Source organism: Dromiciops gliroides, chromosome 5, assembly GCF_019393635.1.
Source record: "Dromiciops gliroides isolate mDroGli1 chromosome 5, mDroGli1.pri, whole genome shotgun sequence".
In the NCBI taxonomy this organism is placed as follows: Eukaryota; Metazoa; Chordata; class Mammalia; order Microbiotheria; family Microbiotheriidae; genus Dromiciops; species Dromiciops gliroides.
The window spans coordinates 32,660,913-32,733,001 of record NC_057865.1 but is presented as its reverse complement, the minus strand read 5'-3'; the positions used below and the strand labels follow the sequence as shown (position 1 = coordinate 32,733,001).

Genomic DNA, 72,089 nt, shown 5'->3' with positions numbered 1-72,089 from the left:
CCAAACCCCAGTGGAGAGAACAAATATCTGCATCTGGTCACCACCCCAACATGGATTTTGGCTGCCCTCTCTCTGGGCAAGCTTAACCAACTGGTGGACATACAAACCAATTTAACTTAACCTCCTACTCGAAGACTCTAGGCCAATGTTTAACTTTCCTTTTCTGGATGCTATACAGACCACTTCAGACTGCTGAAATGTTCACGGAGACAAGACCCAAAGGCTTCATGGGCAGAAACTCTGCCAAATGAGCAGAATGGAAAACTTCTCACTGGGTAAGCCAGGAAGAACAGGGTTCAACTTTGCTGGAGCCAGTGATACTCTCAGAATATCAATTGTTTCAAATGAAGCTTTAGTTTGTGTAACAATGTAAGCCAGAATCTTTGACTCAACCCAGGAACCATTGGCCAGAGTCCTTCACTGGGTGACCATGGAGCCAAAGGGCTAAAATTATGACCTAGGAAATTGAGCACAAGTGAAATTAAATATGAGATGATTTTTAGAAGAATGGAACCTCTTCCCTTTTCCCTTGATTTATGTGAAGACTGAATAATTCATTTTTATATATGTAGTCAGAATAGAAAGTGGATGTGCAAAGCAATATAAATATAAATACATAAATACACATATACATACACATAAAATAAGGAGGACCTTCCAGAGAATTTCCCAGTAAATATAGCATTACTGCTATCTTTGTCCCTTGATGGTATGTATTTGACTTGGTGCAACATATTTCAATGTTGCTGACATCCAGAAATGCAATGTGTAAGATCGAGCTTTTTCGTCTGCCTCACTTTTCTTTTTCCATTTGCCTGAAGTTACAGTGGGCAACATATTTCACTGCAAATGCTCTCCACATTCTTTTGATCATTCTATAGTCAGATGCTGTCCATACTTGGGACTAGAATAGTCATTAAAGAATCCTCAATAAATAGGCTTTCACAAAGAAACCCCACATTGGGAAATAATGAGGCCAAGATGTGACTTCTAGCCAACCTTTTGGAGATTTGAAGTCCTTTCTAAAAAGATGATGAAGAGCAGGTCCTTCTATATCAGCTCTGCTGTTCTCAGTGCCAGCCAGCTGTTTGGAGGAGCCAGATCTCTGACCTAAGCTTTGTCAAGAGGTGTTGGAGGTGCGAGAGAAGACAAGAAACACAGTATATCAAGGTTGTGCTTCCACCTCAATCTTTAAGGAGGGGAAGAATGCAGGAGAGGAAAGAAGTGGAGGGTAAAAGGAAAAGACAGTAGAGTAGGGCAAGGAATTTTAGGCCAGGATGTTGGTGGAACTGGTGACCTTTGACTTAACAACTCACACTGCCAAGTTGGTTTTCAACCTAGGCTGTGTCATGAGTAAAACAGCTATGATACAGACCTGGGGGAGCTTAACTTAATTTTGGCCTTGTTTAGACTAACTTGGGACTCAGATGTGAGCCTACTAGGAAAGGTGAATATTAAAACAGTTTTAGGATATCAGTGGAGGAGCCCCTGTAATTCCAAGTAACTAAGACGAAGATTAAGGACAGCTAGGTAACATAGTAAATAGAGTGCTAGGCCTGGAGTCAGGAAGATCTTAGTTCAAATCTGGCCTCAGACACTTATTAGCTATGTGACTGAACAAGTTACTTAATCCTATTTGCCTCAATTCCCTCATCTATCAAATGAACTGGAGAAGATAATTGTGAGCCACTCCAGTATCTTTGCCAAGCAAACCTCAAAAGGGGTAATGTGGAATCAGACATGACTGAAAAATGATTAAACAACAAAGTAAAGGTACTTGCCCATAAATGCTTTGCAGGAGTGGAAAAAAACACAGAGTTCAGAAAATAAATGTCATGCTAGTTAGGTAGGATTATGGATTGTGTGACAAAAGTAGTAGAGAGAAAACTGGTGATCTTAGTGACTCTGGCCCCTCCCCAACATTTTATCCCCTCATGAGTCTTCTGGATGGCTGGACAACTACTCTGATAAAGAGATATGTAGAGTAAATATTTCTATATTCATTCGTTCATTGATTTATATTTTGGGTAGTAATGTATTCAGTGATAAATCTCTGCCCATGTTTGTTTCTTCCATGAAATAGACCAACACAGTATGCATAGCACTAGACTGGTGATCAGAAAAACACGGATTCAAATGTTTCCATAGATGTTGGTTTTGCTTGTCCTTTGTTCTCAAAGAGGACCAATGACATCAAATTTTGCCACAGATACTCATTCCCTGCAAAACCCTGGACAAGTCTTGACTTCTCTGAATGCTTTGCCAACCCTAAAATGTCATTTTAATGCCAGTTATTCAAAATTCTTAGTCATTTACCATTTGGGATTATGCTGAATTTATTATACCCAGAAGCTGGACAGAAGAACTAGGGATAATTCAGGCCAAAACATTGAATTCCTTTTCTCTTAGTTGGATATTTCTGGAAAACAGGTCTTTGCCACTTTTAATTTACATTATTCAGGCTTTTCTTGCACTCTCTCTGCTTCTCTTTGTGAATAGATAGGCACAGTTTTTGAAAGCAGGAGTCAAATAAGGTTGGAGAAAATTTTTTTAAAAGGCACCAAAAATAGTCAAGGATTTTCCTTTTGTGTGTGTGGAAGTTTAAAAGTGAAATATTGAATAACAAATTAAGCTTTGGAGCATCTTCAATTTTGAAAGAATCCTAAAGTTTTCCCCAAACCCACGTTTTCTCAAGCTCCTTGCTAATTACCCAATATACAGTGGGTGGTTGTTGACATCTGAAATCAGCCAGGCAAAACAGATAGACTAAGGCATACATACTCACAGCTAAAATGGGACAGGAGGAAGAGATCTTTCATATTTAAATGAAAACAGAGAAAACAAAGCCTGGAGGATAAATATGGAGGGGGGACAAAGGAGCTCTGGCAAACCAACTAGTGCCTTAAGCAGATGTATCCTAGGAGGCTTCTTCACTGCAGTCCTTTTCACACTAGCTTTTCCAAACCTGTTTTGCTCCAAAATGTCTGGTAGCTGCAATTCAAATAGGCAATGGTATAATGGGAAGAGTAATGGACTGGGAGACATCCAACATAGATTCCAATCTTTTTTCTTCCATTTTTTTGGCCTTGAGCCCATGAGCAAGCCATTTAAATAGGGGTAGCTGGAAGAGACCTTGGAAATCACTAAACCCAACCCCCTCACTTTACAGAGGAGGAAAATGAAGCCTAGGAAGGTTAAGTGGCTTATTCATTGTCATACATCTAGTAAACAAGTCTTGCACCTAGGTCTTCTTCACTTAAAGTCCAGCTATAGATAAATAATTGTATAAATATATATGTGAAAAGTGTTTGTTTAAAAAAAAAGAAAGTCATTTCCCACAAAATTCAAAACCAGAGCAGTCAGTTTAATACCTCTTCTCTCCCACACTTTCCTTTGGAGTCTCCCAAATTCTGAGCTAGGTTTGGCAATGCATGGCTCAACCTCATTATCAATGTGTACATCCCTGGAAAGTATACTGCCAAGGTAAGTGAGTTTATCCACAGGTGGTGCAGTGGATGGAGTACCAGGTCTGGAATCAGGAAGAATCAGCTTCCTGTAGCCAAATTTAGCCTCAGACATGTGTTAGCTGTGTGATCCTGGGAAAATCATGGAAATGGCAAACCATGCCAGTGTCTTTGCTAAGAAAACCCCAAATAAGGTCACCAAGAATCAGACCCAGCTGAAAGGACTGAACAAAAAATGTGCCAGACACTGTCCAAAGTGCTTAAAAAACATTATCTCGGGGCAGCTAGGGGGTGCGGTGGATAAAGCACTGGCCTTGGATTCAGGAGAACCAGAGTTCAAATCCAGCTTCAGACACTTGACACTTATTAACTGTGTGACCCTGGGCAAGTCATTTAACCCTCCTTGCCCTGAAAAAACAAAAGCAAAAACAAAACCAAAACATTATATCATTTGATCATCACAAGAACCCTGAAAAGTAGGTTCTAGCATTGTTCCCATTTTACAATTAAGGAAACTGAGACAGATGGAGGTTGAGTCATTTATCCAAGGTTGCATGACTAGAAGTGCTTGAGATTGGATTTGATCTCAGGTTTCTCTAACTTTAGGTTCAGGGGCTTTCCTATTAAAGTACCTAGCACCTGAACACAGATAAGCAAATACAAATTTACGCACAAATCTTTTTGTTATATTCAGTTGTTTCATGGGTAAAAAAGGAAGATATACTATTAACTTGGGAAAATGACATTTGGCCTGAGCCTTGGAAGAAGCTAGGGGTTGTTTGAGACAGATGTGTGAGTACATATATTATTGGCACAAGGAACAGCTTGTGTGAAGGAATGAAGGCAGGAGATGGGATATCTAATGTATACAGGGAAAAAACACATGTGGGCCTATTTGGCTGGAATATTCAGTGCATGAAGGATACTAATATGCAATGGGATAACCCTGGGAAGATCCATTAGAGTAAGACTGCAAAGGATTTTAAATTACATAACAGAAAAGTCTGTATTTTATTGACTGTTGGACTTGGAACCTGAAAAGCCTTGGATCAAATCCTACCTCACCTACTAGCCATGTGACCCCTGACTTAGTTTCTCTGTGTCTCAACTTTCTCATCTGGAAAATGGGACATTTGGACTTGACTGTTTCAGAGGTCCCTTCCAAGTCAAAATCTACCGGCTTCCCACCCTTAGCTCTCTTCTTGACCAAGAGAGTGGCACGCGGATACTGATACTTTAGGAATAGCGTTCTAACAGTTTCCATCTTTAGTTTTCTTGTACATGGTTAATTATGACTTTTCAATTTCTTTAGGCATTTAATTGCTTCCTATCAAGCAATATGTTCCAGCTATCTTTTCAGAATGCTGGTATTGAAATTAACTGTCAGAAGCTTCTCAAATTGTTATGTAGTCTCCTGATCTAGCTTAATTTCTCCATCCTTACAGGTCTCCACAGTTTATCTCAGCAACCTACTCAGCAATCAAATGAGTCCCTGCTACCCTTTAGCTTCATAAACAAGAAATAGGTATAAGAAACAAGTCAATCTTTCACAATATCTGCAAAGCTATTCTCTAAGCATACATAGAATTAAATATTTCATCCTGAAAAAGGGAAATACGGATGATGGGGGAAGCAATAGAGCTAAGGGATGCCCAGGTAGAAATAAATTTCAAGTGAAATGTAATTGTATTAGTTATGGTCTGTTTAGATCAAAGCATATAATGCTAAAGAATATGACTTAGTAGCTAGAGTGTGCCACAGATACATAGCAGCCTTTTTGGCTATAGAAAGTGTTATTTGAAATGAAGTGGGCTTAGAATTTGAAGAACGAGGATCAAGATTCAAATCCAAGCCTTTCCCCTTCTCACACCTGTGATCAGAAGTCAGTTCAATTCTCTACCTTGGATGTAAAATAGGTCAATTGGGAGAGATGACCTTCAGAATTCCTTCTAATCTTGCGACTGAATCTGAGTTCAGAGGACATTAGGTTTCTGCCTGTGTTTGCTTCCTCTAGAGCACAGGCTCAACATGGAACATGTCTAAAATCTCCTGTCTGCAAATTATCTTTTTCATGGGTAAAGCTTAATCTTCACATGACAAGTCCTTAAGGAATGGTTGTTGACTGGCTGACTAACTGCCTAGAAATATACTAGATGCTGGGGATACAAAGACACACATAAGGAAAAGAAAAGTATATACAAGATAGATAAAAGTGACTTACCCAAAATAAAAGCAAAAGCAATTTTTGTCATCCTTGAGGAGTTTCCATGTTATTTGCCTTAGGGCTTTCACCTAACACACTTTCCTAAGTCTTCTGAGATCTCTGAGCTCCAATACAGGAATTATTCCTCCTGGACTTTTCTGATCCCTGAACTACAGTAACTCCCTGGCTTTGGGGGGAGGTATTTCATATCCTCCCCAAATGCCTCTCCCCTTCTTCTGTAGCCAGCTTTTTTGGTCTTCCATTAGCATTGTAAATTCAATATGTCCAAACCAACTTATTATCTCTCCCACCCAACCCAAACCTCTTCCCAGGTTCCTTATCTCTAGAGAGAATGCCAGCATTATTCCAGTCACCTAGCCACTGTGTGTAATCACAGAGTCACCCTTACGTCTTCTCTCTTATCCACTCTCCACAGTCAGTTGTCAATTTATGCAAATTATTCTTCCACAACATTTCTTTGTATAAATTGGAGATTAACTCAGAGGGGAGGCACTAATATTAAGGACTTAGAAAAGCTTCTTGTATATGGTGGGACTTTAGCTAAGAAATAAATCCAGGCAATGAGGAGGGTATAAAGAACAGTCAATGAAAATAGCCTGAGTCTGGAGATGGAATTTTACTTTACCTTTGTTTTTACTAGTAACGGAAAGCAGGCCAGTATAACTAAATTTCAAAGAACTTCAAGGGAAGTAGAGTGTAAGAAGGCTGGAAAGGTCTGAAGGGCTTTAAAAGCCAAGTAAAGGGTTCTCTATTTGATCCTAGAGGCAATATGGAGCCATCTGAGATTATTGAATGAGAAGGTGACGTGGTCATACCTGTACTTTAGCAGAGTCAATGATGGAGTAGTTTGGGGAGAGATTTGTGCCAGGGGGAACAAACAAAGATCTATTTAAATGGCCCAGTTTTAATGTAATAAAGGCTTTTCCATGATACTGTCAGTGTCAGAAGAGAGAAGATGAAATATACAAGAGTATGAGAAATATTGAGCAGGTTGAATTAATAGGATTTGGCCACAGATTAGATTTGGTGAGGATAGGGCACGAGGGGAGGGGTTATATAGTGAATGGTGAAAGATGGCACATAAATTCCAAACCCAGGGGACTGGAACAATAGTCACTGAGTCACTGCTGGTGTCCTCAGCAGTAGCAGGAAATTTATGAAGAGAGAAGGTCTTTAGAAGAAGGATACTGATTTCAGTTTTAGACATGTAGTTCTAGTGTGAAAATTTCAATAAACAGAGATGTGGGTGAGTCAGAAGAGAAATTAGAGTTGAATATATAGATCTGAGAATCATTTGCTTAAAGGTGGAAGCTTATGGGATCACCATGCAAATTATCTGTTGACAGAATAAAGAGGACCTAGAACAGAGCTTGATTGTATGCTCATGGTTAGTGGTCATATCCTGGGTAAAAATATAGCAAAAGATGGATAATAGTAGATTGATAGGTAAGAAGATTACCAGGATAGAACAATGTGATAGAAATCTAGAGAGAAGAGAACATGAAGGAGAAAAGCGTGGTTAAATATCAAAGGCTACAGAGGGATCCAAAAGGATGAGAACTGAGAAAAGGCTATTAGATTTGACAATTAAGAGATCATCATATATATGTGTGTGTGTGTGTGTGTGTGTTTGTATGTATATATACATATATATTTATAATGATCTCTTAATTATATATGTATATAAATTTGGAAGAAACAGGGACATATTTGTAATTCTCATGGAACCCACCGGTTGGCAAAGAGAGAATGAAGATTAAAGAAAGAATAATAATAGTAGAGGGAGACAATAAGCTGAAGAAGATAATATGAAATGAGATTGTTTGTATATGTATTATAGTTTGCTTTGGTAAGGAGAAGAGCTAGTTTTTCATGTGAAATAGGACTGAAGGAAAAAATAGTGGGGAAAGGCATCTGACCATATGTTGAGGTGGAGGAGATGAAAGAGGTCTTCCAAAATGGCCTCAATTCTTTTTTCAATGAAATATGAGGAAAATGTCTCAGCTGAGAGGTTTGGAATGGGGGTGCATTATGGGAGGTTTGAGGAAAAATGTGTTAAGGGCTAAAATTCTAGCTAAACTGTCTAAACTATTTAATGAGTGGTCGCCAATAAATTATAAGCTTTAGCAAGAGTTAGACTTTTAAGCATTTATTAAGGAGAATAAGAATTTGGTAAAGAGAGAGAGAAAGGCCTAGATTCCTAACTATTAAAGGGAGAGCACATTTCTAGCTCCGCTCTCCACCAGCGTCCTCAGGAAAAAGCCCCAGACCGAGCGCCAGTCTCTTCCTTCCTCCTCCCACTCGTCCGCGTCACTTCCTGATGCCTGGTCTTGCCCTCAAAGACCTTCGCTTCATGGGCAGAACTCTTCTACAGTAAGTATCCAGCAGGTGGCGTTATTCCAATCGTTACAGTCCCCCCTGTTGTTCCTCAAGAAACAAAATGTTTCCTTGACGGAACAGTAAAAACAATATGATAACTATTGCTAACTAATAATATGTGAACAACAATATAGAAAAGGAAGAGAGGAAAGTTTTGTCCAGAGGAGCGATTTTTTTTTTTGTCCTCATGAACCGACGCTTTGACATTAGTCTTGCAAAGGGAGGGCCTCTGCAGAGAATACATGTTACAGATGGCATCTGATAACTCAGAATAAAGGCAATTAATGTCTTAAATGATAAGTTCCCATAATCCAAGTCTCATATGGATTTAAAATTGAGGATAATAAATGATTGCAAAAAATGTGAATACATCTTGACTCAAAATATAATATATAATTATGCAACAATTTCAAATAATACCCTTTTTTTTACTTAGTATACAATTACTTTTGTGAAAAATCAGAACATACTTAAATACAAGTTAAAGCACAACAGAATCTCAAAGAACTTTTTTTTTTTGAAAAAAGAAAACTTTTACAAATGTTCCCCTCTTTTTTTTTTTTTTTGGGAATATGCTTATCAAAAATAATACTTCTAGAATCAATTTACACTTGCCATGGCAACCAATTTGCCAGGGAAATGCTTTAAAGAGTTTGATCAAATAATCAGTTGAGGAAAAAAAAAATAACAAAAACAAACAACTCAGAATATGGGAGAACAATACTCCTAGAATTAACATTGTATTATGAAATCAAAACCATGTTTCAAAATTAGATAGATGAATGAATAGAAGAAAATACACGTGGAATAATAAAAGACAATGAAATTCAAACTAGGGAAATCTAAATGAATATGAATTTAATATTAATAAGAGTACTATAAAATATAAACTTGATCACATGACTATAAAAAGCTTTTACAAATATTCTCCTTGTTTTAAAAACTAAGTATAAGACACAATCTCAAAAGCATGAAAATCTCTATGAAAATAAACCCATACCATTAATTTCAAAATGTATATATAATAGCATAGAAATCCTATGTAACCTCTGAACTGACATTAATACTCTGAGTGAATTCAGAACACTTTTGATTCCGATATCTAAAATCCCCAACACTCGTATCAATACCTTGCTGCTTACTTCTACATTTCTCTAAAATATATACCCTTCCATGGCAAAAGAAGCAGAGTCTTGAACTATGTTGATGGTTGTCATTCTTATTCAGCTTAAGTTTTTCTTCTTTAACCCCTTTATATTGTCTGTCAGTCTTTTCACCATACAAATGCTTTATAAGATTACTAATTAAAGACAAAAGCAGGTTAGCAAAATTATGAACAAAACAAGCATATCTGGAATTTAAAGAGTTTTCTAAGATTGTCTCAAAAGCACAGCCAGGCCAGGGAAGGGCTGAGCCTGAAGCTGCAAATGCAGGTAGAAAAAGTTGAGCATGCGCATCAGATCTCTGGACTTCCCAGGCAGGGGAAGCTATGGGCTTGGCCATAGGAGGAGTAGAGGGTGGGGTCTGGGGAGGAGGGGAGGGACCAGCGCAATTTGAATCCGACTTGATTTTGAACTCAGGCCTGGATTCCTCTTCCCCCACTTTGCCTCCAGGTGCTAGGGGATTAAAAGCTTCTAGAGGGTGGGTCATTGCCTCCAGGCATGCAAAATTAGAGCAACAATTAGTGTTGGAACTGGGAAAAGCAGCAGGAATCTCTTCAGGTTTCTCTGAAAAAGCATGGTTGGGAGAGGGAGAGATATTTCCTCCTGTGAGTAAGTTACTGGCTCTTTTAACAAAAATAAAAAGAAAAATAGAAAATCCACAAAAACAAAGCATTAACATGATCTTATCTCCCATTTGTCTGGTTAAACAGACTAAAATCAAAAATAGGGTAATTAGGGAGTTTAAAAGGTCCATTTGAAAAAATTTAAAGGAAAACACAGCCAGTGCGCCAGTACTTAGCAGTTAAAGGGAGAGGGAGGGGAAATTTCTTACCCAACCAGAAGATCAGAAGAAGACTGAGGCTTAGCTTTCCTCTTCATGGTCAGCCATCTGTTAAGGGTTAAAATTCTAGCTAGTCTGTCTAAAATATCTAATGAGTGGTCGCCAATCAATTACAAGCTTTAGCAAGAGTTAGACTTTTAAGCATTTATTAAGGAGAATAAGAATTTGGTAAAGAGAGAGAGAAAGGCCTAGATTCCTAACTATTAAAGGGAGAGCACATTTCTAGCTCCGCTCTCCACCAGCGTCCTCAGGAAAAAGCCCCAGACCGAGCGCCAGTCTCTTCCTTCCTCCTCCCACTCGTCCGCGTCACTTCCTGATGCCTGGTCTTGCCCTCAAAGACCTTCGCTTCATGGGCAGAACTCTTCTACAGTAAGTATCCAGCAGGTGGCGTTATTCCAATCGTTACAAATGGAAAGATTTGGAAAAGCCCCTCTGGTGATAGTGGGACAGTGGGATAGTGAATCAATTGGGGATGTATAAAAGGATTGTCTTGCCACAGTGAGGATCCAGTTCAGATTATCTTACATAAATTTGTAGTAGACTCAGTCACCACAGATTTTTTTGTTTTTCTCCAACTTCACTCAGCAGCACATGTACAAAAGCAAAGACTGTGGGAGGAATGCGAGGTTAGCACTTGGCAGAGCAATTTTAATATTTTAAGCATGGCAATTAATAAATGCTTATTTGGCAGGTAGAACTGGACCTTAAACCAAGAGACTTGGTTTCAAATTTCACCTCTTATACTTCATATTTATGTCACCATGAGCAACTCATTTAATCTCTCATAGCTTCAATTCCATTTTTTAAAATTGGGGCTAAAGTGCATCTGACTGATAGTGTAGAAAAATGTTCTGACCCAAGACCCAGAAGAATTCAGATTAAACCTGAAAAGTAATCTAAGGGGTTATGTTTTAATTAAAAATGGGATAAAGGACAAACCCTACCTTGCAGAGCTTTTCTCAGGCTCAAATGACAAGCTATTTGGAGAACATGCAACAACAACAACAACAACAACAAGCTGTTATTATTAATTTTGCTTTGCTTGCTGTTTGTCCATTTCCCATTAAAATTAAGCTGACACCTTGGTGTCTTCCCAAAGACACCATAATTAAGTAATAATGATTAGTGTTAACCCAACACATGTCAAGTACAGAAGGCAACTTTGAATAATGGAGAGTGGGCTTGATCTTAGAACCAACTTGTATTAAAGTCAAGCTGCTGACATCTACTAAGAGCCCCAATCATCTCTCAAAATTTATGAGGATTAAGAAGGGTTCTAGATTCTCATTGATTAGAGTTTCCAATTGAAACTCAATTTCAGATACAGACAAAAATGAATCTACCCACCATTAAGGAGCTTATTATTTACTATTAAAATGATCCTGTCTGTCAGAGATCTCTATGCTTTCTCTACGTAGGATTCTTTTTCTTCCCCTCCAGAAACTTGTACCCATCTGGAGATAAGCATGTTGACAGTGCTAACATGAAATATGTGTAGATCACCTCCCTCCTCATGCAATTATAAATGGATAGATATAATACAAATATATCTATACATAATATAGATATATTTATATCTACATGTATAAAGATATACATACATATATGTATATATTGTGTGTGCATGCATCCATCCCTACTTTGGCACTGAAAATAAAATGAAAGAGAAAAATGAAAAATGCGTACTACTTTGCTGCCTTTAGCAAGCCCTTGTTTCCTTCTGCTATACTGTCTAAGTTTATTTCATACTCTGTGGCCCATTAGACCTTCGTCATGATTTTCTGGGAGTTTTAAAAACCAATTTGAAAGGTAATGATTTAGGCTGCAAATGCATTACTACTTCGCACACATCAATCTGTCTCCACACAGAGAGGGCTACTGGAAGTTTGGAAAGCTGGCAACAATTTGCAGATAACTTTGAGCTTATCTGTGAGTTTGATGAACAAGTCATTTCAAGTCCCAAGCTAATCATCTTTCTAATCTATACAGAACATTCAAGTTACCAAATTATTTTCCTTCCTCCTTTGCTTTGCCTAAAACTCAATTGCATTAGGATGGATTTGCTTCTCCTTTAGAATCTTCTCTTTCTGAACTGACTTTTGTTCTTTCACCTATCTGGGAAGGATTTCTTCTAAGAGGCTGATGACCAGGAGATTGGAGCACTGTGGACCCCTGCTCCTCTTAACAGAGAGAGCTAGTGACGTGACTCTTCTCTAGACATACAGAAGTCTGTTTTGTTGGTTTGTTACATCTTCCAAAGCACCATTCTATTTTTTGTACATTTTGGCAGCAAACTAGAACATGGCAAACTAAGAATCAACATATTTAACAATTTGTGCAAAATTAATGACGGTGTTTTCTTATTTGATTTGATTTTTTTTTTAATGCTGATGATTCAGTATCTGTTAATGAAGCACTTAAAGAACTGACATTTGATACTTGGCTGGGAGACAAACTAAATTTGGTAATGTAATTAAATCAAAATTAAATAGAGGAAAATGCATAATCACATTCTTATTAATATGTTAACTTTGGGAAGATTATTTGGGTATTGCAGGCATTGAGCAAGATAACTAGGGCAAGTTAATTAGATTTCAAGTGAATTGCTAACCATGTTCATTTAGATTTTTATAAGAATAGTAATTACACTTCAACATGTTATAGCTACATTATAGTATTTTATTATATTACTTACCAACATTTCCATACAAGTACATTTACAATATCAACTTTAATGGATTAGTGAAAGTGTAAGAGTATAACTGGTCATTTATTGCTAATAGAATCAAGATTAGGAAGTGAAATTTCTATATTATCAAAGTCATTCACAGCATAATTTTAATGATAGGATACTTATATTTCATTGAGGGTTTTTTTGTAGTCACTTTACTCAGCAAATTACTTTTTATATACTGATTTAAATAAATATGTGTTTTATATCCAGTTCTATGATCTTAATTTATTTACAAGAGGAAATGGAATTACCATGTATGTTGGCCTTGAATACTAAATGTTACCTGTTAGAAAAAAAGGAGTCATGTTTCTTAGCCATGCCTCTGGGCTGCTGAAGGCTGGAATGACAATGAAGGAGGGAATACCCATATCCTCTGATAGACTAGCACAAGAGATCTAAAAGACACATGGGCGATATTAAACTTTAATTTTATAGGCACGACAGGTCACTTCAGTCTGCTGCTCTTTGGAGAAACAGACCATGTTGTATCCTGCTATGTAGAAGGGCACAGAATTCCTACTCTTGGTTGAGAACCCATGCTAATGACTGGGTACTTTAAAGTAGCAGGAACACGCGCAAATTATTTCTTAGTGAAACCAATTTAGACAGATAGATGGCTTAATGGATAGAGAGCCAGTACTGGAAGCAGGAATACTTGAGTTCAAATTTAGCCTTGGATAATTACTAGCTGTGTGACCCTGGGCAAGTCACATAATCCTGTTTGTCACAGTTTTTTCATCTGTAAAATAAGCTGGATAAGGAAAAGGCAGATCACTCCAGTAACTTTTAAAACAAAACAAAAATAAATGGTATTACAAAGAGTCAGATACAACTGAAACAACTGAACAATGACAAAAAGAACCCGATTTGGTAGTTACGGCCATTGACCTGATATTCAATTAACAGAACTTTAATAAATGCCTAAAAATTAATGGACAATCTACTAGGCATGGGAGATACAAAGACCCAAATGAAATTGTCCCTACCATCAATGAATTTCCATTCTTTTGAAATGAAAGGGAAGGAGTTTCTGTAATGCTGGAGCTCATGAGCCCCCAGTACTTCCTCTCTGATTATCAATTGATATCAATTAATCAGTAAGACAATTAGTTTTGTTTTTTTGCAAGGAGTATTAACTAATTTGTATAGTAAGAACATCTGATACAATACATTCTCCCCAAATTCTATGACATAGTCTTCTACCTTTACATCCAAGGTGAGCCTCCTCATGGTAGAAGATCCATCCATCTCCCAATAGAACATCCTTTCACTAATTCTAGTTCCCTTTTCCTACTGGTAAATTTCTCCTGGGGTATTTATATTGGGTAAGCTGTTTTTCCTTTATTGTCATTATGGTTTTGTTTCAGAAATTCTGTATGTCAACACAATTCCTGAACCACAGTGTCATCCTAGAACTCCACACCCCCCCCCCCTTAGTGCCTGGGTTCTCTTTATCTGGAATATTCATCTAACCATGTGGCCTCACAGTGGAATATTTCTCCACTAGGTGGGCTCCCTTTTCTCAAATGGTGAATTACTCTCTGGGCCAATATTTTAGCGGGGGGAGGCCAATTTTATCTGTCTCCCTCCTACCTTTAATGAGTTGTCTATCTGACCAGGTGGCAGAATGGATAGAGTGCTAGACCTAGAGTCAAGAGGACCTAAGTTCAAATCTGGCCTCAGACACTTACAACTTTGTGACCCTGGGCAAGTCACTTTTCCCAATTGCTATAAAACAATATCAGGCCATCTCCAATCATCCTGATCTATATCTTTCTACTGGACCCAGATGGCCCTAGAAGAGAGTAAGGTTGGTGATCTTGCACAGCCCTCCCTCACTTAAATGAAATTCACTGAAAGTTATGACATCACTTCCCAGTGTCATGGTCCCCTTAAAGAATGAAGGACAAACAGAAAAGTTCCAGGAATACCAAAGCTAACTTTCTTTTTGTTTATATTTGTATTACTAGTGGGTAGCATGATGTCTGGGAAATAGTAAGCAACTAACAAATCTTATTGCCTGCTTACATATGGAGTCCATAAGAAAGTAGGTCAAGTTTAGAGAGCCCATGGACAAAAAGGGTAACTCATAGCTCCTCCTTTCTGGAATCTCCTTTCTCCCCTTTGTGGGATACTCATTAAGTTCCCCTTAGGACATGTGCTCTTCTGCTTGACTTCCTATATCAAGTCCTGAAGCTAATTCCCTATAGTGTTTTTCATTTGCCTTTGATTCCTGATATAGACATTATATCAAGCTGTTCTGGTGATAATGCTCAGACTATGACACCAATGAGAAATCTGAACTCCCCCAACCCCTTGTAGTTCACAAGGTTTTCTCAACGATGTGAGGAAGGTGGGTGTGGTGAGAAGAGAGGAATATGACTCCAAGATCAGGATTCTCCTCCCATCCTTACTCCACTCTACCCCCGAGTGTTTCTTTGTCATAAGCTTTGCTGGAAGATTCCTACCACTAACCTGCTAGATGCTCCAAGGCTTGGATCCTGAATTGGCTAGCACTTTTATATAAAAATCCAAAGGGGGTGACCAAGTCCCCTTAATCTGAATATACTTCCTATACACAGTAATTTCAATTTATCCAATGGCTTTCAAGGGAATTCTGAATTTATTGATTGACTTTTCACTTTTAATCTAAAGTCATTGGTTGATTGATTGATTAAACAGAGATACTTAGGTCCAGTTATCATTTCAGATTATTTCAAATGAGTTGTCTGGTCTCTGTGTAATGATTGTGGGAAATATATTACATACTTAAAATGATGAAGAAGTATGCTATAGTACATAGAGGACTAGAATTGAAGTCAGAAATATATGAATTCTAATCTCACCTCCAATACATACTGGCTATATGACTATAGCAAGGGTGCCTTACTTTTCTGAGACTTAAGTAACTCTCTAATATTAACCGCCAAGTTGTAGAAAGGTAGCGTCTGTGTTACTGGGATCAGTTCTTGCAGTGATGAAACTTTAATCTTTGGTAAACATTTAATCATTTATTTAACATACACTTATTCAATTCTTACTGTCTTCAAGACATTTTGTCAGGTTCTGGATATGTAAAAACAAAAATGAAATTATACTTGCCTTCAATTAGCTTATAGTCTATTGGTGAGGTTGAGGACTAAGTCATGTGTATAGATAAGTAAACAGAAAAAATAGGTAAGAAGTAACAGCAATAATTTGCCATGAGAAAGGCACTAGTAAGGTACTGGGGTGAGGGTTGTTGTGATGTAAAACTTTTGTAGAGAGTGGCACAAACTCTTTTCAAAACATAGTTGTTAGCAATTTCAGGTAGCAGGCTTCCACCAGTCGCAGACGACCATGGATCAGCGCCTTGAAGAGCCACAGGCCACAGTGTGGCTGTGCAGTCCAATGTGGGAGCCGCAGCTCCTGCCGCAACGTGGACGTCAGAAAACTCTGTGTGTGTGTGTGTGTGTGTGTGTGTGCCTGAGCAAGCAGGAGTAAAGTCTCAGTACAGACAAAGGATATAAGTCAACAAAATTTGGTAACAGGCAATATAGTTCTAAAAGGAGAAAGGAGTGAAGGTGGTAGCAACAACTGGGTTGTAAGTCAAGGCTGTTTATAAATGGTGAACTGGAAGGTCTATGAACAATAATTTTATTGGAATAAGACTTCTCAAAACCATAGCTGTAATCGATGTGACTCAGTAAATATTTGCCAGGAATCGTGCTAAATGTTATTAATATAAAGAAAGACAAAACGCTGTCATGACCATCTTGAAGCTTACAAAAAAAGTCCAAGAGGCCTCTCTGGAGGACTAATAAGTTTAGGATCCAGGAATCTAGGTAATCCAAACACAACAGCCCAATAGAACTAGACAAAAAGAATTTCAATTGTCTATGCTCTTTATTCTGCCAATGCAAGCAAGTTCTTCAGCTTTTTCTTGCTTAGCTGGGCCTGCACTCCCACTTTTCCTGATCTCCTTAGCAAAAGTGCTGTCAACTTCATTATCTTCCTTGGCAACTATACACTCTTCATGGATATTGTCATAGCATTACCATTTTGAAATCACACACCCTAAAGGGCTGGTGCAAATTGAGAACAACAATTACATCATGGTGACAGGGTCAGTTGAAGGGTTCAAGGTCAATGAATTAAAATTGTAATACCGTTTTAGAAGCACATTTGATGAAATTTCTGAACCTCAATCATTGTAAAAGTTAATCAGACTTTAGCATTTTTAAAAGTTCATTAGAACTCAGGGAAAATGGTTTCACTGACTGAAAAGTAGGAAGGAAATTTAAGAAAAAAAATCATCCCTATTTAATTTTTGGTATTTGATAATTAGGTTGGGGCTAGGGATGATGTCTGTTTTTTCCCTTTGAAGCTGCAGTCACCAGAAAACTGCAGGAGACAAGAAATGTCTCTTGTTGATGCTGACAATTCAGTACACTCAAGCTCATTACCCATTTTCTATAATAAAGTCATTCATTGAACCTTTTAAGTGCCCCTTGGACAGATACATCCTGAAAACTTAATGTGGAGTGAAAAGGGGGGAAAAGTTATTTTATATTAATAACACTTTTGGAAACCATCCACTAAATCTCTTCAAATGTCTTTAAAATCCTATAATGGATTTTCACAAAGAATTGTATTTTCACTTCCACATACTTTTAGGCCATTTCCAAAGTGGGCCCATTCTTTGCTCTCCCAGGTGTGTTGGTGGATTTCCACAGCCCCATTTAGTAGAAGAGTCGTGTTTTATAAACAGATTCACCAGAAGAGTCTTTAGTTCTCTGAAATGTTGGTGTCTGGAATTCTCTCCAGGGCTATATTTTTCAATTTCTTTTGGCCATATGTTCTTGATCTCATGAAACCCCTAGCAATTATGCACACTTTTCTCTTAATGTGATTGTTTCTCATAATAATACTGTCATGGTCAGGCTGTGTGGTGCATTCTCCAGACCCCTGCCCCCATTCTCACTCATATAAAATTTAAATAACATCTATAATCCTGATATTATAAAGCTAGGAGTAGTAGTGGTGGGTGCTGGGAGGGAAACAGTAGCATTTTATTCTGGAAGGGAGTTACCCTCAACATTTTTGTTCTTTGTTCCACTGGTGAACTTCTACCTATCGAGGAAAGGCTGTGTAGCTGTACCTTAATGTCACTCAGAGGATAGAGTAGAGTTCAGACATGGTGGATTCCACAGGAGAGTTTACAAACAAATTTGCCAATGTTGGATAACAGTGATTCTTGTATATTGTAACATTTCATCATCTACAAATAGATAGTTTCTTTAGGGGCCTGTGTGTGTATCCCATGTTTATTATACACATAGCCACATGGGTCTATGTAAATGCAGTTCCCAATAAAGAATGAATAGAATATATCTCTGGAATCTTTTCCATTCTTCTCCAAGGGAGACTTGGATTCCTACCTGTAGAGAAATAGGAAATTAGGATGATTAGGCTGGTCTGCTCTGATCTTCTCAGAGAGTGGGTACTGGATAAGAATTATTTATATTTTCTTTAAATTTTGTTTGTATAGGGCACATACATTTTTAAAATTCAAGCTACTTTCTTAGTCATTATCTTTTTTTCCCCCCATCAGTACCAAGTCACTTTATTGGCATGTAAATGGTGGTATTTTTTTTTTGGTACAGATTATGAAAAGTTTAGATAACCAAAATATACATGTACTGAAAGATAGGAGGAGTGGTACCCACAGCTCCCAGGTGTGGGGGAGGCCAGGTGTGGCTTAGCACTCATTGTCTCTATCTCCAAGGCTGTGCTTCTCAAAAAGATGTTCTGCCATGTCAGTATTGGGGGTCCCCATTTTGTACAGGTGGGTTAGGTGATCACCCAGTTGTCTGGTGGACTTCACCTGTTCATCCAGGTAGTGGTTTCAACTAAATCACAGAAATGGGGATCATTTTTGTCAGTTGCTAGCTTGTGCAGTTCCAGTAATGACTGATTGACATTTTTTTTCCAAGGTCAGAGCATACTCCATTGCATTCAGTTTGCTCTCCCAGTTAACAGGGTCTGGTCTTTGTTGTCTTGCAGGAAGATGCAGCCACCTCGTTGGTTCTGTAGTTTCATCAGCTTCTCAGCATGCTCCCACTCCTCATGGGACTGTTGTAGGAAATACTTGGCAAAGTTCTTCAGGGCCAGGTCATCTCGGGTGAAGGAGTAAGGCATAGACAGGTAGATGTAGGAGGCATAGAGCTCCAGGTTGATCTGCTGGTTGATGGCAGACTCAAGGTCCTTGTGGTAGTTCTGTCCCACCTGAGAGTGAGATGAGGTCATCATGATGGCAGAGATGGTGGAGGTGGCTTAGACAAGGAAGTAGAGGGAGGAGGTGGCTGCACAGTGGCTGCGACTGAGGCTGAGGATAGGGCAACTGAGGTGAATGGCTCTGCTCGAAGTGTAGGATGGGGAAATGTTCATTAGTGGGGGTGAAGGTGGAGAGGTGGCTAAGGGTGACTGGCCAGGAATCAAGCATCGGGTTCCATTCAAGCACTATTGAAGCAGGAAACCACAGCGACTCCCCTTCCCTGCACTTCTGGCCAGTCATTATCTTTTTTTTTTTTTTCCTGCATTAGTCATGTAATAAGAGAAGAATCAGAGCAAAAAGGAAAAATCTCAAAAAAGAAAAACAACAACAAAAACAATAGAAGTAGTATGGTTCAATATGCATCCAGATTCAACAGTTCTTTTTGTTTGTTTGTTTTCTGGATTTGGAGAGCATTTTCCATTATGAGTCCTTTGGAAATATCTTGGACCATTGTGTTGCTGAGAAAAATAAAGTCTATTACAGTTGATCAACACACAACATTGTTGATACTGTGTACAATGTTCTCCTGGTTCTGTTCATCTCACTCATCATCAGTTCATGCAAGTCCTTCCAGGTTTCTCTGAACTCTACCTGCTCATCATTTCTTACAACAAAATAGTATTCCATTGCATTCATATACCACAACTTGTTCATCCATTTCCTAATTGATGGGCAACCCCTCAATTTCCAATTCCTTGCCACCACAAAAAGAGCAGCTATAAATATTTTTGAACATGTGGGTCCTTTTCCCTTTTATATGATCTCTTTGGGAAAAAGACCCAAAAGTGGTATTGCTGGGTCAAAGGGTATGCACAGCTTTATAGCCCTTTGGGCTTAGTTCCAAATTGCTCTCCAGAATGGTTGGATCAGTTCACAGATCTACCACCAATGCATTAGTGTTCCAATTTTCCCACAGCTTCTCCAACATTTATTATTTTCCTTTTTTGTTATATTAGCCAATCTTATAGGTGCCAGGTGGTACCTCAGAGTTGTTTTAATTTGCATTTCTCTAATCAATAGTAATTTAGAGCATTTTTTTATATGGCAATAGATAGCTTTGATTTCTTCATCAGAAAACTGTCTATTCATATCCTTTGACCATTTCTCAATTGGGCAATGACTTGGATTCTTATAAATTTGATTTAGTTACCGATATATTTTATAAATGAGACCTTTATCCAAAATACTGGCTATAATTTTTTTCCCCAATTTTCTGCCTCCCTTCTAATTTTGGCTGCATTGCTTCTGTTTGTACAAAACCTTTTTAATTTAATATAATCAAAATCATCCATTTTGCATTTCATAACATTCTCTATCTCTTGTTTGGTCATAAACTGTTCTCCTTTCCATAAATCTGAGAGGCAAATTATTCCTTCCTCTCCTAGTTTACCTATGTCTAAATCATGTACCAATTTTGACTTCATTTTAGTATATGGTATAAGATGTTGGTCTATGATGAGTTTCTGCCTTACTCTCTTCCAGTTTTCCCAGTAATGTTTTTCTTTTCTTTTCCTTTTTTTTTTTTTTTTGGTGAGGCAATTGGGGTTAAATGACTTGCCCAGGGTCACACAGCTCGTAAGTGTCAAGTGTCTGAGGCCAAATTTGAGCTCAGGTCCTCCTGAATCCAGGGCCAGTGCTCTATCCACTGCACCACCTAGCTGCCCCCTTACCCAGCAGTTTTTGTCAAATATTGAATTCCTATCCCAGAAGATGGAGTCTTTGGGTTTATCAAATAGTACATTACTAAAGTCATTTACTACTGTGTCTCCTGTGCCTAACCTATTCCATTGATCCTCCACTCTATTTCTTAGCCAGTACCAGATGACTGCTTCAGATTTGGTATAGCTGGCTCACCCTCCTGTGCATTTTTTTTTCATTATTTCCCTTGATATACTTGGCCTTTTGTTTTTCCAGATGATTTTTGTTATTATTTTTTCTATCTCTATAAAATAAGTTTTAGGTAGTCTGATTGGTATGGCACTGAATAAGTAAATTAATTTAGGTAGAATTGTAATTTTTACTATATTAGATTGGCCTATCCACAAGGAATTGATATTTTTCCAATTACTTAGATCTGATTTGATTTGTGTGAGAAGTGTTTTGTAATTGTGTTCATAGAGTTCCTGGGTTTGTCTTGGCAAGTAGATTCCCAAATATTTTATGTTGTCTATCATTACTTTAAATGGAATTTCTCTTTCAAACTCTTGCTGCTGGACTTTGTTGGTTATGTATGGAAATGCTGATTATTTATGTGAATTTATTTTATGTCCTGCTACTTTGCTAAAGTTGTTAATTGTATTAAGTAATTTTTTTAGTTGATACTCTAGGATTCTCTAACTATACCATTATATCATCTGCAAAGAGTGATAGTCTTGTTTATTCCTTGCCTGTTTTAATTCCTTTCATTTCTTTTTTCTTCTCTGATTGATAAGCTAGCATTTCTAGTACAATATTAAATAATAGAGGCAATAATGGATATCCCTGTTTCACCCCTGATCTTATTGGGAATGCCTCTAACTAATTTCCATTACATATAATGCTTGCTGATGGTTTTAGGTAGATACTGCTTTCTATTTTGAGGAAAGCACCACGTATTCCTTTTTTTTTTTTTTTTTTGGTGAGACAATTGGTGTTAAGTGACTTGCCCAGGGTTACACAGCTAGTGTCAAGTGACTGAGGCTGGATTTGAACTCAGGTCCTCCCGAATCCAGGGCTGGTGCTTTATCCACTGCTCCACCTAGCTACCTGGCACCACTTATTCCTAAGCTCTCTAGTGTTTTTATTAGAAATGGGTGCTGTATTTTGTCAAAAGCTTTCTCTGCATCTATTGAGATAATCATGATTTTGGTTGTTGTTTTTTATTGATGTGGTTGAGTATATTAATAGTTTTCCTAATGTTGAGCCAGCCCCGAATTCCTGGTATAAATCCCACCTGGTCATAGTGTATTATCCTGGTGATCACTTGTTGTAATCTCCTTGCTAATATCTTATTTAAGATTTTTGCATCAATATTCATTAGGGAAATTGGTCTATAATTTTCTTTCTCTGTTTTGGCTCTGCCTGGTTTTGGTATCAACACCATATTTGTGTCATAAAAGGAATTTGGTAGAACTCCTTCTTCACTTACTTTTCCAAATAATTTGTATAATACTGAAATTAATTGTTCTTTAAATATTTGGTAGAATTAACTTGTTAACCCATCTGGTTCTGAAGATTTTTTTTGTTAGGAGTTCATTAAAGGATTTTTCAATTTCTTTTTCTGATATGGGATTATGTAAGGATTTTATTTCCTCTTCAGATAACCTGGGCAGTTTGTATTTTTGTAAATATTTATCCATTTCATTTAGATTGTCAAATTTATTGGCATACAGTTGGGCAAAATTGTTCCTAATTATTGCTTTAATTTCCACTTCATTGGTGGTGAAATCACCCCTTTCATTTTTTTGGGGGGGTGTCCTGGGCAATTGGGGTAAAGTGACTTGCCCAGGGTCACATAACTAGTAAATGTTAAGTGTTGGAGGCCAGATTTGAACTCAGGTCCTCCTGAATCCAGGGCTGGTGCTCTATCCACTGTGCCACCTAGCTTCCCCACCCCTCTCATTTTTGATACTGGTAATTTGGTTTTCTTCTTTCTTCTTTTGTTTTAAATCAAATATAACCAAGGGTTTATCTATTTTATTGGTTTTCTCATAAAACCAGCCCTTAGTTTTATTAATTCTATAGGGTTTTTTTGCTTTCAATTTTATTAATTTCTCCTTTACTTTTCAGAATTTCTAATTTAGTATTTAATTGGGGATTTTTAATTTGTTCTTTTTCTATCTTTTTAAGTTGCATGCCCAATTCATTGATCTCCTCTTTCTCTTTTTTATTGATATAAGCAGTTAGAGATATAAAATTTTCTCTAAGTACTGCTTTGGCTGCATCCCATAGATTTTAGTGTGTTGTCTCATTATTGTCATTGTTGTGGATTAAGTTTTTGATTGTTTCTATGATTTGTTGTTTGACCCACTAATTCTTTAAAATGAAATTATTTAGTTTCCAATTAATTTTTGGTCCACCTTTCAATGGCTCTTTCTTACATGTCATTCTTGTTGAATCATGATCTGCCTTTCTACAGTTGACTATGAGGTTTTTGTGCCCTAATACATGCTTAATTGTTTGCAGTCATTATCTTTTAATGAGACAGGAATACCCCAACCTACATTTGAAGAATCATAGAATGTTAGTTTGAATTAACCTTGGAAATATATTTATTGAGAGGCAGCTAAGTTGTGCAGTGGATAGAGCTTTGGACTTGGAGTCAGGAGGACCTGAGTTCAAATCCGGCCTTAGATATTTGACCCTTACTAGCTGTGTGACCCTGGGCAAGTCACTTAATCCCAATTGCCTATATATATATATATATATATATATATATATATATGCATGTGTGTATATACGTGAATATATATGCACACATATACATATATATGTACATATGTACATGCATGTATATAGGTATTCAGTGGGAAGGATACAAGATATGTATTCAACAGACATGTTTTAATACTAGTTCTACTTTTATTGTTCATGTGACCTTGGGTAGTTTCTTGACCTCTTTAGCCCTCCAAAGGCTTGACTCCCTTCCCCAAAATTGTTAATTAAACAAAGACCATTGCATATATTAAATAGTCAGAATAAACTCATTTATCCAAGCTAATAGCCAACAGAAATTAGAGATGTTATACAAATTAAAATATATCAGAAAATACACAGCATGAATGAGCTCTCTGACTGAGAATGTTCTATCTTAGCTCACAGGCTACAGAGAATCACCAATACACCTAAGTTTCTAGAGTAGCAATAGTGACATGTTCAAGGTGCTATCCTCATCTACATGTCACCTTCTTCTCACAGATTTTTATTTTCTTCTTGGAACTTCTCTAAAGAAAGCCTTGAACCCATGTATCTTTTCTCAATGACAGCATTCTAGAAAAAAATTATCTTCTCCCAAGCTCTCCCCAATTCTTCCCTTCACACATAACAAATTTATTGAGTACTTTTTCTCTCTCCTCCATTGAGAAGATTCTTACTACAGACTCCTAGGCCCGAACCTTAGGTAACACATCACTGGGATAATGTTAGTAATTAAATGATGAGTGATTGACTATAACAGTGAGGATATTTGGGTCATTTAAAGGGTTGCATAATTCTCCACATGCAAATCATTCCAGTCTCCTCCTCAGATACATGTGTTTACATGTGTGTATGTATTCATATGTATATACTAATGAAGTAGGAACATAGGATTGCATATAGAGAAAAATGAATTTAAAGCCAGAAAAATGCATGTTGAAATCCTACCTTTGACATTTAGGAGCTATACAAGTCCAGAAAATCACCCAGGCTCTCTGTGCTTCAGATAAATAACTGGTACTTATCTACCAATTTGACAATTATAGGAAATTCTCCATATTGATGAATGGCACAGAGAGACAGAGTATAATTAGAAGGGCCTCACTGACTATCTAACCCAACCTAGGCCTGAAAAATATGCCTTCCATTGGTTATCTACTATTGGTATCACTCTAATTGTATTCTTTGTGTTATACCTAATTATGAATCTCTACAACACCCCCACCCCATTGCTCTTTCTTTTATTGACCAGAATCAAGTAGAATAAATCTAGTTCTTCTCCCATATGAAAACCCTTCACGTTTCATTGTTGTTCAGTCATTTTTTTCAATCATATCTGATGCTTTGTGATCCCATTTGGGGTTTTCTTAGCAAGGATACTAGAGCAGTTTGCCATTTCCTTCTCCAGATCATTTTATAAACAAGGGACTCAGGCAAAGAGGGTTAAGTGACTTGCTAAGGATCACACAGCTAGTAAGTGTCGGAGGCCAGATTTGAACTCAGGAAGTTGAGACTTCTTGACTTCAGGACTGAGTCTATGCACCGTGCCACTTAGCTGCCCACCTTAAAATAATTGGTTACATTTTTTTTTTTGGCGGGGCAGTGAGGATTAAGTGATTTGCCCAAGGTCACATATCTAGTAAGTGTCAAGTGTCTGAGGCCAAATTTGAACTCAGGTCCTCCTGAATCCAAGGCTTGTGTTTTATCCACTGAGCCATCTAGCTGCCCCCATAATTGATTATATTTTGAGCTTTCAATCTACTAAAATACTGACATCATTTTTCCAGATGAAATGTCCCTCATTATTACCTTGCATTTACTATGTATAGATTTTATATTTACTTATAGGAGCATGTTTTTTTTCCTTCAATACAATTTAAGTTCCTTGAGTGCAGAGATTATCTTAAGTTTTGTATATACTTCTGTGACATTTCTCCCAATAGATAATAAGCTCCTTGGAGGGGGGGCAGGGACTGTTGCATCTTTTTCTCATTGTATACACTAACAAAATGCCTAGCATCAAGCAGATGCTTAATAAGCATTAATAAACATTAAATATCGTGCAAGGTGCTAGAGTTACAAAAAGAATAATGGAATCAATCTCTGTTTTCAAGGAACATGCATTCTATTTAAAGAAACAATATCTACACAGTGCATATACACATATATAAAATTACAAAAATAAATACAAGGGGAGCACCTAGGTGGTACAGTGGATAAAGCACCAGTCCTGGATTCTGTAGGACCTGAGTTCAAATCTGCCCTCAGACACTTGACACTTACTAGCTGTGTGACCCTGGGAGAGTCACTTAACCCTCATTGCCCCAGAAAAACAAAGACAAATGAATGAACAAAGAAATGAATGATAAATGAATGAATGAATAGATAGAGAAATTAATAAATATATAGATAGATAAACAAACAAATGAACAAACAAATGAATGAATAAATGAATGAATGGATAGATAGAGAAATAAATAGACAAAAAACCAAACAAATGAATGAATGAATGAGTAAATAAGTAAATAAATGAATAAATAAATAAATAAATTACGCCAGGGCAATTTTTCTAGGATGGTAATAGCAGTTAGGTGTGGGGAGGGTCAGAAAAGGCATCATATAGAAAGTGGTTCCTGAATTCAGCTTTGAACAATTCAGAGGGATTCTGAAAGGCAGAGGTGAGCAGGGAAAGCTTTCCAGAGACAGAAGACAGCATGCACAAAATACAGTGAGAGGAGCTAGAAGTTTCTGTGTGATGAAAAATACCAAAGCTAATTTAGTTGCCCAATAAAGTTTATGAAGTAGAGGGGGGTAGAAGTAAGAAAGGCTTTTAAAGAATTATTTGAATCAGGCTGTAGATTTTAAATAAATAGGGAATTAATTTTGTAATGTGTAAAATGAGGGGGAAGTACTACATAGCTTCCCAGGATCCTTTCAGCTCCTAATCCATGATCCTATGATCTTAGAAGAAATAGGGAGTGGCTGAGACTTCTTGCACAAGAGAGTGACAGGATTCAGAGATGAGCTTAAGGAATGTATATTGGCAATTTTGTGGAAGATGGATTGGTGAGGAGGTACTTAAGACCAAAAAAAAAAACATAAACCTATTGCAATAGTCCTCAAGAGAAATGATGAGACTCGAGCTAGGCTGATGGACTGTGTGAGTGGAAAGAATGGAATAGGTGGGAGAAGAGTTGTGGAAGGAGAAGCAATAGGAACTGACAACTGATTTTATTTGTAGGTAGAAAGGAAACAGAGAATCTAAGATTACTTATTCCATCAAGATTTAGTCAAATATATGTGTAGTAGTAAACACTGAAGATACAAAGAAGGTAAAAAAAAAATGTTCCTTCTCCCAAGAAATTCATGATCTTTTCTTTTTTTTAAATTTATTTTTTCAATTCAACAAACATTTATTTTATTTTTTCCAGTTACATGTGAGAGTAGTTTTCAACATTTATTTTCTTAAGTTTTAGAGTTCCAAGTTTTTCTCCCTCCCTCCCTTTCCTCCCCCATCCACAAGACTGCAACCAATCTGATATGTACAAACCACAAGTGCTCTTTTTATCAGTTCTTTCTATGGGGGTGGATAGTATGCTTCATCATTAGTCCCTTGGGATTGTCTTGGATCATTGTATTGCTGAGAGTAGTTAAGTCATTCACAATTGCTCATCAAACAATACTGCTGTCACTATGCACAATGTCTTCCTAGTTCTGCTCACTTCACTATACATCAATTCATATTAGTCTTTCCAGGTTTTTCAGGGATCATCCTGTTTTTCATTTCCTATAGCACAATACCATTCCACTACAATCATATACCACAGCTTCTTCAGTCATTCCTCGATTGATGGACATTCCCTTGACTTCCAAATCTTAGCCACCACAAAGAGTTGCTATAAATAATTTTGTACATATTTACCCCTTTTCTCTTTTTCACGATTACTATTGTTAACTGAAGAAACTCATATCCTAATGCAATGGACAAACGTGAAAATAACTAGGTACATAGAAGACATGCACAGGATAGAAAGCAAGTAAACTCAGGGTTGGAAGACACTAGCAGTTATAAGAATAGATGAATGGTTATACTAAGGACAACAACAACAACAACAACAAAAAACTATACTCAATTTCAGAAGATGGAAAGATAATGAATTATATTTTGGATAAGCTAAAGATGAGCTATGAAACAGCCCACATGAAACATCCAATAGGCAATTTTTGACACAAGCCTGGGGCTCAGGAAAGAGATTAGGGCTAGGTAGATACATCTGACAGGTATTGGGGAAAGTTCCTATTTAAACCTGTGGAAGCTGAAGAAGTCCCTGGTAAGGGAATAAAAAGATAGAGAAGAGAAGATGATCCAGGACAGAGTCTTGTCAGGGACGAGTTTGAACTATGTTTTCTAGGCTGACTCTCTATAACATTCTCCAGTGCCCATGATATGCATATGCATATGAATATGTATATACACCCACATACATATATAATATACACATATACACAGGTTACTCATATATATATATATATATACATAGCAACTGCATAGATGTATAATATAAAATACAGATTTATATATATATATATGTGTGTGTGTGTTGTCTCTGTGTGTCTGTGTTTGTATTCCATGCATACATATGTACAACCTATATATTCCTACTTTAAGTTGCAATTTACTCACAATGATATGCTGAAGGCTGAAAGCATACTTTTAAAAAGTAATACTTTTAAGTGATAAAAGGATGGAAGACCATCCTTAAAAGGATGGAAGACCATCAGTCACACAAAGAAGGCAAGGAAGAAGGACCACTGAATATTTGAAGCAAAAGATTGAATCTCGACACTTTTTTTGAACTGATTTTAATTTTATTCAAAAGTGGGCGTTCCGGGGGCAGCGAGGTAGTGCAGTGGATAGAGCACTGGCCCTGGATTCAGGAGGACCTGAGTCCAAATCCGGCCTCAGACACTTGACACTTACTAGCTGTGTGACCCTCAGCAAGTCACTTAACCCCCATTGCCCCACAAAAAAACAAACAAAAAAACAAAACAAAACAAAAAGTGGGAGTTCCTTAAATATGTATATGAAATACATGTCAAAAACTTTTCTCTGCTCTTCATTCTTACTGATAATTTACATTCGTTTATCTTCTCTTTACTCTTTTCTTCTTATCCTTGTTCTCCCTCTTAATACCTTTACTGGTCTATGTCTTCATAATATTTAGCCCCTTTTAATCAGTGTTTAAACATTTTATAACTATGCCCAACTTCTTTGTCCTTCTCTCACTAAATTCTTACCTTCTCAACAATTGGTCTTACTTAGAATGGTGGAAATAGTAAACACAATTATGACCACCATGGAAATGGAAAGAACTGTTACAATAAAATAATAAAAACCAATTGCTGCAAAATTACACTGATGAAACTTGGTCCCAAAGAATAGAGATGAGAAGAAATCCTCCCCCAGATAATTTGCTGAAATAAGAGTGCACTGGTGTGGAACATTGTACAGTTGTCTAATTTGATGGGTAGTTTTGCTCACTTTTTTCTTATTATTAATTTCATAAGGTATGACTCTCTGGGAAGCATGTGGGGGAGGGATACACTGGCCAACTCAAGGGATGTAAAATAAGATATGTGGGTAACATTTATTTTAAAAATGGTTTCCTTACTTTTTCTTACTTCCTTGACTTAGCAACTAACATTACTTTCTTTTTTGTTTCTTTGTTTTTGTTTTGCGGGGAAATGAGGGTTAAGTGACCTGCCCAGCGTCACACAGCTAGTAAATGTCAAATGTCTGAGTCTGGATTTGAACTCAGGTCCTCCTGAATCCAGGTCTGGTGCTTTATCCACTGCACCACCCAGCTGCCCCTATCATTACTTTCTCCTAGAGTTTTTCTCCCCTTTGGGTCCATTTCCTCAACTCTTTTTTGCTGTCAGATTGAGTCTTATTCATATTTCATCTTGTCAATCTCATCGTTTCTTTAAATTGTTTCAAATTTTTCTCCTAAAACACAATCTATGGAATTTCCCCACAAATCCAAAAACCTCTGGATTGTTTTTCCATTGTTCTTATCCTTTTTGTTTACCCCAAGTCCTCTTTTCTTCCTGTTGCTTCTCCAAAGATCTTCTTTCACAGAATCCAAGTACTTTAAAATTATGGATCTTTTTCATATTTGCACATACATTGATGGAATATCTCAAAGAACAATTATATCATCTGTACTGTAATGTATGCCATATACTTTATCATACATTGTCTTTTCCATAATGAACGGTTAACTTGGTCTTTCTATTTAATATTCCTCTCTCCGAGAAGGTTTGATAGTATTCCAATACTTGGTGTAATTATACTGTGACCTGGGAATAACAGTATTTATAAGCACTCAAAATCAATAAGAAAACTTTCTTTTATTTGGACTTTGTACCACATATTATTCATTATTATATGAGAATATGTATATATGTATATACACATTTATGTATGTCTTTCAACAAAGCTCTTACTGGGGTAATATCTCTCATAGTATCTTATATGATTCTAAAATCTGCATGGAAAAAAAAAAGATTGTGTCCACAGCAAATTTCTAAGGTTGATTTTTGTTCTCATAAGTAAAATATTTTTTAAAGTCAAAAATCTATTAATAGACAATGGTACATTATATTCTTTTAAATTCTCAGTTATCAGTTATATGACTGTGAAGGTGTGATCTACTTTAGAAACTTATTTGCAGAAGCCTTTTTCTTTCTATAATACCCTTCTCTCTCTCTCTCTCTCTCTCTCTCTCTCTCTCTCTCTCTCTCTCTCTCTCTCTCTCTCTCTCTCTCTCTCTCTCTCTCTCTCTCTCTCTCTCTTTCTCTCTCTCCCTCCCTCCCTCTCTTTTTTTTTTTTGGTGGGGCAATGGAGGTTAAGTGACTTGCCCAGGTCACACAGCTAGTAAATGTCAAGTGTCTGAGGCCGGATTTGAACTCAGGTATTCCTGAATCCAGGACCGGTGCTTTATGCACTGCATCACTTAGTCACACCCCCCCCTCCCTCTCAATGATATTGTAGATGTATGTAAAGAGTATTCTTATAACGATTTCACAGAAAAGGGAAAGGAGGCATATACAGAAGCAGATGCTAATGCCCTTCAAGTCACTTTTAAAGTTTTGCAAAAGTACTGCCTCCGGTTTGTTTATTTTATTAGAAATGATCCTCTTCTTTGAGATATCTTGAAATTCAATGCATAAAGAAGAAAGGAGAAAAGAAAAGACAATAAAGGGAAAAAAGAAAAGAAAGGGAAGTGAAGAGAAAGAAAAAGGAAGGAAAGGAAAAGAACAGAAGAGAAAAGACAATTAAGCATCAATGAAACATTAAAAAAAACACAGAAGATATAAGAAGGCCAATGCCAGAGGCAAGAGAGATAAGTGAGGCAGCTGTGGAACCAACATGTCGAATTCAGTATATACTTATGCTCATTGTGATTACTGCAAGATGAGATGAGATGGCCAAGTGCCCCTATAATAATAACTCACTGTCCTTGCAAGCAAGGACTGTTTCATTTTTCTCTTTGTATCCTCAGTATTTAGCTGAGGGTGGAACTTATTCCAACAAGTGATTTATTTGTTTCTTCAAGGGCAGGATATGAAGCATGTGTTCATTTATCTGCAATTTCTTTGTTTCTTCTGCTTTCATTTATGCTGAAAATTCCAAAAAGTTTATAGGTAAATCCAACAGACTATCAACTCTTGATTGCTGGACTAAGTTCACATATTCAAATATTTAGAGTTAATTTTATATTTCTGGATGATCTATAAACTCTATGATTTGTAGAACTGTCAATTTCCTTTCCATCTACTCTGGTACCAAACTAAGGCCTGAGGAATGTTTTCTATTTTTATCCATGGCCAAAAGTTCATCACCTCACATTGAATTTTAAGATTCTTTTTTCCCTAAGCAAATCATTGTGGAATTAAATTTTTTTCACATTTTGTGACATTAAGCAAGTCACCACTTCACTTGCCTTAGTTTTCTTATCTTTCATATGAGGGGTTCAGATTAGTAAGCCCCAAGGTTCTTTCTACTTCTAGATTGATGATACTATATTGAAAGCATTTCCAATTTGGTAGAACCAATCTGTGCTTAAACTTCACTGGCATATCCTTTGATAAACAAGGCTTCTTGTATTTTTATAATTGGGAACGAAGGAAATATTCCCATGTGGTGGCAATCATGAGTAATCCCTAACTCCTATGTTTTGTCTCCTTTTATGGCAATTCTTTGGAGAGTTTAATCACAAGAAACAATCTGCTATGTCTTAGATCTCGAGAAGAGCTACAAGTAGTAGATTAGAAAGTCTCTTTCCCTTCCCTAAGTTTTTAGATGCCCAGTTGTGGACCAGACATGAATATATCTTTTCTATATACTGTAAGTGAATATAAAGTGGTATATATTCACAAACCTAGTTGCCTTTCAGAGATATTTTTCTCTAGAGTTGTTTCTCCCTGTCAATGCATGTAGAAAAGGTATGGAATAAAACATTTTAATGATATATTCTAAATTTTAATAGAATGGATCTTCTTGATACAACACTTCTAAAATATTATCAAAACTATATACAAGCTGTCCAAACAATTCACAAAAACATTATATATAATTCCAAATATCTAAAACCAATCTAGATGGTTAAATATTTGACTTTCATAAGTGTAATTTTATTAATTTATATAGTATGGGAATATTATGATGACATTTCATCTCATAAGTGTGAGAACATAAATAAAATTGAAAAAATATGGAAAGTTGATATGAGTCAATCATATACATAGAGTATGCAATAAGTATTATTTTATTCAGAAAAGTAAATGAAGAAAAATGAAAAGACAAATAAGATTATTATTGAAGACTTTGAGTTAATAAAAACTGTTACTATAACTTGATATATTGAGGTTAACTAACATTGTCACTTAGCAAATTGTTTGTCATTATTGATATTTAGTGTTGTTTTTAATATAGGTAAGAACTTTAGCTGTGATTTCTTTAGTATTAGGAACTCCCTGCTAAGACAACTAATTGCCTCTACCAATTCAAGTTAATAACTTCTCTACTGCTCATTCTTACTTAGGAAGTTGCCTAGATCACTGAAAAGGTAAATGATTTAACTCTGATCACCTAGTAAGGGTTAGAAGTGCATATTGTGAGAATTGGAAATGACACCCCTTGCTGGAGAGAGATTGCAGGGAAGCTCCTCCATGAAGAGAAAGCATTTGATTTAGAAACCATGTGATTTTAGCGTCTGGAACTTGCCTGCCATCTGGAACTTACATGTATAGAACCACCTGTTAGTTATGTCAAACAATGTTACCAGCCAATTAGCTTGGAGCTGTGTGTATGGATGGCCCTGGTTCCTGTTGCACAAAAGGCTTCTGGGAGAAGGAAGGAGGACCAAGGTCTTTTTTTTTTGGCCCGGGACCTCGACTTGTCTGGAGGAGAGATGCTGGCTCTCTTAGATAGATAGATGAAGGTGTCTTGGCCTTTTTCTCTCTGATCGCTAGCTTCTTATGCTCTTTAATAAATACTTAAAACACTAAACTCTTGCTAAAGCTTCTAATTTGGAGTAACCACTCATTAGATTTTAGACATCATACCTAGAATGTCAGCCCCTTACAATATTGAGCCTAGGTTGCCTGGGGTTCAAGACTGACTCTGAACCCACTAGACCACACTGCCTCTTAGTGAAACATTTTAATTATTTCAACAGAAAAAACCAAAAACAAAACCAAAATAAAACAGGGTCATTTTTGTATGTGGCTGAACTATGGCAATAGAACTTCTAAGGAGATATAGGTTTAAAAATCAATCTTTTATTGAGTACCTGACTACTTCAAATTTTCCCATGGAAAAGTACTCTTTTAAATTGCATTGTACTAAGAATTTTGAGATATCAATATCTCTTCTTTTTCACAAAGAAGTGCATATTTTATTATAAAATAGGAAGCCTCTTTGCTGTAGACATTTTCCCCAGAAGCAGGCTATTTCTTTATAGATGTCACCCATAGAGGGAAGAGAAAGAGTGCCACAAATTTGTTTCAGGTATGAAAACCTGGAGGCACATAAATGTGTGGATGGAAGAGGATGAAAAACAGAACCTTTACTTCCAGAGTAGTGAATGTCAAACTATGAAAACCCTCAGAGAGGGCAATGCTAAACTTCCCTTGCACAAATAACAGATTATGAGCATAGAATGTGTCAACAAAAAAGTGTCCCTTTTTCATATAAACCATTTAGATAATTAAAGTTCTTGGTAAACAAGGGCTTTGTTATGGAGATTCACAAAAAGTAGGATCAGATTTAAGCAATGGAATGGAGTGGATTAAGCTAGCCATAAAATTCTTGGGTATTTTCTGAACTCTCAATGTCCTTATAGTGTTGTGAACTTGCAATACCCACACTGAGCAATATCTCGAGTAGAAAGAAGCTCCCTCACCCCAGAAAAAATTATAAAGGGAAAATGTTTCTATTTATAAACTGTTTTATAAAGTAACACGTTATTATTACCAGCATCTGGTGGATAATTGACCAGTCTGTTAGTGATGTGATACAAGAAGACATTTATAATTTAGAATGACAGGTCCCAGAGCACATTTTTACTCATGTTTGTTCAGTGGTCCTAGAATGTGTCACTTTATATAGGGAGAAAAGAGGCATTTGAAGGAGTATGGTGAATGAAATACATGCACCCTATTTCTCCTCAAAAGTATGTATACGATTTGTAAACATAATTTTAAAAATTAGGAGCTACATATTTTGTATGTACACATGTTGTTGTTCTCTTGTGTCCTACATTTCATGACCCCATTTAGGGATTTTCTAAGCAAAGATACTAGAGTAAAGTGTTCTTTTTTTTGAGGGGCAATGAGGGTTAAGTGACTTGCCCAGGGTCACACAGCTAGTATGTGTCAAGTGTCTGAGGATGCATATGAACTCAGGTCCTCCTGAATCCAGGGCTGGTGCTTTATCCACTGTGCCATGTAGCTTCCCCCTGGAGCAGGTTGTTCTAAAGAAATTCCTAGTGAAAAAAAGGGATTTTCTATGTATAGTGAGTTTTTACAATGAGTATTGTTCATGAATGGCATTGCCATACTTATATTGAGCTTGAAGTGTAAGGTTTTTCTTCAGTTACATACATGGTTACTCAACAAAACAAAATCTATCCCTACATCAAGGAGCTTATGTTTTACTGGGGGAAGCAACATGTATACTGATAAATAAAAACCCAATCTGTTTATTGTTGTCCACTTATTTGAAAAGGACAAAAGTGACTTAACAATGCCAACTACGTCCAACTGTGGCTCATCAGACCAATACAAACTTCGAAGACTCTACCACAAGTTGGTCACAAATAGTCTGTATGAACATTTACAGTGGAGATATCTCTAAATTTGCACATCTCAACTTTTCTTTTGGGGTACTGCAATTCAGCTTTTGTCATAGAGCATAGCAACTTCTTTATTGTGGGCATACTATGCTGGGCAATCATGTGCCAATGTCTCCCATATTTCATCAATTCCATAGTCCTTCAGAGAGACCTTGAGAGTATCTTTGTATCACTTCTTCTGACCTCTATCTTAGTGCTTTCATTGTATGAGTTCTCTGTAAAACAGTCTTTTAGACAAACATATTTTTGTCAATCAAACACCATAGCCAGACCATCAGAGTTGCACTCTCTGAAGCAGTTTTTATGCTTAGTAGCTCAGCTTAAGAAAAGATGGCAGGATTTGATATCTTATTCTGCCAGGTGATCTTCAGAATCTCCCTAAGAATTCAAATGGAAACTACTCATTTTCCTGGAATGGTGCTGATATACTGTCCAGGTTTTATAGACATACAACAATGAGGTCAGCATGATGATTCTGTAGACCTTCAGTTTGGTTGGCAGTCAGTCTAATACCTCTTCTCTCTTACACTTACTTTCAGAGTCTTCCAAACACAAACACTGAACTAGCTCTGGTAGCATGTGTATTAAACATATCATCTATGTATATATTCCTGAAAAATATATTGCCAAATTAAGCAAATTTGTCCACAGCATTAAAAGTTTCTTTATTTGCTGGAACTGATAGTTCCATGTATGGATAATGTGGTGTTGGCTGGTGGAGAGCCTCTGTTTCGTTGTTGTTAATTAATAGGCCAAAATTAGCATGAGAGAGAATTAATCCATATTTTGTATCACAGCCTCAGAGGCTACACTGACTACAGAATTATCTTAGAACAAAGTTACAACAGTACATTTCACTCTGCTTCAGTTCACATAGGTCTTTCCAGGCTTTTCTGATAGCATCCTGTTCATAATAACTTTTCTATAATACCTTAAACTTGACAAATAATTTTCTTCACGATAGCCCAGCAAAGTAGGTACCATACGTTTTGCCATTATACTCAATCATCATAAGTATTTCCCCATCCTATTCCCTTCCCATGATATTTACTGTATTTTCTATCTTCTTTTACCCTATTCCTCCTCAAAAGTGTTTTACTTCTGACTGTTCCCTCTCCTGCTCTGCCCTCCCTTCTTTCACCCTTCCCTCCTTATCCTCTTTCCATCCTACTTTCCTGTAAGGTTAAATAGATTACTCCTTCCAATTAGGTGTGAATGTTATTCCCTCCTTGAGCCCACTCTGATGAGATTAAGGTCTTTGAACTAATTCTGTGTTCTAAATTTTTCTTCCTCCCTCCCTCCTCAACCCTCCCTATGAAATCAAGCAATTCAATATGTTATACTTGTGCAGTTATGCAGATCATCTTGAAATTCCTCAAAAGTGTTTTGCTTTTTACTGCTCTCTCCCCCAATGTATACTTCCTTCCCCTCTTCTCTCCCCCTCCCCACCTCATCTCCCTCCCCTCCCACTTTCCCTCAGGGCAAAAATATATTACTATACCCATATGAGTATGGATTTTATTCCCTCTTTGAGCCAGTTCTGATGATAGTAAAGTTCACTCACACCCCCAATTCTTCCCCTCCCTCCATAAGTTTTTTCTTGTTTCCTTCATGTGAGCTACCTCTCCCCAGTCCACCTCTCCTCTTTCCCCTCCTCCAGTCCATTCTTCCTGCCTCTCAGCCCTATTTTAAAGATGTCATCATGGGTTAGCCAGGTGGCCTAGTGGACAAAGCACCAGACCTGGACCCAGGAGGCCCTGAGCCCAAATCCGGCCCCAGACATAAGACACCCCACCATGTTTTCCCCACAAACAACAAGGATAAACAAAAAATAAATGCTTTACAGATGTCATCTCTTCATATTCAGTTCATACCTGTGTCCTCTGTATATCCCTTACTGAGAACGTTCTTAGGAGTTTGAAGTATTGTCTTCCCATATAGTAATGTAAACAGTTCAATCTTTTAATATACCTCATGATTTCTTTTTTCCTGTTTACCTTTTTATGCTTCTCTAGGGTCTTGTATTTGAAAGTCAAATTTTCTATTCAGTTCAGTTCTTTTCATCACAAATACCTGCAAGTCCTCTTTTTCTTTGAAGTCCCATTTTTGCCTCTGAAAGATTATACACAGTTTTGCTGGCTATGTGATTTGTGGCTGTTGTCCCAATTCCTTTGCCCTCTGGGAGATCATATTCCATGCCCTAAAGTCCTTTAATGTAGATGCTTGTAGATCTTGTTTTATTTTAATCGTAGCTCCACAGTATTTGAATTCCTTCTTTTCTAGCTGCTTGCAATACTTTCCCCTTGACCTGGGAACTCTGGAATTTGGCTACAATATTTCTGAAGGTTTTCCTTTTGGGACCTCTTTCAGGAGGTGATAGGTAGATTCTTTCAATTTCTATTTTACCTTCTCCTTATAGAAAATCAGGGAAATTTTCCCTGATGATCTCTTGGAAGATGCTTTCTAAACTCTCATTTTGCTCATGGCTTTCAGGTAATCCTATGATTTTCAAATTATCTCTCTTGGATCTATTTTCCAGTTCAGCTGTTTTTCCAAGGAGGTATTCCATATTGCCCTCTTTTTTTTATTCATTTGGATTTGCTTTACTGTGTCTTGGTTTCTCATAAAGTCACTAGTTTCCATTTGTTCAATCCTAGTTCTTAGGCAATAATTTTCTTCAGAGAGCATTTTTATCTCATTTTCCATTTGGCTTTTCAGGCTTTTGACTTTTTTCTCATGATTCTCCTACATTGCTCTCATTTCTCTTTCCATTCTTTCCTCCACCTCTCTAAATCTTCCTTCTATTTCTCCTACGTTCACTTCAAAGTCCCTTTTGAGCATTTCCATGGCCTGAGACCAATTCATATTTTTCTTGGAAATTTTGGATATAGGGGCCCTGAGGTTGTTGTCCTCTTCTGAGGGTCTTCCTTGTTGCTAAAGAAACTTTCAATAGATCTCAACTTTCTTTGCTTGCTCATCGTGCTGTCTTTTACTTGACTTTTAATTCCCTCTTACAGTGGGACCCTACTTCCAAGCTACACTGTCCCAAGTGTCAGAGGGTCCCAGGTTTTTTAGTCTGAAGGAGGGCAGATTTTTCTCTCACCTGGCCTGATCTTTGGTCCAAAGGCAACCTCAAGCCAACTTGCTAGTTAACCAGTCAGCAGAGTGCTGTGGTAGTTCTTAGCTTTGACCAGCCTGTGCCCCTTCCCCACCTGTTCTGCCCTCTGCTCAGGATTTCTTCCTGGCTCCCTGCTGGGGTGGGAAACCTGAATTCTTCCTTAGGTCCCACAGATACCAATGCACTTTTCCCCCTGGTCAGCCATTCAGTCATCTCACCCAACTGTAAGCTTAATTGCAGAAGATGCTGGTGCTACAGCTGATTTGGAGGCTCAGGGGTAAGTTCCTCTTGTGCAGTGTGTCTGGGGCCTGTGTTGGCATGATCGTGGGGTTGGACTCTACTCACAGCCCAGTAAGGCCCCCTTTAATCTGAGAAATAATCTCAGCTTGTCTTTTGTGGGTTTTGTCACTCTAGGGCTTGTTTTATTGATATTGGGGGGGGGGTAATTGTGTCAGGAGCTCTGTGAGTTTAATGTGTTTCCTCTATCATCTTGGCTCCACCCCTTGATTCAATTTTCATTTGTGTTGAATGTATCTCTGAACTTTATTGAAAACATCATGTTTAAAAGTGTGGGAGCAAGCACACAGCCCTGCTTAACTCCGTTGATGACTGGAAATGTGTGAGAGCATTGTCTATTCCCAGAACATATGCCTGCATGCTACCATGTAACTGGCATGTAATACTAATGAACTTCGCCAGGCAACCAAATTTAGGCATGATCTTCATCAAGCCCTAACAAATGACAGTATCAAATGTCTTGGTTAAATTGCTGAACATTTTGTGCAGACCTGGCATTTCTCCAGGAGTTGTTGGACAGCAAAAACCAAAGAAACAAAAAAAAAAAAACAAAAAACCAAAAACAACAACAACAAAAACATGTTGACCTTTCCTCAGTGCTTTATAAAGCCACACTGACTCTGGGATAGATGATCATCTTCTAAGGAAAAGATCAGCCAATTAAAGAGGACTCTGGCAAAAATCTTACTTACAAAGACTGAGAGAAACCCCTCATCATGATTGTCATAGGAAAACCTATTTCTTTTTCCTTTATGGAGGCATCTTTGATCTCTTGGGGGATAACCTGCTCTTCCCATGTAAGCTGGAAGACTTCAGTGAACTTTTGTATGAACAATAGACTTCATGCCTAGTAGATCTCTGTTGGAATGGAACCAGCATCAAACACTTAGTCACTCAAGAACTTAATGACATTTAAAACTTCTTCAGTTGGAAGTTTGGCTAGAGAGGTATTGACTTCAACCTGAAGCAATCATTTTCAGCATCGATTGAAAATAGTCTGCTGAGAACACTATAGAAGTGTTCAGCCCATCTCTCAAGGATCATGTCTTTATTAATAATCAATGTTGCTCCATCAGCACTGAGTAGTTGATATGTACTATATGTCTTTGGCCCACAAATTTACTTCAGGGCACCATAAAATGCTTTGGATTGTTACTATCAACATAAAACTGAATTTCACCTACCTTTTTACTGAGCCAATCCTGCATTTGTCTGAACTTCTCTCTCACTCTACTTTTGATTCAGTTAAATGCTGCCTTCTTAGAGACAAATGATCCTATTGATAAACCCTGTGGAGTTCTCATTTTTTTATTTATTAGGTTCTAAATTTCCCCATAATTTTCATCAAACCATTCTGATGTTTGTGAGTATTCTTGCGCAAATGAGCAAATGTGGTAGTATACACTGAATTTATGAAATCTGCCCACTCCTTTTCCTCTGTTTTCAACCATGTATTGGCACAGCTTTCCCTCCTAGATAGCAAAAAACTGTTCATACATAAAAAAGCACTCTGATCTGTTGACATTATCTTGCTTTAGGCTGCCACTTTTGTTTAATGTGAATGTTCAGCTTAGAAAGAATAAGTCTATGATCAGTCCAGCACTCTGCACCACACATTGCCTTTGTCACTTTCAATCCTATCTGTTTCTTCTCCTTACAACAACATAATCTATCAAATGCCAATGTTTGCTGCAAGGGTGCATCCACAATGTTATTTTTGTGCTTAAGTAAACAGAAAACAGTGTTGATGAATGAGGTAATGAGGCATACAAATATTCAGAAGAAAGTGATCAGCTGTTGATGTATCTGATTCCATCCTACCCAACATCTCCCTTCTATGTCTGTGACTACTCTGGAATTAAAGTGATTCAGAATTACAAGTGTGTTCTCTTTTGTTACATTGATTATGAGGGTATCTAGATATTCATAACATTTTCTTTGACCTCATCATGATTCATCATGGTAGGAGCATACACACTGATGATGGTGGCATGTCACATTCCTGCAAGTGGCCTTTGTATAGCCACAAGCCTGTTGTCCTCTCCTTTTGCTAGGTATATGAACTTTGTGACAAGCTTAGGCTTGATTGCAAAACTTATGACAACTTTGTCAATCTTTCCAAAAATGTGTATATATCTCCCACTTTGGTAAATTGACCTTCATTTGTCAGACTTGTTTCACTCAGGGCTGCTATTTGGATGCAATACCTGATGAATGAAATACCATTAGTGATTGGGACGTCTAGGTGGGGCAGTGGATAAAGCATCAGCTGGGATTCAGGAGAACTTGAGTTCAAATCTGGCCTCAGAAACTTGACACTTACTAGCTGTGTGACCCTGGCCAAGTCACTTAACCTTCATTGCCTCGCAATTTTTTTAAAAATAAAAAAATTTAATTTAAATACAATCAGTGATGAACTTGATATGATACATGTTTGGATCCAGACTCAGCCTCACAATCTTATTGTGATCAGAGCATTTTGTCTTTGTTTCAAAATAGTAAAGTCTTTTAGTATAAAATCCCAGGGCTTTGACTTCTTCAGACCAAACTCCCCAAATATTTTCAAATGAGAACGTTATTATTAATGGTTCTGGGTACTGTTGTTGTCTAAGTGGTACAAATGTCTACCTTATACCTTCAAATCTATATCATAAATCTATGTACTTAATTTATGGAAGTTCTTGAGAATGGAATTACATTGTTTGAGGTATCCCAGGTTTAATAGTGAGACCAGAATAGGAATGGGATGAAAATTCATAACAGCCAATGGATGAGCCAGTCCCTATTGGTATCTCCTTACAGCCAAAGGATGAGTAAGTTTTCAACATAATCAAATGTCACTGTGAAAATAAGCATGACCATCATTTGCTGTCTCAACTTTGTAAACTCTCTAACTTCTTCTGTGGATTCACAATTATATCAACATGGGTACTCTCTCCACTGCCATATGCAACAGATTATGATTTTTTTTATTGTACATGATTCATGTCTATGTTTTCACACAAATAATTCACAGGAAATTTGTCCAAAGGACTGATGATGATCCCTTAGCTCCTTTGATATGTAAACAGTATTACACCCATGTATCAATCTGCTCTTAACCTTCATCTTGCCAAATGACTGGGCAACATCTTTCTCTGTTCATACAGATCACTGATGATCTCTTTAAACCACTGTCCGATTAAAATCATCAATGACATAGGAGTTGAAAAGCAGCATTGCATAGTGACTAAAATATTGAATTTAAAGGCAGAAAGATGTAACTTTAAATTATTGTGAGGTGCTTTTTACACTTTATGATTCTGGACTATTGTTTTTATTACTTCGAGTCTCAGGTTTTTTATTTTTATAAGATGGCGATATAATATTAGAATAAAAAAATATAACTTGCTCCATATAAGAAATAGGGACAATTTGTTACCTGTTGCTCTTTGTAACATTCAGATTATGTCTATGTTGTAAGGTATGTTTTAAGGATTAAAGGAGATAATGTATCTAACATATTTTGCAAAGTTTCAAGTACCATATGGATGAGCTATCATCACATTTTCCCCATTCAAAAATTTACAGCATGCTTACATCTATAATCTTTCTTCCCATTGTCCTTTGTGTCAACAGCAATTGTGATTTTTCTAAGATAATGGCATGCTTTGCTTCACAATCAGACAGAATCATCGGGTGAATAGTTATTGAAAACATGAGATTTTGACCCAAAGAGTATTGTGGAATTATCATCATCATCATAAGTATTATTATCATTCTTATTTTTATTTTTTATATTAGGTCTCCCTATCTCACTCATGATGAAAGTTTAGTTATTACTCATGGACCTGATTTCTCTGCTAATTGTCATGGAAACTTTGACCTGCTCTATTTTTGACCAGAGCCAGCCTTTCTACCACCTGATGGACCCTGGAACCTTACAGTGCCAGAAGTAGTGCAGACACCTGCTTGGTATTCCTGTTTATGCTTAAAGGACTTAACAGCCTCACCCTTCCCAGCAGAATGGAACCCATGTTTGCATGACCATACTTGGCTACAAGTGGGATTACTGAAAATATTTTAGTTTCCCAACAGAAATCCCAACTAATATCTTTCTATTCAATTCTGGACACAGATGATTATCCATTTGTAGTGTTTGTTCAAGATATATAAAGTATGTTGCCAACATAGATCCAGTAAAGAAAGGAAGCATGGTATCGAGTGCTGAATCTCGAGTCACAGAAAGTAAGTTAAAATCCCAGGTTTGCTACTTAGGGTGACCTTGGACAACTCACTTTCTCTTATTAGGCATCACGTTCCTTATATGAAAAGTGAATTGGTTGGACTAAATAACCTCTTAGGTAGCTATCAGCTCCAAAACATTGAAACCAAATATTGTATATGTGTATATTCATAGATGCTTGCAAGAACTCAAAAGGTCTAAAAAAACCCAAGTAACTCAAAAGAAATAATAGCACTTTATTTTTTAACACTGTGCTCTTTAGTTTGGATATAAAACATCTGCTTGAATCTACCTGTGAGCTTAAGACTTATAGGAGACATTTTGTATTTGACTTCTACATAACCTAGTGGATCTAATTCATTCTTTAATATTGCCCCAAACATCTATTTCAATAAGTTTGTATCTAGTGCTTACAGACTCAACCTGCATATTATAAAAAAGAAATAAATAAAACATTCTCCCTATCCCTTATATTTTATACAAGGCAAAAAGGAGGAAAAAAGATGTTTCTTTGGTCAGATCAGGCTGAAGCTTTTTTCTGGTACCTGCATTGGGTGTTTAATTTTACATATGATCATATATTAGCTAATTATTATTAAAGTGGTCAGAATCATATATCAGCTGCCACTCAGATCAGTTATGCAGTATTAAAGGAGAATGATTAAAAGGGAAGAGAGAAACATGGGCCCCACATCTGCTGAATTTATGAAGCGAGACAGATATCTATATCTATGTATGTATACACACACACACACACACGCACTGTATCAAATAATCTTAGTGCACTTATGAGTTTTATATATTATGTTATGTTATGTTGTGTTGTTTGATATTATGTAATTTTATATAAATAAATGTATAAACATTTATAATGTTGTATATGTATATGTAAAACCTATACAGCATATAGACATACACATATGTATATGTACATATGTGTATTGGGGGTATAGATGAAAGATAGATAGATAGATAGATAGATAGATAGATAGATAGATAGATAGATAGATAGATAGATAGATGCACACATAGGGCATGTATCTATTAGATACTTCTATTTCTATACCTCTATCACTATCATTTCTATCCCTCCCCCTCTCTCTTTATTCCAAGCTGAACAAAGCCAGATTGAACACATTATTCTTGCTTCTAAGTACGTCTTATTTCCTACCCTTTTTACCCCTTTATAAAATATCCTGTTTAGAATAAAACACATTTTAATACTCAAAAGGAACAACTTGAGAATATGTTGCTATAGACAACTTGAAAAAATAAAGAGAGACCAGAGGTAAGAGGCACATACCTGAAGATGCAGTTATAGGAAGGAACCCCAATTCCTCTGATGTGAGAAACAGATCATAGGATGCAGAGTTGGAAAGACATTAGTTAGAAACTATTCTCGTTCCTTCATTTTACAACTGAAGATACTGAAACCCACAGAAGGAAAATGACTTTCCCAAGTTCATACCAATGAAAACTACATGACTGGAAATTTAGGCCCCTTCCACTGCATCACTCTGCCTGGCATATCACTCATTTCTAGGCAGAAATCAAACTAGTAAAATGAAGAATTACCTATTAAGGCATTTCAACTCTTTTCTGCAGCTGAGTTATTGAAGGAGCACTGAGTTATTTCCCCATTTTGCATACAATGTTACTGAATCTAAGAGAGAATAACTGATCTGTCCAAGCTTACACAGTGAATTGCAGGGTTCTATTCAAACTCGTCTACTGACCTCAAGTTATTCCACTTTCCATTGCCCCACAGTATCCATCCTGCATATATCCTTATCAATAACAGTAGACAGCTCATTCTTTCTTAGGATTTAAAGAGGCAGTCATTATGAAGGCCCAGAGATAGTAGGTCTAGGCATGGTGATGAAGACACTGTTTCAGGCAGCTGTCAAGATGGCTTTCAGAGAAGCCTGGTCATCTTTTTATGGAAGGGAAGGTGAAACTTAGTCTGGCATCTGGAGTAAGCAAGTTGATATACTGGATCAATTGAGTTATTTTGCACGGATCCAGTTACCATTTAACTAGGCTGAGCTCCATTGTGAAGTCTAAACAACCCTGGAAAATGCCTGTCACTATAAAAGCAATAAATACAGTTAGAACGACCTGGGTTCAAATTATCCTTATCATATAGGCTGCTAGGTGGTGTAGGGAATAGAGAGCTGGACTTGGAGTCAGGAGGACTCAAGCATTTATTAAGTACCTACTATATTCCAGACACTATGCTAACTGCTTTATAAATACTGTCCTATTTGATTTTTGGCTAGAAGATTCTTATCATCTAACCCTAGGGTCAAATAAGATCATATTTTTGGAAAGCCCTTACCACAGTGCCTAACAAATAGTAGATGCTATATATGTGCTTACTCCCTTTTTTTTTCCCTTCCCTGACCTGGGAATTAGATGCAATCATTATCCCCATTTTATAGTTGAGGAAACTAGACAGAGGTTAAGTGAATTGCTTAAAATCACATAGCTATTATGTGTCAGAAGTTGGATTTGAACTCGGGTCTTCCTGACTGCAGGTCCAATGTTCTATCCAATGTACAGCTTAGCAGCCTCCAATGGCACTTGTCATCATACAGCTTGGAAACAGGAAGTTTTGTCAAAGTTTTTGCAGATAGGTGTTGTATTCAGCTTGGTAGGAATTTGAAGAGTCAAAATTCCTTAGAAACACCCTAGTAAAATTCTAAAAATGCACCAGTACTAACATTGATAAAGAAACCAAAGGGAAGAAGATATAAACTCCACCATCTACTTCAGAACTTTACAAAAAGACTGTCAGGATCTCCCAGAGCAAAGACAAGCTGTGATAGGTGGAAGGCAAAGTTAAGAAACCTTGTTTCATAGTAGGAGGGAAAACCAGAACAACACAGCACATACAACACGGATACCCTATCCCCATCCAAGGCAAGAGGCAGGGCCAGACTAGTGTTCAGAAAAGGTTTACTATGGGTCTCAATGTATAGGAAGAAAATTCCAGATTTATGGCCAGGAAGCCTTTGGCTAACCAATAATCCAGGAAGTCCATGTCTAACCCATCATCAAGGCAGAGAGGGACCAGTCACAGCAAAAGGCAGGGCCAGATAAATTCTTCCAAAGGCAAAGCCTCATCTTAGCCAATGAACTCAGGGTCAAGCAAGGAATTGCCATGCTTTCCAGGAGTATAGAAGTCATATTGTACACAAGCTCAAGCCCTAAATCTATATGCTAAGGCAGGATATATGACCAAACAAAAGAAGAGGAACAAACAAAATACCACACTGAACACAATAAATGAATATTTTAGAATGAGAGGATCTAGGTCCAAGAAAAAGAGAACTCCACAAGACTAACTAGAGCCTCAGAGAAAAGGATGTTTTGGTTCTAAGGGTTACAAGACAACTAAGAACAAATGAGAAAAAATACCAGATGGAATAGCTAATGGGAAAAATGTTTCAGAGCCATCTGAAAAATTGTGTATGAACTAGTTCATTTGTATGAATTAATCCAGAAGGAAGTGCACAGAACTAGGAGAACAATTTATACAATCTCAACATTGTAAAGACAAAGTTTTGAAAGACACAACAATTCAGTTCAGTGTGACTATCAACCATAATTCCAGGGGACCAATGATGATGTATGTTATTCATCAACTGTTAGAAAGTGGAGAGACAAGCTAAAGAGTGAGACCTAATTGTAGGACATATCCAATATGGGCATTTATTCTGCCTTTCCATCTCAATGGTACCCTGTGAATAACCTTTGATCCATAACTTTTGAAATGTCAGTACTAAGCCTATATTTCAAGGAGGTCAAATAATTCAGAAAAGTACCCAAATATATAAAAGATTTTGCCTTCCACCAAGATGACTGATGCATGGGAAGTGCATTATTTTTTTGTTGTTGTTGTTTGTTTGTTTTTTAGTGAGGCAATTGGGGTTAAGTGACTTGCCCAGTAAGTGTTAAGTGTCTGAGGCTGGATTTGAACTCAGGTCCTCCTGACTTCAGGGCTGGTGCTCTATCCACTGCACCACCTAGCTGCCCCAAGGGAAGTGCATTATTAAAACACATCTTTTGGGACCAAGAATCAGGAAGAGTTAGATTCAGATTTCAGCTCTGACACTCTGTTTGACTTTGGAAGAGGCATTTCACCATTTTGGGGAATCAGTTTCCTCACCTTTAAAATGGAAGAGGTTAGACTAGAAAACTCCAAAACCCTTTAGCATGTTAAAGCTATGATTCTATTGTTGAAATCTTATACAGAAGTCAGAAGAGCTGTGTTCTCCACCACTCTCTTGGTAGGAGACCTCATATGATAATGGTGCTATTTTTCAGACAAATCTGTGATCTCAGGGATGGGTATTCCCCTTACTGGCACAGATGGCAACTCTTTGTGAACTTCCATGTATTCTCCATAGGGAGGTTTCTTACCTTGACATATATACTGGGGCAGATAGCTTCGGTTTAGTAAAATAAGTGCTATTATCAACCTATCTGCTAAGGAAATAGCCTTAGAAAATTTAATTATCTTGCCTTAAGTTCACAGTTACTAAATGAGGGGGTCAGCACTTGAACCAAGACCATCTGAGACCAAATTCCAATATATTTTGACTATCCTGTGTGGATCCCCCACTGCATAAATACAGTTATTCTTTGGTTTTCTTCTACATACTCTAATGTAGTACACCATACACAATATAAAGTATTTATATTATCTATAATGTTCTTAGGACATAATTACCATAGCTCTGCTTTCATTGGACTCTGAGACATTCAAAATACTTAATTTCTCTGTTTCGGTTTGTTCACATGGGAAATGGGAACTTAAAAGAAAGGTCAAACATTTTCATAGCATCACATAACTTCAAGTCAAGCTTTTCTACTAATTCCTTCCTTTTTAGCATTCTGTGATACTCAGGTCTGTCCTATATGTCAATGATTTACATATCTGTGGTTCTTTTTAAGCAATGCACTCTCTATGTTGCAGATTGCAACTTCTTTGTAAATTACTTCAGGAGTCCTTGTAGAAAAACCATTTCCCCCACATTTGGTCAGACTGGTAATAAAGTCTATCTGAAATGAGTAAGCTGGTCCCTAGAGAATAATCACCCATTCTGAACATTCTGGCTTTGTATGACCTGCCTGAGTACATTTTCGAATCGTATTGCCTTTCTAAAACCTGTTTACCTTCACACCATCATGAACAATTGGTGTAAGAAATCTCCCTTTTACTAAAAATGAACAAAGCAATCCATATGTTCCCTAGCCTTTTTTTTGGCATATTCTACCTTCATTTTTCTATTAACAAATTATATCTCCCCAGTAGAATGAAACCTTCAGTATGGTCTTAATTTTGTATTTATATTCCCAATGCACCCCCCTCTCACACACACACACAAACACAACACACAGTAGGTTCTTTAAAAAGCTTGTCGATAATTGATTGATGACACTCTCAGCTCTCTTTTTTAATTGGCAAACCCCTTATAAGAAGATATTGCATTTGCTTTTCCCATTTCTTCCACACTCACTCCCTCTTCAATCTTGCTTCTATATAGTTCAACTGAAAGTAGTTGTCAATAACATCACTAATGATCTTTTTTTTTTTTTTTTTTTTTTAGTGAGACAATTGCAGTTAAATGACTTGCCCAGGGTCACACAGCTAGTAAGTGTTAAGTGTCTGAGGCCGGATTTGAACTCAGTTGCTCCTGACTCCAGGGCCGGTGCTTTATCCACTGCGCCACCTAGCTGCCCCAACTAATGATCTTCTAATCACAAAATTCATTTTTAAAAACTCTTCCCTCCTTATCTTCCTTCGTCTTAGTGGATCATTTGACATTGTTTAGGATCACTGAGAAGTGACTCTCTTTAATTCACACTGACTGTTAAAGGTGGGACTTAATTCAGATCTTTCTAACCTGAGGCTAGCTCACCATCTACTCGAACACATCACCTCTATACTTCATATACTCCAACCAAATAGATGTATTCCTCATCTTCCATTTTTCTTCTCCTCTCTTTGTTAATGTCACTCTCCCTCCCTCATTGAAATATTGCCCTTCCTTTGAAATCAACTCTAATACCCCTTCTTAAATGAAGCCTTCCATAAACCTCCCACACCCCCTGCCCCAATTCTCTAGTTTACCAGGCTTCTTTCTTTTGGATTTGACACCATACTTTGCCTGGACCTCTCTTTCATATTTACCTTCATCCCTTTTATTTTATTTTTTCAGTGTTCTTTCTCTCCATTATACTAAAAGCTGCTGGAGAATAAGATGTGCGTCCCGTTTTTGTTTGAATACTCGGTGATTATAATGAGCCTTATGTTTTTTAAATTAACTTAAACATTTCTTTAATTAAGCATATTAAAAGTATGCTGAAAAGTATGAGTCCTTAATACATCTAACAATGTACAATAATTTTGTTTGGCTGTTATACATAAATATATATGTGCATATATATGTTTTAGTGATACTGTCACCAGATTTATAATATTAAAAAACTAAACCAGCTTTGCATTCATCTTTTAGTCAAGTGGCATTCTCCTTATAATTTTTCAATATGAAGCTTCTGCCTTTATAAATCAGCGATAAAGTGGGTAAAGGGAAAGAGCACAGCCCCAGGAACATTCAACCAGTTGACATCTATTTATAATTTGTTAATTTATGAGAATCAGATGTCTCTGTTACATAAATAATGCTCTCTTGTTTCATTTGCTGACATGCCATTATTTCTCTGAGTTTGTCACAGATGGAATCATGAGCCATTTTCCCTTCCAGTGGACAAAATGGGTGCCACAAACTCTTGTCAGTTATTTTAACTGTTGCTTTCCATGAATGCACTAGCTGGTCTTTGAAAGATTACATATAAACACATATATGTTATACATATATATACATATACATACATACATATTCTTTATATTGAGATTTTGTGTATCTAAACATCATTTTCCTTTAGATACTTTCAGATCATTTATCTATCATCTGTCTATCTATCTAAACTGCCATACATCCATACATATATATGAAAGCATCCCAAGTATATCTGAGAATATATTTATATATACAGATATGCATATTTCTGCTATATCTATAGCATACATATATGCTCTGAAAATATCCTTAAGTGTATCTAAAAACACATGCATATATAAATATAAATATTATATATAATGCTTTGAAACATGTGTACACATACATACATACACACACATATATGTATGTGTGTACACATACTTTCAGGTGTATATATATGTATATGATATAGAAATCACTAAAATATGAATATATTTATCTAAATATATACAAAGAAAAATATAATAGTAATATATTAGATTATATTACCTTAATAATATATTAGGCATCTTATATATACGTATGTATATATATATATATGACATCACAATGTATATATCATATAGTTATAGATATAAACAGATAGATATCTGAAAATTTCCCGAGGAAGATGTTCTTGAGATTCAGAAAGCCTCTGTTTGGCATTTCTCTTTGTGCTACTCTTGTGTACCAAATCTCTCCTTCATGTGGTCTGTTGCAAGTTCTTAAATCTCTTTAGAGATGAGAACAATTGTTGAGTATTATTTGACCCTTTGTTCCTCTAATACCTTTTTTCTTTTTCAAAGTTAACTATTCAATGAAGTAAGTAGAAGGATAATCATTTGCACAGCAAAGCCACAGGAAAGAAGACTGGGAAGGAGACACCACAGAACAGTGGAAAGAGTTCTGCCTTTTGGGACCTTGAGATCTTCACTGACGCTTACTACCTGTTTGGCTTTAGACAAGTCAATTGACCTTTAGGGTCCTTAGAATCCTAATCTGCAAAATTGCTAAATGACCTCTGGTCAAGGCATTTGTGTGACCATGCTATCTCAGTTAACCTGTGTCCGTCTCAATTTCAAAATTCTTTAAAATATAAAAAAGTGTGTGTGCACTAAATGTCTTCCAAGATTTCCCCTTCCCCACCAGCTCTAGATCAGGGATCTATCTTATCTTCAGACTTATCTATCAAAGAAACAATAACAGCAATGGGCACATAGATAGAAAGATAACAAGATCGAAAGATAATTAGATAACACCCATTCAATGACCATTGACTAAGTGATAGGCATCGTCCTTGGAGGCACAGAGACTTAGGTGTGAGTCATATTCTAGGCATGCAATAGGCAAATCATTTAACTTCTTAATTTTCCTTTTTCTCTGTTGTATGATGAGGAGTAGCACTTATCACACAGAGTTCTTGTGAGATAGAATACTTGATACATCAACATTTCTATTGCATGTAAAACATTTTGAAAACTTTATAGCACCTTATAAATGCTAGCTATTATTGTTATCATAATTGTCATCACATACATTTTCTCATTTGAGCTGTAGAGCATTAGATTTTTAATAGATGACCTCTGAAATTTAGTATGACACTAAATCCACAGAGTCAAAAATAATTTGTTTATCTTCTTTAACCCTTATGTAATGCCTTCATTAAAAATGAACTCTCTAACTTATTTTGAATACATATATTTTATTTTCCTCCAGTTATGTGTTAAAACAATCCCTAACTTCTTAATGAATCATCTTCAGCAGTAACCCATGTGTTTCCAATATTTTGGGAAATCTCTTGCCAAAGGTTCTCCTTCCCTCTCCTTTTCCCTTCCTGACCTCTCCAAGCAGTGACTCAAATGGGACATGGAAACTACTGCCCTGCCCAGCTACATACAAGATATAAGGTTTCCTTTTAAAGATCAGCCCTCTCTCTACAACCTTATTACATTCAGAGTTGCAAACCAGACCCCATGTACCTACAGAGCGCATAAATATTTAAGACAGTGTTTTATAAACTGTAAACTTTATTATAGCCTTTGGTTCCAGAGCAGGTGAAGTCCATATATCACAGGACCCTGGTCTTTGTGGTTATTGTTATACTTGCATGCTGCTTCACATGTGACATACAAAGTGCCTGGCCAATAGATTGGATTAACAACCCCCCTGGGCCCTCTTCTAACTTGCAGGAGAAATACTGATTGAACCAGAAGCAAATTCCAGAAATTCTCACTCATGTGCATGAAAGGAAAACCCAGCATTTGCCCAGAGCCCAATAAGTCACCAGGAACTGGGTGAACCTTTTATGTGAAATCCTAAGAAAGTTTCTCATCTGCTCAAGCCCTAGAAACCAGCATATAGAAAACAAGTCTTCAAAAACTACAACAAGCATCTTTGCAGTTTTTAGAGCATGACAAAAGAACAATATCAGTTAGAGGCAAATTAGAGAGCTAACTGGCATTCTGGAATTCTGGGAGTTGTTTCTCATAACCTGAAGTCAAGCTACACCCTGACAAATCAACTGAACTTAGTATGCTAAGACTGTTAAGTGGGTATTTTGTTAAATATGGAAATAGAGTAAGGACTGACTTCAGTTGATCTAATATAACCAAAAATAATCTAAGGGAGTAGGTCATGTTAGCACACAGAAGACCTTCCGTAGTTGTAGCTGAGCAGTTGAATCACAGAATCCCCCTCAAAAGCAAGCTAGAAATAGCTTGGGACAAAAATAAGACTTAGGGACAGGAATCCTAGGTCCTGCTCCAACCTTTATAGTGGATGACATTGAGTGTGGAATTTAAAGGGAAGCAGGGATTTGCAGTGGAATAATACTGACCGATTCAGGTATCACAGAATCTGGGTTTGAATCCCTTTTCTGCTACTAATTATTTGTGTAACCTCAGAAAACTCATGCAGTTTCTCTGGGCCTCAATGTTCTTATTTCTAAAATAAAGGGGTTGGATGAGTTGACTCTAAGCTCCCTTTCATATTTAGGTATTATGATCCTACTCTAATGAATCAGATTCTACTTTAGTCAGTAATCTAGTAAACACCTACTATGAGCTTGGAACTGTGAAAGGTACTAAGGGTACAGACAAATACAAAAGTTCCTGCCCTCAAGAAGCTTATATTCTAATTATGGGGAGCAGGGCATTCACCTATATAGGCACATACAAAACTCATGAAAAACAAATACAAAGTAACTGTGGAAAGGGAGGAATGAGAACTCAGTAACAGCTCTGGGGAACAAGGAAAGACCTCCTGAAGAAGCTAGGCTTGAGTTGAGTCCTAAAGGAAACCAGAGATTCCATGATCCTATGAAATTGCTTGAATCCACAAAATAGGGACAATGAAACCTCTTGTACTTCAATGATTTTTTTATTCTTAAAGATGCATGAGTTAATGATGAACAAACACTTGGATTCTTTGGAGCATAGATCTTACATTTAAGTTCAGAAGATGATAGTCACTCTGGTGTAGGCAGGGTAGTTCTGGCTCCAGCCCTCAACTCCTTCTACCCCTTCACTTCCGCCTTTTGGTTTCTCAGGTTTCCTTCAAGATCCAGGTGGAGTTTCACTCTCTGTAGGAGGTCTTTCTTAATCCTTGCAGTTGGTAGAGCTTTACTTTCAGAGACTACTTTGCACCCACTCTACATAGAAATTGTATGTATTTAGGTATGCATACACTGTTGGCCCAAACAGGGGAGGGTTGCTCTTCCAGACAGAAGAAGTAAGTTTTCTCTTTCTAAGCAGCTGGGTGGTACATTGGATAGACAGATGTGCCTGGAGTCAGAAGGACCTGAGTTTTAATCTAGCCTTAGGCAATTACCATATTGTTGCCTAGGGCAAGTAACTTAACCTCTGTTTACCTCTATCATAAAATGTGGCTGGGGGCAGCTAGATGGTGCAGTGGATAAAGCACCAGCCCTGGATTCAGGAGTACCTGAGTTCAAATCTGGACTCAGACACTTGACACTTACTAGCTGTGTGACCTTGGGCAAGTCACTTAACTCCCACTGCCCCACCAAAAAAAAAAAAACAAACAAAGAAAAAAGAAAAAGAAAATATGGATAATAATAGCAACTCATACACATATGCACAGTTCAGTGGCCTGCTAATGCTTTATTTAAATCTCATTAAAATGTATGGACTAGGGGGCAGCTAGGTAGCTCAGTAAATAAAGTACCAGCCCTAGATTCAGGAGGATCTGACTTCAAATCCTGCCTCAGACACTTGACACTTACTAGCTGTGTGTGACCCTGGGCAAGTCACTTAACCTTCATTGCCCAATTATGCAAAAAAAAAGTATGGATGATAATCAATGCTAGATTTAGAAAAATATACCATATGTAGCTGGGTGTCACAGTGGATAGAGCAATGGCCTTGGATTCAGGAAGACTCATTTGGATGAGTTCAAATCTGGCCTCAAAGACTTACTAGCTTTGTGACCTTGAGCAAGTCACTTTACCCTATTTGCTTCAGTTCCTCATCTGTAAAAGAAGTTAGAGAAAGAAAGGCAAACCACTAGACTATCTTTGCCAAGACAACCTCAACAGACTATCATGAAGAGTGGGACATAACTCAAACCACTGAAGAACAAAAAAGGAACATACTTAAAATTCAATATGAGTGAGGTTTCATGATGAAGTATTAAAGGATAGGTGTCAAAATATTGTAAAATCAATGTCCATCACGTAAAACAAGTGATTAGAAGAAAAGGTAGGTCTATTGCAGAATAAAGATTTCAAAAGATGTAAAATGTCTTAAGGTTTATTGTATATCAATAAATTTCATTACTTGACCATTGCATCAAGCAAGCTGAACATTCCTATCCTGTGACAGTTTCTAGGAGTGGTTCATTAGCTAGCAAAAGACTATGATCCAGACAGAAACACAAAAAGAGTAATGATAAAGCAAAATGGGAATCAAAAAACTACCCTACCATGTAGAGAATTTCATTAGCCAACAAAACCATTTTTTGACAGGACCTGTGATGCTTGATCAATATCCTGGCCATCACACGAGTGATTTTATAAGACAAGATAGGACCTATGCCCTATTTGCCATTTGCTAGCAGTTTCAGATTCCAAGGTTTTTTGCTTCATTGATGACAATTCTGAAGAGCAGAATCAGCTATTTTGCTGTCAGAAGATGGGTGTGGGTACAATGACCAAAAAGAAAAGGAAAAGGAAAAAAGAAAAAAAAATACAAGGGATATAAGAGTTCAAGAAAATGAGTTCCTAATTCCTTGATATTTCAAGATTGTTGCAAGTATTATTATTATTTCCTTATTTGATAGCATGGCTTAGGGGTAAAAAGAGTCTTCCTCAATGAACTGGACTCATACCTACCTCTGACATCCTGCATGTGGGACAAATCACAACCTCCCCATGCTCTGTGAAATTCCCTAAATCTATCAGTGGCAGAGAAGGTGCCCACTTGCATCATGGAAGGGAATATTCTCACCTAGGAGTTACCTATACCAATGAAATGTCAGGTCCAGGGATAAAGGCTCTTCTTCCCTTTGCAGAAAAGGAAATACAGTCACATCAAGGTAGGAACTGAGACAAATTTAAGTCCTCCAGTTTCAGATATGGTGCTTTTCCCTTTTCATTGCTGGTGGGGTAGGGAGGAAGGTTGCTCTTCTGAAAAGAGTCATTAGGCAGCCAGATGATATAGTGGATAGAATGCTGGACCTGGAGTAAAGAAGACTGGAATTCAAATCTAATTTAAGCACTTACTAGTTCTGTGACCCTGGGCAAGTCAAGTAACCAGTTTCTGCCTCAATAAATAAAGGAAAATTCATTAAGTACCTACTATGTATCAGGCACTGTGCTAAATTGTAGAGATACAAAAAGAGCCCAAAAATAAAATAGTCCCTGCCCACAAGAAGTTTTAAATCTAATGAGGGAAACACTATGCAAATGAACATATACAGAGGAAGCTATATACAGAATAAGTAAAAATAATTAATAGAGGGATGACATTGGACTTGGAAGGGACTGGGGAAGTCTTCCTATTTTAGGTGGGATTTTAATTGGGGCTTAAGGGAAGCCAGGGCAGTGAGTAGCCAGGTGGAATAGGGAGAACATTCCCTGAATAGGGGACAGATAGGGAGAATGTCTCAAGCCAAGAGATGGAATGTCTTGTTCATGGAACATCCAGAAAACCAATGCCATTGGATTGAAGAGCATGTGTTGGGGAGTAAGGTATAAGAAGGATGGAAAGGTAGGATGAGTCTAGGGTATGAAAGGCTTTGAATGCCAAACAAAAGATTTTGTATTCATTCCTTGAGGCAATTGGGAACCACTTGAGTTTGTTGAGTAAGGAAGTGACATGGTCTGACCTAGGTTCCAAGAAAACCATTTTAGTGGCTGAATGGAGGATGGATTGCAGAAGGGAGATAATTGAGGTAGGCAGACACACCAGTAGCTATTGCAATAGTTCAGGTGTGATAGTAACAGCAACATTGTGTGATGGTCAACTGTGATAGATTTAGTTCTTCTCAGCAATACAATGATCCAAGACAATGCCAAAAGACTCATCATGTAAAATGCTCTCCACATCCAGAAAAAGAACTATGGAGTCTCACTTTTGCTAAGGATGCCCCAACCCTCTTCTCTTCTTTTAAGTTCAGCTCTTCCCTACCCCATGACACTGCACTTTCATCCATTCTGTTAGACATGGATGCAAATGTAAGAGCCACACTTCTCTAATACTTTTACTCTAATAGATCTGAAAATTCAAGGCCCACAATACCAAAGCTTGAAGTTTAAGATTATAGGCATTGAACCAGGTTGTGTAAGACATATTTAGGTAGGCCTTCCTTTATAAAGGTATTTTAAATCATAGCCCAAGGGAAGCCACCTTTACTTGGATACTCTCTGGGTTTGCACTGGGATCTTCACACACCTCAGGGTCAGGATGAGGGGAATCAGCACTGGACTTGCAGCCCTTATGCCTCCTCTTAGATTCCCACACCTGATAGCTAACATTCATTTGGCACTTGTTATGGGCCAAGTATTATGCTAAGGGCTTTAAAATGGTTATTTCATTTGATCCTCACAACAACCCTGGGAGGTAGGTGTTATTATTAGCCCCATATTACAGATAAGGAAACTGAAGCAAACAGAGTTTAAGTGAGTTGTCCATGCTCACACAATTAGTGTCTGAGTCCTTATGTCTCTCTTTCTTTTCCAATCCATCCTCCATCAACCTGCCTAAGCAGTTTTTTTGAGGAACATGTTTGACCTCATATGTTTTTGACATATTTACATATGTACCCTTGAGGCAAATAGGTGTCCCTTAAGACTGTCTCATTTTTGCCTTGGTATCCGCAATGCCTAGGGCAGTGCCTGGCACAACATAGGCACTTAATAAATGTCTCACTGATGTTATGACGACTCACCTTAGGGCATCCTGTGATAGAGGAGAACAGGTCTCAGCAAATAGCTTCAAAAGAGCATGAGATGTTTGGTATAACAAGCAAAAACAAAAAAATCCATCTACAGAGACAGTTCTGGAAATATCAATAATTCACATTTATAAAGTGATTTAAGGTTTAGATTAACCTAAGCCTAAAAATATTTAGGTAAACCTGAATCCTAAATTTAGGTTAAACCTAAAATCTTTTCTTATAAAACCTTTTGCGAGTTAAGTACACAAATATTTCATACTCATTTTACAGATAAAGGAAGAAACTCTAAAAGGGACTTACTTGCCTACAGCTGTTATGTTTCTGAAACTGGTTTTTTAAAAAACAACAACCAAGAATTGATTCGAAGTCCTACTTTATCACACCGTGTTGCCTTGCAAAACAAGTAAAAGAACATTGGACCACAACTTGGGGTTCTAGTCCAGGCTTGGTCACTAGTTAGTTGGATAACCTCGAGTAAGCTATCTTCTTTGTCTGGGTCTCAGTTTCTTCATCTATAAAATGAATACCTGGCACTATTTAACCTATAAACTTCCCTCAAGTTGTAATGTTCCATGTCTCTGTGCTTTGACCTATTACCTACTTATTCCACCAGCCAAGGCTCTGTACACTATTACTCCAGACTATTTACCATTCCAGACTTTTAAAAATACCTACAAATATTTATATAGGGCAGCTACGTGGCTCAGTGGATGGAGGACTAGGCCTGGAATGAGGAAGACTCGTCTTCCTGAGTTCAAATCTGACACTAGCTGCAGGACCAGGGCAAGTCACTTGACCCTTTTGCCTCAGTTTCCTCATCTGTAAAATGAGATGCAGAAAGAAGTGACAAATCATTCCAGTATCTTTGCCAAGAAAACCCTCAATGGGGTCAAAAAGAGTCAGATATGACTAAAATGACTGAATGACAATGACAACATTTATATAGTGCTTACTCTGTGTTTGTTGGGAGTAAGAGTTCCCCTTGAGGGGAGGGATTATTTTAATTTTGACTTTGTATCCTTTGAACAGTGCTTGTCACATGGTAAGAACTTAATAAATATCTGTTTATTTGATTGATTGACTAGAGGAGTGCCTTATCCCTCTTATTAAATTATAAGCTTATCAAATACAAGAACTGTGCCCTGATGAATTGAGATAGGATCACATTAGGAAGGCTATCCAGAAATAACCTTTTAGGTATATATGGAAGCATCATTGGAAGTGATGTGAATTAATTATAGGCTGCTAGAAATAGATAAATAAAAAACCCAACCATCATAAAACAGAGAAGTCTTGTGTGAAGTAATCAGAAATGGAACAATGGTATGTATGTATATGTGTGTATGTGTATTTCTGAGCACTTCAGAGAAGCCTCCCAGAACCTTACTGTTGGAAAGATCCTCAGAAACCAGCTAATCTAATCCATACATGAACAAGCATCGCCTCTTCAATATTGTTGGGCAAGCCATTATTCAGCCTTTGCTTGAAGATCACTTGTGAGGGAGAACCCATGCCCTCCTCAGGCAGCAAATCTAATTTTGGCACAGATCTAACTCTTGGGAACATTTTACTAATGTTGGAAGGGCAGTGGTTTGGGTTACTAAGGGAAAGTGGCACAAAAGCCACCAGTTCTTTCATCTCCATGCATCCTTTTTTTCAGTTTTTTCCTTCCATACTTGATTTAAATGGTAAATCATGTATGCTTTAAAAAAATCACTACAGTTCACATAGTTTCTTTTATGTTTTACCCAATGGAGTATCTTGAAGGTGACCTATGCTGTAAACTCAAAGATATAATAAGGAAAGAGAAATTTTAATCCATGGATCAGATAGAGTTTAGATGGCATCATAAGGGCAAAAAAGTATTCAAGAGCAAGACTTTATGATGAGTAAAAGCTTTTGAAATCAATTGAATGGATACAGTGGTAAAAAATCAAATCAAAGAAAACCAGCAAAGTATTTGAATTCCAGATGAAGACCAGAAACAGAGGCCAAAAACAGCAGCTCAGTGGCAAAAACCAACAGATGGCAGTAGAAAACAGTAATAGCAGCAATACAATAGATTTGCCCAAGAGAGAACAGATATTCCAGCTAGAGAACAGCAAAGGAAGTTCAGTGGAGATAATCTCACTGATATTGTGATTAGTGAGAAGATTCTTCCAAGAGGGGAGCAGCAAGGTGATATCACATTCCATTTTTATAAGCATAAATTGATATTTACACAAATATTCTCCATTCACATATTATCTCTATGTGTCCTGTTCATATATGACTCTTGTATCCTTAATTGATTTTATGGTCATCAATAGGAAACTATATCCATGGGTCTATGGGGGAATTTTCTTGTCTCTTATTTTTCATGGTATTTAAATGTTTCTACTTTTGAACTCATGCATGGGTTGGTCTAGTAGATAAAAGCAAATGCATCAGTGGGGGCTCCTAACTTGTGGTTTTAAGTAGATGCTGACTAATAAAGTATATTAAACCTGGAATAACCTTCTGGCAGCCAGGAAAAAAGGGCACTGGGTATAATAATTATACAGAGCAGAAATTTGCTTTGTCTGCCTCAATGAAATATTTATCTATCTTTCCTTGCTCTACCCTCTAGGGCCAAACAGAACAAATCTAATCACTTATCTATATTATAGTCCTTCAAATGGCAGAAGATAGATTTTCTGTCCTTTAAGTCTTTTTTTTTAGTTAGTATCCCCAGGACCATTAGTGTATGTTAATTGAATTCAATTACTACTAACCTGTGTTAACTAATTAGCATACATAGCAACATTATATCAATGTGAGGTAGTCATTGGTGACAAGAGAAGGTATGACTTGGTTCCTTAGTGAAAGGTATTTATATCAGTGCTCATGAATGTTTACATACTCACATACTCCACGTGTACATGCAACATATGCATTCTTCAAGGGATCAATACTTTCACTGAGATGAGTATCCTCTCCATTCATAATGTATGTATACCTTTTCATCCTGTGAATTCCTTTACCATGCTTTTCCTATAGATCTTCCATAACATATCCATACAACACATGATGGAGACTTTCTCAATGATTTTTTAAAAAAAATTTTTGTTTTGTTTTGTTTTAACATTCTTTGGGTACCAATGTAGCACTTGGGCTGGCCATCTGTTAATCTGTCATTCTTAACTTATATAACTGGTCCATCTCCTTATATGACTACACATGTAAATAATCACAAAATCAGATTTTGAGAGTTTCAAGGGACCTCAGATGTCATATAATACAGCTCTTATATTAAAAGCAATCCTGCACTATACTACATCTGTCATGTGAACATCCAGCCTCTTATTGAAGATATCTAAGCAAGAGGAACATCTCCTTTTCTCTGTGGACATTTTATGAATAACTATTGATTAAGTGGCTGATATAAACCAGGCACTGTAGTAGGTGATGGGGTACAATTTTTATTTAAGATTTTTATATTTAATTTTTATTTTATTTTTCTCAATTCCATGTAAACAAAATTTTTAAACATTCATTTAAAAAATGAGTGCCATATCCTTTCATTCTCTCCCTTTTATTCACTCTCCCTTTGGGAAGGCAAAAAACATGATATCTAATATACATGAACAGTCATGCAAAGTTTTCCATATTACCCATGTTGAAAAAAAACAAAACAAAAAACTTAGACCCAACCAACCCAAACCAAGAGTAATATAGGATATTTTTTAAAAGAGTATGCTTCAATCTATATTCAGACTCTATCAGTTTGTCCTTTGGAAGTGTATAGCATTTTTTTCATCCATTCATTATGTGGTTGTGTTTATATGCACACATGCATGCACACACATGTACACATATGTTTACATATATGAATGTATTGTGAATGTAAGTATGAATTGCATGCACATATGTGCACATGGGCTTTATATGCACACACATATGCATGTCATGTATGTGTGTACCTATATATGCAATACATACACATATATACATACACACATATACATATACACACATATTATTTTCCTTTAAAAAAACTCTTGGGAGGGGCACAACCAAGATGGTGGAGTAAAGGCTGTGACTCCCCTAAGCTCCCAATAAACCCATCCATACACTTTCAAAAATAATGCCATAAGACTACTCTCAGAGCAGCCTAACCCACAACAGAACAGAATCAGACTATTTTCTAGCCAAAGACAACTTAATTGGAAAATTTAAACCACCTGCTATTCAGGCAAAGAGAAGAGCTCAGTGTGGTGTGGAGCAGCCCAGAACAGACCTTATCTCCAGGGCCTTAGAGTCTTTAGTGCCAGCGGCTTCTTCTGAGACTAGGCTTGCATATTGGTGAGGGGATTTGGTGGTTGCCCGGGGTTAAGTAGCTGCTGTCACTTCTGGAGTTGGGGTGAATAACCCAGGTTCTGAAACAGTGGGCTGACTCTAGTGGAGGAGGGGCAGAGGCATGCCAAGCTTCTGACAATAGAGAATCAGATTTCTTTTTTTTTCAGGGCAATTAGGGTTAAGTGACTTGTGCAGAGTCACACAGCTAGTTTATGCTAAATGTCTGAGGCCAGATTTGAAACCAGGTCCTCCTGAATCCAGGGCTGGTGCTTTATCCACTGTACCACTTAGCTGCCCTCTAGAATCAGATTTCAATCAGACATCTGCTTCTGGGTCGAGATTAGTAAGCAGAGAAAGCTGTGGATTATAGAAAGCTTCTTTGACAGCAAATGAACCAGACGACACCCTCAGAAGAAGATAATAACAACATCAAAGTTTAAACATCCCAAGCTTCCAAGAAAAATGTGAATTGGTCTCCGGCCATGAATGCACTCAAAAGGGACTTCAAACAGAAAGTAGGAGAGATAGAAGGAAGATTTAGAGAGGTGGAGGAAAGAATAGAAAGAGAAATGAGAGCAATGCAGAAGAGATATGAGAAAAAAGTCAATAGCTTGAAAAGCCAAATGGGAAAGGAGATACAAAATCTCTCTGAAGAAAATAATTGCCTAAGAAATAGGATTGAACAAATGAAAGCTAGTGTTTTTATTAGAAACCAAGACACAATAAAGCAAATTCAAATGAATAAAAAAAAATAGAGGGCAATATGAAATATTTCCTTGGCAAAACAACTGACCTGAAAAATGGATCCAGGAGAGATAATCTGAAAATCATTGGACTACCTGAAAACCATGAACAAAATAAGAGTTTATACATCATCTTCCAAGAAAGTGTCAGGGAAAATTGCTCTGATATTCTAGAAGCAGAAGGTAAGATAGAAATTGAAAGAATGCACCTATCATCTCCTGAAAGGGATCCCAAGAGGAAAACTTGCAGTAATATTAGAGCCAAATTCCAGAGCTCCCAGATCTAAGAGAAAATATTGCAAACAGCTAGAAAAAAGGAATTCAAATACTGTGGAGCTACAACAAGGACAACATAAGATCTAGCAGTATCTACATTAAAAGACAGGAGGTAATGGAATATGATATTCCAAAGGGAAAATGAACTGGGACTACAACCAAGAATCACTTACCAAGCAAAACTGAGTATAATCTTTCAGGGGGAAAATGGACTTCAATAAAAAAGAGGACTTTCAGGCATTCATGAAGACCTGAACTGAATATAAAATTTGACTTTGAAATACAAGAACCTAGAGAAGCATAAAAAGCTAAACAGGAAAAAAGAAATCAGGAGGGATATTAAAAGGTTAAATTGTTTACATTCCTACTTGGGAAGATAATACCTCTAACTCATAAGATTTTTCTTAGTATTAATGCAGCTGAAAGGAATATACTTAGAGGGCACAGGTGTGAATTGAATATGAAATGATGATATCTGTAAAGCTAGTATTTTTTGTTTATCCTTGTTTTTTGTGGGCATGGTGGGGGGGTGGCTTATGTCTGGGGCTGGAGGCTTGGGGCCTCCTGGGTCCAGAGTTTGTGCTTTTTCCACTGTGTTGCCTAGGTGACCCATGATGACATCTTCAAAATAAAGTTAGGGGGTAAGAGGAATGCACTGGAAGAAAGGGAAAGGGAGAGGTGGACTGGGGAAAAGTAGCTCACGTAAAAGAAAAAAAAGAGTGCAATTGTGACTAACAGCAAGAAAAAGTTATGATGATTTTTGTGTGGCTGAGGTGGATGAGATCATGGCAATGAGTAATTTGAGGAAGTACCAAAATATACATGATATAAACATGATAGAGCAAAATATAAGTTGAATTCCCTTAGTGTAAGAATAGGATTTAGGGAGAAAAGGAAGACTGTGCACCAGGCATTAAAATCATTGAGAAAAGAAGAGTATTCTGGAAGTTAGTAGACAACTATTACCAGAACTTTGATTGGGTGTTAGATATAGATTAAGTTAATCTGAGAGAAAGAGAGATCATTGAGTGATAGTTGTAGAGGTTGAGCTTGTGAGTGGCAATGTGGGGCAAAGAGAATTCTAGCTCTTTTATCGTGACCTTGAGTACTATGAGAGGAAATGCAGCCTGTGCTGAATACGGAACCCAGAAAGGCTTTCACCAGGGGAAAGCCAGATCTCATTAAGAACTAGAAGGTGAAAGGAGTGGGAAAGGAAAACAATTTAACAGGAAAGCAAATTTGTTACCAATGGAACAAGCATTCCAGAAAGTGGAAGGAGCAGTTTGAGACAATGGGGAGGGGGTGTTGGGTTGAGAGATATGGGAAGAAGGATTGGGCAGTGGGGGACAGAGAATTGATATTGAACAATGAATAATGTCAGCTAAGCATTCAGTATCAGTGAAACAGGGAACATATGACTGGGTAGGTATTTGTTAATCATTGAAAATGAATTTAGTTAGGTTGTTAGCATCCCTAGGCTCTTGGGTCAGGGTGAGTTTTGGCAACCGAGGTGAAGGAACCACTGAAGTGAACTGATAGAATAGGATTTTCTCCTTACACTGAAGGCAGGACATGCCAGGAGGGAACTGGATGGAATGAAATCTTTCCATCCCCCTGTGATCAGGAAGAAGTCAACTTAGGATAGGATTTTTTTTTAAAAAGCATCTTCATTCAACAATTTACATTCATTATTTATTAATGCTCAGAATTGTTCTAAGTTCTGAAGATACATAGCAAAAATGAAATGATTGCAGCCCTCCAAGATCTTACATTATAATGGGGGAGGGGAGAGATAATGTTTATAAAAAAATAAATGAGTATACAAAGTAAATATACACTAATGGTATGATCATAAATGCAGATCTGGAATAGACTAGAAGAGACAATCCCCTCATTTTACAGATGAAGAAACTCAGGCACAAATAGGTTTAAGGACCAACCTTGGTCAATCATATCACTAGTAAGTATTATAAAACAGATTCAAACTCAGGTCTTTGTGACTTCCCATCTAGCACTCTATCCATTATACAATGCTGCCTCTAAAAAGTAATATGATTCTGTCTCTCTGATTAGATTCCAGTCTCTTGAGGGCAGGGATTGAGCTTTCTGCTTCTCTACCCCAGGGAGTGTAGTTCAGTGCTAGCTTTTTACAAATGCTAATAGGACAAATGAGTGAATGAAATGCAGTGAATGGACTTGAGGGGGCACAGATTGTGGAAACTCAAGGCATGTTCTTTTGGTTTTCAGGTAATATACACATCCCATTTCAGCATGTCAGCTTGCATCTGATTTCCTCCAGGCCAATAAACTCCTTGGTGAAACCAAAATGAATTACTGTAGTATTATCAAAAGATATCTCTGTTTCCAGAGGGTGGATTTTGTTTCAGTCAGGTTTAAATTAGATTCATGTTCTTCTCAAAGGGCAATTTTAAGTCACAGAACAGGCCCTTCGGATAGATATTTGGGGGGTAAAGAGGCTGTATTTTATCTGATTTCAGTTATTCCCTTACTTTATGTGACAAGTTTTTCATTGGTACTATCCTATGTGCTCAGACATGGCTTTCTAGGATGTGTGAGCATGGCTATGTAAATACCAACAACACTAACAGTGACAGTAAGCTAACATATAGCATTATACATGTGTTATCTCATTTGATCTTTATAGCCTTCTGAGCTATGTATGCTATTATTATATTTTATAGTGATGAACCAAGAATTTGAGCCACTTGATCAGGGTCACAGAGCTGGTCATTGTCACTGGATTTGAAATTACTATTCACTATGCCACCCAACTACTCCTAGTGTGACTAAGGAGACACATTTGTGAGCCAAATCTGCATTCTACTTAGGGTTAGCCCAGCACCCCCTCCCTCCTCATCTGTACTTTGTGACTGCAGCTGCTTTTGCCCTTTCCACTGTTGTCTCTTCCTTTGTCTCTCAATGTTGTAGACAGTCTCATGCCTCAGCTTTGAAAGAGCGACTTCATTTTCAGCAGCCAGGAAGCCAGCTACTTTGTCTGTCACTGCTATTTTTTTAGCTGTATCATTTGTCATTGTACTTCTATGTCTCCTTCAAATGTTTCTTCTACCTATCCTGTCTATGGTGACCCCATTTCAGCTCACCACAGAGCAATTTTTCAGACGTGGTGCTCTCATCCATCGTTCATACACTTAGGCTCAGGAGAATTGTCAGGATGCTACTTTGCAGTGTGTAACCTAGAGGCTGGCACCACAAAAGGAAGGCAGAGGGGGGTGAGACAAAGCCACAGAATCATAGAATCTCAGTTAGAAGCAACCTGAGAGACCATCTCTCCATTTCAGTCTAACTTGCCCTCTAGCTATTACAGAGAAATGACATTCCAGCTACCATGCCCACTCATTTGTACAAGCTGTCTGTCCTCAGGGTAGATGATGTACTCCCTCCTCACCTCCATGTCTCAAAATCCCTACTTAATTTCTAAACAGATGCAACTCTTACACAAAACCTTTCCAAATTTTCCTATTTCCTAGTCTTTTCCCAGTGCAGTGTGTGTGTGTGTGTGTGTGTGTGTGTGTGTGTGTGTGTGTGTCTGTGAGAGAGAGAATGGGCAAATGTTTAACAATCAGCTCCCCACAAACCATAAAATGTCAATGAAAAACTTTACAGTTTAATATGGATTATTAACATTTTTTCCATCACTCTCTTGAGCCAGGACAATCATAAAAAATAACACATCAAGCCCTGATTTTCAGCATTTGCAGATTTTACACTGAAAATTTAACAATCAGCTTGGGAACAGGTAAGAGCCAGCTTCAGCTCATTACCCATTTTCCTTGTCATGATATTCTTCCAGTAGAATCTAAAATTAGAAGACCTATTTCACTTTTTTCTTGGTATTCCCAGAGTCAAGCAAAGGATCTTGAATGGAATTGATGCATGATAGCTTTGGTTGAATTAAATTCTGGGGTGGTTTCTAGCTCCCAATCTATGATTCTATGAATGGGTCTAACTCATACCTATGGAATCATTTTCTCCATCAAATTCCCAACATATGAACATTCAGCCTTTATTTGAACATATCTATTAATGGAAAATTGACTACATCTGGAGGGAAGCCTATTTTATTTTCAATGAGCACTAATCACCATGGAATTTTTTTCTTACATCAATCTGATCTCTTGCAGCCATTCTTGCTAGTTGTTACATTCAGGGCCAACCAGAAAACTAATCATAATTCTGTAAATTAGGTCTACAAATACTTGAAGCCAGCATTCTGTTCTCCCTTCATCCCTTTTTTTTTACTCTTCTGGCTAAACATCTTTATGTTCTATAATTCTTGAGGGAGATGGGCGTAGATATTAACCAAATAAAAAACTTCATTGAAAATTCTGGGGTCTCTCCTTTGGATTCTGATCAAGAGAAAGTAAATCCAAACATTTCTGAAGATTAAAGAAATGTATAGTTGGAAGGTCAGTTTGACTCCCTGTTCCAAAAAAGAGTAATACAACTATGACAGGATGACTGAGAAAAATCAGGAAGAAGAAGGCTGGCTCTATGCCCTCTTTCCCTGCTTAAAGTTAGAGACAGAGTTCTAGCAAGGTATGTAAATTGTAAGCCTGCCCTTTGAGTAATATAAAAGAGAGAAACTGGCAGTGCGTTATTTTGGCAAGAACTCTCTGGCGATTTCTTTGAGTGGTCCCAAGGGTGATGAGGAATATCCTTAGAAACTAACTATAATCCAATTTATACTGACTTAAGACAAGAAGAAATTTCCACAACAACCCCCATCACCTCCAACGTTCAGTCATTAAAAGCATTAAACTAGTTTATTGTAAGCCATTTATGTAGAGTAAACTCAACTCAAACTATCTCCATCCCATCGTGCCCAGTTTCATGGCACTCCGGTTGCCAATGATCAATAAGGGCTTGTTTGTGTTGATGAAGATAGCTGCTCCCTAGGGTTCTGTTAAAATCCCAAGTGCCAAAGTAAAGGAATGCTCCTTCCTCAATGTCTGGCTAATAAAAATTCTACCATTAAAGAAGGGAAACAAAGTACAATAATATTTTACAGGCCAATGGGGTGTGTGTGTGTGTGTGTGTGTGTGTGTGTGTGTGTGTGTGTGTGTATGTGTGTGTGTGTGTGTGTGGTGAGGGGCATTGGATCCATCTGGTTTGGATAATATTGAGTTGGGAGAAAGAGGAGAAAATACACACACATATGGATTTATAATGCTTATATTTATATGTATAAGCTAGGTTTTGAGAAAAGATTTTTATCCATTTTGATTCCCATGGGTTCAACGAGGTTTCATTGCCGCCAAACTTTGGGGGGGGATGATTTTCATGGGGAAGAGAAATTTTAAAATCATTGGTTGGGAATCACATTAATGAAGGGCAGCACAGCTCCCCTTGCTAATGGATCATGAAGGTGATTTCAAAGAGAAGCACCATGCTATTTGAGTGCACCACTCAAAATTCATCTCTCCAAGGAGTTCCCATGATTTCCCCTCTAGCCAAGTGCTTCCCAGAGTGAGGATGAATGGATTCTCCTAATGCGATTTCTGTTGTCCCACAAAGTAAATCTTCAAGGAGTGGGGGTCCATTTAATTCACAGATTCTAGTGGATGGCATAGCCTTTTACCTGGTATAGAATAGCTAACATTTATATAGTGCTTTGAGATTTGCCAAGTGTTTTTCGTATATTATCTCATTCTCCTTTTGAAAGTGTGACACAAAACATCTTTTGGGGGATAAAGAGAAGAGTGAAAAAAATCAGGGCTTTATTTTATTTCATTTTCCCTCCTCTGCTGTGTTCTCTGTTCCCTGCACACATTGTCTTCCATCTCAGATTCATCCATGCCGAAGGCTACATTTCCAAAAGAGTTAGTACTTCCATTCTCCATTAGTGAAGTATTCCATGGCTGTAGAGAGCTTCAGTGTATGCTTTGTTTCATTTTTCTTTTTGTATTAGAAACACTCAGCATAACACCTTGAACATTGAAGAATGTAATCTTTTAGAGGGCCAGGCCTTTCTCATTTTCATATTTGTTTCACCAGAGCATAACACTGAACCTGATGCCATATTTCAGCTTCACAACACATCTAATCAACCGCCTAGGACATCTTACTCTTTCTCCAATGCCTCTGGCTTGCTCCTCCCCATCTGAACCAGTGTCCTCCTGAGATCTCACCCTCCTTGCTACTGTCCTCCAGAATCCAGTTTTCATTTCATTCAGCTTTACAGCTTGCCCCCAAGGACCCAACCCCACAGACTATTGACTGACTGTGTGCAGTCTAGTTCACTCAATCCAATCTACCTATTAATTGGTTCTAGAAAGTAGCTTATTCTACATCTTTGCATCCCATACAGACATCTAATTAGCTGTCTTCCTCACTGCCTGTCCTAACTCTCCCAACTTACCATCTATTTCCCCAGAATGAAATAGCCCTTTATGTTCATAATTCACATATAAGTCTTCTTCCATTAGAATATAAGCACTTTGGGGGCAGCTCGGTGGCTCAGTGCATAAAGCACTGGGCCGGGACATGAGTTCAAAACTGGACTCAGTCACTTGATACTCACTAGCTGTGTGAACTTGGGTAAGTCACTTAACCCCCATTGCCCTGCAAAAAAAGAAAAAGAAAAAGAAAAGAATATAAGCACTTTGAAGACAGAGAAACATTGTTTTCTATACATAAATGCCAGTATACATGCATATAATACATACATACATACATTTCAGTGTTTCAGTTGACTCTTCATGACCCCATTTGGGGTTTTCTTAGCAAAGATAATGGAATGCCCTGTCATTTCCTTTTCCCACTAATTTTATAAATGAAAAAACAGATGCAAAGAGAGTTAAGTGATTTGCCCATGGTCATATAACCAGTAAGATTCTGAAGCCAGATTTTAACTCAGGAAGATGAGTCTTCCTGACTCTAGGTCTGGCACTCTGTCCACTGAGCCTTTTAGCTACCCCCATATGAATATAAACATATACATATAAAATATACATATGTGTGCATGTATGTATGCATCTATGTTATCTATCTATCTATCTATATATATATCAATCTATCATCTATCTATATCACTTACCACAGTTCATGGCATACATCAAGCACTTAAAATTACTTTATCATTCATTAATACATGCTAAGGGATTAATGCTTGCTGATTGATTGAGAAGTGCTTAATAACTGTTTATTTGAAATGGTGAGGATTTTATCCGGATTAGTCCCTTTTATGATGGGTAACATCTGGGATACGTCCTATGTTTCATAATTTTCTGAAAAGTCAGCTGATTTTTATTTTTTCTTGCTTTGACAAATGAGCCAATATGTTTATCTAAACTTGTTTCCCCTTGTCAAAAGAATAGTCAGCTTCAACTGTGATAAACATGATATTTCAGTAAGCAAGTTTGGGCTTGGGCTCTTCTTACCAATGGGCTAATTACTTTGAGAGATGCTGTTCTCAACTATCCTTATCACCATTATCATCAGAAAGACATTTCCTTACTTCCATGTACCAAGCACAAGCAAAGTCATATAGCTCAGTTGTGTTTTTTTGTTTATGTTCTGGGATGGATAGTTTCAATGCTGACACCATACAAAAAATACAATTGTTTGAGAACACCAGCAACACCTACAAAGTATTTGGAATAAACACAAGGACACCTGTTACTTTATCTGATGAAAGAGGTGGGGGAGGGGGAGAAACACCTTATCTAGCTCTAAATATATTATCCCATAAGGTAAGAAGCAATTGGATGATTGGGTGTGGAGCAGAAGGAGTAAGAGTGGGGTTATGATGGTTCTCATGTATTTAAAGTACTAGCATATGCAGGGGAGTGGAGGGAGGATTAGACTTTTTTGTTTCTCTCCAGAGGGTAGAACCAGAAATTTTAAAAAATGGATGGAAACTTCACATAAGAAGGTATAGGCCTGATAATCTATATTTTTAATTCATAGAAATTCTATTTGATTTAATAACAATAATTTATTAAGGAAATTTTATATATAGAATACTATACTAGGCATTACAGAGAAGATAAAAAATTAAAATGTCATGGAACTTACAATATTACAAAAAACAAAGTCAATCATATTCAGTCTTGTCCAACTCTTCTTTTTTTGTTTTGTTTTGTTTTGTTTTGTGGGGCAATGAGGGTTAAAAGATTTGCCCAGGGTCACACAGCTAGTGTCAAGTGTCTGAGGCTGGATTTGAACTCTGGTCCTCCTGAATCCAGGGCTGGTTCTTTATACACTGCACCACCTAGCTTCCCCCTTGTCCAACTCTTCTTGAATCCATTTAGGGTTTTCTTGACAATGGTAATGGAAAAGTTTGCCATTTGCTTCTCTAGCACATTTTATTCTAGAATAAGAGGGTAAAATAGAAATGGAAAGAATCCATCAATCACCTCCAGAAAGACGTTCCAAAAGGAAAACTTCCAGGAATATTATAGCCACATTCCAGAGATACCAGGTCAAGGGTAAAATATTACAAGCAGCTATAAAAAAGGAATTCAAATACTGTGGAGCCACAGTCAGGATAACACAGGATTTAGCAGCTTCTACATTAAAAAACCAGAGGTCATGGGATATGATATACTGGAGGGCAAAGGAACTTGGAGTATAACCTAAACTAATCTACCCAGCAAAACTCTAATGCTTCAGGGAAAAATTGGGACTTTAATGAAAAAGAGGACTTTCAGTCATTTGTGATTAAAAGACCTGAACTGAATAGCACATTTTATAAATGAGGAAACTTAGGTTAAGTGACTTTCCCAGGGTCACAAAGCTAGTAATTGCCCAAGGCTGCCTTTGAACTCAGGAAGACGTCTTCCTATCTCAATCCCAGTTCACTAGCCACTGTACCACCTAGCTAATCTACCTTCAAATGTGAGTGTTGAATCAGAGAATTTTGTACTTAGACTGAGTGAAAGAATGAAACATTTATTAAGTACTACATGTGTGTAACCTGCTGGACATCTAAATAGAAAAGTAAGACCTCCTCTGCCTCAAGGAGCTGGCCATTTAATGGGAAACCAAGGCATATGGAAGTCTTCAACTGCAAGTCAGATGGAAAGGCTGATAGTCATTAGGGTGCAGTAGCAAAAGAAATGTCATGACTCTTCTTGAATGCCATTTCTCCTGATATAATACTATCAGTTTCTGATATTGAACCATTCTGCAGGGACAAGGACATTGATGACAAGGAATTCCCTTTCTGAGTCTTCAGAAGCTGTGACTGTAGCACCTACAGGAGCATTTACCATCTTGTATTTCCATAGTGATTATTTCTAAGATTATAGCTAAGAGCACTGAACTATAAACTATTTCCACTTTCAATGCTCTTGTGTTTAAGGTCCTGGGTTGTCTATATTTGGATTCAAGGGAAGATGGCAGTAAAGATGATGGTAGTAGTTCAACTTGTTTCCCATCTCCTTCTCAAGGTGCACTATTGCTTCAGCTAAGTTGGCTTGACTGCCTGTGAATGGTGGTTGGTTAGCAGTTTATGGGGATGACTGTCTTCTTTTCCATAATATTTGGCTCACTGGACGATGACTGTGAGCTCTGCACCAAGAGCAGAACCTGCTCTTTCTTGGGGGGTGGGGGTGCTTCCATGGACAGGGTTCTGCCCATTGATGCCATTTGGCCAGCAGCTGTTGTTGGTGGTGATGGTGAGGAAGGTGGGCCCCTTCTCAACAATAATTTTTGCCCTCAATGATGGCAGAGAGGGCTGGACAAGAATCAGGTTGAATAACCTAGAATACATTGTCTTCCCAAGGCTTTTGGTGACTGTGTACTTGGAATATCCTCAGAATTTGAGGGGAGATGGTTATCAAGGTGCGGTAGTGATTTAACTCACCTGGCCTATATTGCCTCCTTTCTCTCCTCCAGGTCACCCTGTTGGACTGTAGAACTCATCTAGTTTAACCTCATTTTAGGT

The 72,089-nt window shown here is 37.4% G+C and overlaps 1 pseudogene; it reads right to left on the bottom strand.

Annotated features, from left to right (window-relative positions):
- Positions 1-18,545: 18,545 nt before the first annotated feature.
- Positions 18,546-65,211, bottom strand: LOC122728685 (annotated as a pseudogene).
- Between the last annotated feature and the right edge of the window lie 6,878 nt (positions 65,212-72,089).